Here is a 72,089-nt window from a genome sequence, read left to right as displayed (position 1 = left end):
GATACGAAGTTCCTGTTCGGGCCGGAACCCTTCCCTTGTTAGCAACTCTGATATGAAAGGGGAGGGAATTCGTAGCTTTAGCAATTGACACTGTGAAGGATGAAGAGTATAGTGTAGTTTTGTGAAGGAATTGTGTCCTATCATCAAAACTGTTACATTTGCATACATGATGGGTTCGTTCATTTCAGAGGTTAGTTCACTTTATTGTAGCTACGATAGGTAGTGAAATCCGGTTGCAAATACCAGCTATAACGGCTGAAGGGATCATCGTGCTAACCACACGATACCTCCATTCTGGTTGGATGATCGTCCACCTCTGCTTCGGCATGTGGGCGTGAGGCCAGCAGCCGGCTGGTCGGTCTAGGCCCTTCACGGGCTGTAGCGCCACGGATTATTATTATTATTATTATTATTATTATTATTATTATTATTATTATTATTATTATTATTATTACAAACTGTTTAAGTACAGTAATATTATAAGCTGTTGAAGTTTATTAAGGGATAATGCTAACTATTGAATTATACACATATTCCTGTTTGTATGTGAGGCTAGGATGTAGGATATAATATGTTTTATTTGTATCATTTTTATATTAATTTGTGTGTTTTATGAGAATGATTGGATTTAATCATAGGTGAAGGAGGCGAAACCTACAAAGTAGGACTTGTTTTTTAAAGCACGTAGGGTCAAAAGACCCGTGCACTGGAATTAAGGGCAAATTCTGATAGTGTAATGCACCTATATGTAAATCTATCTATCTAGTTAAGAAGTCAGGCATGCTGTGTTTTTATTGGTGTAGTTTTCAGTGTTAGATTTCGCATTTGTTTAGCAAATATAATTTGTTCACTAAATTAGTTATAGCTTATACAGTAAATATAGATATTTCAGTCTACGATGGCAAAACAAAAGACATGGTTTAATTTTCTTAAAAAGTAAAGATGTATTGAGATGCTTAAAAAAAATATTGTCTTCTATCTCACCCCAGTCTTTTAGCTTAGCTCCGCCGTGGCACACAAGGAATGCGTGTTTTTTTTTTTTTCCAAATAATTAAATGAAGCAAACTAAAAAATCATTCGAAGATAGTTATACCTTGTCAGTCTAACAACTATAAGGTTCAATGTTTATATCCGAAAAATCTTTAATTTAAATTATAGTTTATTTAACGACGCTCGTAAGTGCCGAGCGGTCGAGTCGCCGGTGTGCCGCAAGAGCTTTTTTAGATGTCAGTAAATCTACTGACAGAGCCTGTCTCATTTAAGCACACTTAAAATGCTATCGACCTGCGAACCCGCAACCTACAGCACAGAAGGCCAGCGCTACACTCACTGTGCTACTCAGGGCAATGTTTATATATGCATGCTTATAACAAAGAATAATAACAACAATACCATCTGTATATACATACATATATGACTGAACTAAACACAACGATCAAAGGTAAAAGCAGGCTAAAGGGATGTCATAAAATAATTAAACAATGACGTAGAGTTAGAGGAAATGACTAATAGCTCTAAGCGGTTAAAATTCGGTGCCTCCGTGTGTATGACACTCACTTTTGCGTTTCGTAGTAACTCAGTATTGTGCTAATGACACTCCGGTTTGTGGATTATTTAACAGAATGCCCGGTTTCTGTCCACCTCATTTAACAGTGAGTTACGTAACTGTTCTATTTTAACAGCACTGATAATTTTCAAAAGTTACCTGGAGATTAAATAAAGATTTATCAGCTCTTGCAACTACCAGTTCAGGTAATTTTATCTCAAAAAATTATCTATCTTTCATTCGCTAGAGATATCTTCACTATTATTTTATTAGTGATATTTACTTACACAGGCCTATAGTTACGTTCATTTACAGAAGTCTTCTGTAGTAACATGGCTGATAGTTGTAAAGCTTTGTAATTAATGAGACTTGTGTGAGGTTGATATTTGGCGTGATTATCGATGTAAATAATAATGAAATATAATACTAGTAATAATAATAATAACAACAATAACCAATACTAATAATAATCGTAATAATGAAGAGCAAATGCAGCCTATAAATTTAGAATATATTTACAGTCAAGAAATTCGCTAATACTATAGAATGAATGGTTGATTAACTAGTTATACAAAACAGATTTAAATTGTATAAATAACTTGCATCATGTACCTTTTGTGGTAAATTATTAAACATTGCTATAGCAATAGAATTGAACCATTTTTTGGACTTACTTAATCTAGCTCTAGATTCTGAAAGACAATCATTGTACCTTGTATTATAGTGGTGAACTTCAGCTTTAGGGTGATAAGTATTAAGGTTTTTCTTAATTTTCATTAGACATTAGACATATATTTATTAAATAAATTAGTGACTTGCGTTTCTCAAAATTATTTAAGATGTGCCTACTTTTCGTTCTTTCAGTCGATAATTAGGTATTCCTTAATTTTCTGGGGCAATGGTAGCAAAATTGGGAGTGTATTGATTTTGCAAAAGAAAGCCATTAGAATTGTATGTCAATCAAACTATCTTTAACATTGTCGACCTCTTTTCAAACAATCACAGATATTAACTGTCATAAATTTATATATATATATATATATATATATATATATATATACGACCTTTTACACTCGACAAAATATAGACAATTACTCATTAATAGCCAATATGCATGATCATGAAATTATAAATAGTGAACAAATTAATATTCCATACTGTAGATTACATAAAACTAGTACAAATTTTTCTGTCATGGGGATGAAATTATATAATAAGCTTCCCAGTCAATATTATAAGTTACCAACCAATAGTTTCAAAGCTAGATTTTATAATTGGCTTTTAATTAATCCCTTCTACTCTGTAGATGAGTTTCTTAACATAAATTCATACGAAATTGTTTTAAATAAATAAAGTTATTTAGATTAATTACAAATATTACATAAGAGTGAAGTGTTTTAATTAATTTTAGAGTTTCAAAATGTTTTGTGTTTTCATTCTAATTACTGTTTTCAATTATATGTGTATTTTCAAATGTATGCTTTTTTGTGACGAAGCCTATCACTGTATGTTTAATGGCTTAATAAATTGAATTGAATTGAATTGGAATATATATATAAATTTATGACAGTTAAAATTTGTTCTTGAATAAATAGTGGTCTACAATGAGCTTCATATGCAGACCCTGTTAAATTGCGTATAGTTTTTTTTATCATATGATAATATACTATTAAAAAAGGTGTAATAAGAATTATACCCCTTTCGTTCTGTATACAATATTCAGTAAGAAGATATGGATAACATCTGAGCTTTTAACTCTGTCATCGATCCTGGATGTGACACAGAAACACATCACAAACGTTCGGGAAAAAAAGTACCTACAGTGAAACCTCTCATTTACGGACATCGAAGGGACATAACAATCTGTCCGCATCTGGGAGGTGTCCTTTAATGGGAGGGAGTTTCCCCAATGTAACAGTAAATTTATAATATGCATTATGTATCCCTTCACGCTTTAAATGAAATGTATTACTGTAGTTCAATTCTAAATACAGTATACTACAGTAAATTCTTTACAACTTTGAACTACAGTACATAAGACCCAAAAAGGAAAATACAGTACTGTGCCATGCATTTTTATTATAGGTCTAAAGTTATGCAGTACTGTAATTTTCAGTTTTCAACTTAACCTTTACGTTCAGGTGCCATATCTCTCGAAACAGAACAACTGATTGAAGTGAAGAGAATAGTCCTACTAACCCTATCATGTGTCGAATACAATTTCACGATCGCGGGAACCTTGGTTCCATCAGACAGGTTAAATTTTGTGACTTTGTTTATCCATCCACTTCCAGCTAACAAGGGGTGGCCGGCTGGGCTAGTGGTAGCCTACGAGACCCTTATTGTCTTCTTTCATGTTAAGGAATTTATGTACAGTTCTCAAAACTAAATTTTCCATTCTTGTAACACATTAAGTCTTGAAATCCAAGTTCTGTCCGCAGTCAGCAGGTAAAGCAAGCTTTAGGACTGTGAAACAGCTGTCCGTGTCCGTGTCTGAGAGTGTCCGTAAACGAGAGTTAAATTTATCATTATTTCTATATTATTTCAATTGGAACATAAAAATCTGTCCGTAGGGGAGACTATTGTACCTTTAGCATAGTGTACCTTTGAACATTTTTTGTTTTTTTTTTTTTTAATTTTTGCTGCTACCTAGAGGACTCAAACTGAAGTAGATTGTAGAGAAAGCCGCTAACTAGCTCTGGTTGTAGTTTCAGTATGATTTACTGCAAAGTGTAAGTTCCGTGGACAAAAGAAGTTTTTTTACTACCAGAAGTAAACATTTCGTTTATTGATATATGTTTTCTAACACAAAACCGAATTGTGTTTGTCATTATGAATCAAGTACAGTGTGTTCCCTATCATCTGGTGAGTAATAACATATTTTAATTTCCATGATTTATTCGAATATCTAGTTTTGGGAGCCTTACTTGTTTAAAAGTGCACCCTCTTGTACCTTTGAACACAAAACATCTTGTACCGTGGCACATGTTCCAAAGTACATGATACTATCAGTTTTTGTTTTTCTTTTATTTTAAGATCATGGCACGAAGTAAGTCTGGAGTTAAGAGGTCCCCAATTGATCCGGATGCCTTGAAGAAAGCTGTGGAAGCAGTTATTGCTCCTCCAGGAAATAAAATCTCAATCAGAGAAGCCTGCTCTGGTTTATGGTGGCAAATACATTTTAAATATGATTATCAGTTTTTACAGCTATATTCCCACCTATATTTCATGTGTTCCGAGGTACCAGAGGATATGTTCCAAGGTACCTGAACCTGTTATACCTTTGAACACATTACATATCGCTTCATTTTATCTTTTTCCATACTTAATAGATCTGTAAAACAGGAAAATACATACAGGAAGTTGTAAAGGAATCTTCAACGATTATTTCAAGCATAATTTAAAAAATTTCATTTCCCAAAATTAAAAAATATATATATGAAAAGGTTTAAAGGTACAACAGTTTCCCCTATATGAGGAGTGTCCGTATCTTGGGGGTGTCCGTAAGGAGAGGTTTCACTGTATTCGGGAAAATTGATTCGGGATATTGCATTCAGAATTCTTTCTTTTGTGGGAAATATAATTTCAGGATATTGGATTCGGGATTTTGCACAAGAATCTTTTCTTTAACTGCAGAGGCTGAACTTAACACATGATTAAATTACCGGAAGGTCTCTGATTCGAATGAAATTCGGAATTATTCTCCAAATTGCCACAAAAATTCGCTGAATTTTCCGTCCCCTCTCTCTACTGTATATTAGAGCTACGGAAGCGCCATATGGGCAACAGGTTTCACCCCTAGTATTACATCCGGAAGAAAGCTGTCACTGCGAAAGCATCATGTCGACACAGAGCACGGTTCCTCCAGACGCGCTCCCCGAATACTGCGGAATACATCATTGCATCACATCGCAGATCATACAAAGCAGGGGGAAGGCGCTGAGTGACAATGACAATGATTGATGAAGTATGCGAGTAGAGGAGTCTAACTTTTGAGATTAAATTTACTGCACGCAAGACGTTGCGTGTTTTCCCTAGACAGATAGTCTTGAGCTATGAAGTCACGTGGAAAATAGAGAAACGAGTCGAGTATGTGGCTTTCGCATGCAGAAATGGAGGGCGGGACGGTGGCTGAAGCAAGGGAGGCGAAACTTTGTTTTAAACAAGATAAACAAGCCTGCAAATTGGGAAAGATTGTCTTCCCCTCCTTCTTCCTCCTCGTGTTTGCTTCATAAACTCGCATGGTGATATCATAAGAAGAGTTCATCTGTTTCTAGAGATATAAAGTTAGTTAAATTGCCATGTAATCTGTGAAAAGTGTCGTCGAAATGTATGCTCTGGTACAATTCTTTCTCTGTATCATCATAAATCGCTATTTGTAAAAAGTGTGCACACTGTTGCAGAAGGAACCATCAGATCATTAAACAGAGCAACACCGCTACTTGGTATAAACAATTATCGATTATCTTTATTTCCCTTTTCCTCAACCTTTCCCTTCAAAATGTTCTTAGTTCCTTCACTTTAACAGTGACATTTCAAGTGAGACCAATGGACAATCAGTTTGGAGCTCACGTACCTTCTTACCACTATCAATTTCATGTTGTAGTTTGCCGATAAGCTATTAATATTTGATTATAATTATTTGTTTACTATGCCGCCTTTGCTTATCTTAAAAGTAAATGATTTGCATTAACGTTTTCGATACATGTGTATCATCTTCAGATGTGAAGTGTTAAATTAACATTTATAATGAAAACCTTGCCTATTAGATGGAACTTAATATGATGATACTAGTGTGATTGCATTAGACTTAACTTAAGTTGATCTATGGTATACATATTATGTTAGGTTAAAATCACTTGCAGTTCATGTGGTATAATCTAAAATATATAAAACTATTTAATAATTGTATACAACTATAAATGTGGTCACAGAAATGTAAAAACTTTGTAGAAACACTTTAAAAGTTTAAAAAATACTTTGAACACTTGTTGGCTGTGTTTGCCGGTTTAGACTTCGTTGAATAGGGCAGTTTCTGTTGATCTTGATGTTTGACAACGGATTAAAGCACAGTATCGTTTTGTCACTAATATGTCTATATTTTATTAAAATGTATGTTGTTAAAACGTTTCATCCAATTGTGGTTGATAAATTGATGTAAATCATAGATATATATTACGGATACAAGATGGAAGTAGCATCAAGTAGGAGCAGATCAACACACGTCAAACCACACGCAAGGCTGTACTAAACTTATGGACCCGACAACTTCCATCTTGTATCCGTAATATATATATATATATATCTATGATTTACATCAATTTATCAACCACAATTGGATGAAACGTTTTAACAACATACATTTTAATAAAATATAGACATATTAGTGACAAAACGATACTGTGCTTTAATCCGTTGTCAAACATCAAGATCAACAGAATGTTAAATTGTTATGTTTTATTTAACGACGCTCGCAACTGCAGAGGTTATATCAGCGTCGCCGGATGTGCCGGAATTTTGTCCCGCAGGAGTTCTTTTACATGCCAGTAAATCTACTGACATGAGCCTGTCGCATTTAAGCACACTTAAATGCCATCGACCTGGCCCGGGATCGAACCCGCAACCTTGGGGATAAGATCAGCAGAAACTGCCTTATTCAACGAAGTCTAAACCGGCAAACACAGCCAACAAGTGTTCAAAGTGTTTTTTTTTTTTTTTACTTTTAAAGTGTTTCTACAAAGTTTTTACATTTCTGTGACCACATTTATAGTTGTATACAATTCTTAAATAGTTTTATATATTTTAGATTATACCACATGAACTGCAAGTGATTTTAACCTAACATAATATGTATATCATAAATCAACTTAAGTTAAGTCTAATGCAATCACACTAGTATGACCCGAATATCATCATATTAAGTTCCATCTAATAGGCAAGGTTTTCATTATAAATGTTAATTTAACACTTCACATCTGAAGATGATACACATGTATCGAAAACGTTAATGCAAATCATTTACTTTTAAGATAAGCAAAGGCGGCATAGTAAACAAACAATTATAGTCAAGTTCCTACCACTAACCATAACTAGAGATGTCAAAAAATAGTTTTAACTTTTGTGTTTATAGCAAACGCGTTTCTGTTGATCAGTCAACTGTCCGAAGACAGGTTTAAACCTCATAAGTAGAGGGTGAATAAAAAGTACGTTACCACGCGATACAGGTTAGTTTGGTCTGAAGTATGGATAACGTCATAGGTACTTGCACAATAACATAAATGCACTACGAGAGGGCGGCAATACAAGTAGGAACCAACAAATGACGTTCAGTGTCATCTTCTAGTCGTATGGTGCCCTTGTGCAGATGGTAGTGTTGTATAAAAGTGATTTAAAATGCCTAAGTCGAAGGATTTGGAATTAAACAGTCTAAGAAATAAATATGGAAGAGAGATTTTTATTCCACAAGGGAAAAATATTTTCTGTACAATGTGTATATGTGAAATTAATATACGTAGGAAATATTACATACAGCGGCATTGTAACAGCAAGAAACATACCTCTAACATCTTGTAACACGGAAAGAAGCTTTTCGATGTTGAAAAACTATTTGAGTGAGAGATGTCGAACTTTCTCTATTAACAATTTACGGATGTATATTGTGGTTCAGTGTAATGCATCCTCTAATCATCCAGGCGGTGGCAGTTAACATTTGAGATAAGTTTTAAATCATCATAACTATATTACAACTTCATTCCAGTATTTATACGCAGAGCGATTGAATGGAGTGATGAGGATCTCATTACTAGACTGTACTCTCTTTTCTTTGTTTACGTGAGTGAATGATAACAGTATAGTCCCCGTTGACACTGAGCTTAAGAAAAACGTACATTTTTCCGCCCTTTACTCATAAGTAACACCAATAAGGCATCACTCAGGAGGCAACTAGATCAGGAGATAATGAGGTAGGATGGCCGTTCCTTTCCCACTTGAATGCATACATCGCGGACTAGCTACATATTACACTAGTCAGACTTCAGATGCATACAAACAATTGTTCTTCCTCTGACACATATCGTCAAGTGAGATGTACTGCCTAATAATATATGTACATATCAACCAGAACTTCAATCAGAAGTACAAAAGCGTTCACTAGCATTATATAGTATTAATTTTACCGCGCCGTGGCGTCGTGGTCTAAAGCATCCAGCTTAGGACTCGCGTTACGGAATGCGCGCTGGTTCGAATTCTCGTGGAGGAAGAAATTTTCTCATGAAATTTCGGCCAGTGTATGGGACCAGTGCACACCGAACATCATGATGTACTTGGGGAGCTACGATAGGACCCGAAATCCGGTTACGAAAGCCAGCTGTAACGGCTGAGGAATCATCGTGTTAATCACACGATACCTCCATTCTGGTTGGATGATCATCCACCTCTGCTTCGGCATGTGGACGTGAAATCAGCAGCTGGCTGGTCGGTCATGGTCCTTCATGGGCTATCGTGCCACGGATTATTATTATTATTATTATTATTAATTAATTAATTAATTAATCTAGACGTTTGTGAAGAGCAGGATATGTAGCACGTTTGGGCGAATTCAGAAATGCATACAGTGTGTTATGCTATAAGGCAGAAGGGAAAAAGACCTTTCGGGAGGCCGAGACGTAGATGGGAAGATAATATTAAAATGGATTTGAGGGAGGTGGGATATGATGGTAGGGACTGGATTAATCTTGCTCAGAATAGGGACTGAATGCGAGCTTATATGGGGGCGGCAATGAACCTCTAAAGGTCATTTGTGTGTCTATAGCATTCATTATTTGAAGAAATAACTTTTATTAGCTAAAACCTGTTTTGTTAATTTATTTGAAAGGGGAGATTATCATAAATCATCGGAAAAAGTATTAAAATGCTGCACGGTGTTATCTTTCTAATAGTTTTCTAACTTTAACATTGTTATTCTGTTCACAACGCAAACTTTCTCTTATACATGAAGGTTAATATTCCTTCTCAGTGGTTATCAGTATTCTTCGTGTTAACTGTCTTTCAACTCTTACAATTCCCACTTGTAATCTTTCACTTGCTCTGCATTTGTTATTCTGTTCACTACTGCAAGCGTATTCTTAATGTAAACGTTAATATGTGTGTATCGAATATATAATTCAGATTTGAGAAAGCTACTTTCTCAAAAACAGTCATATTTATCGCATTACATAGGTTTATTTCTTAACTACTGGATTTTTTATTTTGATGTTCAACATTGTTCGTGTTTACCCATTCATAATATTTCACTGATTGACTTTGTAACTTTTTTACTGTGTTAACTTTCTAGGCAATTACTTGGCCGATTAGTTTCGAAGTGATATTCTTCATTGTCCGAAGCCTAGCGAAATTCCCGCCCTATCTTCTGGTTTCCTTTTGTACTGGGGTTTGTTCATGATTGTGTCCAAAAGGATGTGTGTTTTGAAATTGAGTTCAATGTTCAGGAGGTGTTGGAGTGTGTTTTTGCATGTTTGTAAATTTCATATTGTTCTGGATTTTCTACTTGATGTGTAGTATTTTCATGTCAGTGTCTATGTTGCTGTAGTTGTGATTGGAGTTTGTGATTTGTTCTGCGTATGTTGAATTGTTGTGTGGTTTGGTTATGGCTGTGATATCCTTGTAACGTGCTTGAAATGATCTTCAAGTCTGTCCAATACAGAAGTCGTTGCAACTATTGCATGATAGTTTTAATACACCCGTTAAGTTGTATTTATTTGTGTGTCTTGTCTGTGTGTTAAGATGTCTTTGTAATGTGTTCTCTGTTCTGTATGCAATGTTGTATATTTTAGTTTCTTGAAAGATGATGCAATCTTGTATATGTTCTTGTTTTTGTATGTTAGTGTAAGGTATTTATTTGTTCTTGTGTTTGTGTTGCGTTAAAGGTACGTTTTCCTCGGTGCGACTATTGCGATGATCGTTCAACGATGATCGTGCAACGATAATCGTTGAGCACTATTTCTTTGTATTGTCTAGAGTCGCGGCAGTCTCTCGGAGGAAAACAGCTCCATAGAAAATACAAAGAAATAGTGCTCAACGATTATCGTTGCACGATCATCGTTGAACGATCATCGCAATAGTCGCACCGAGGAAAACGTACCTTTAGTCTTTCTTATCATGTTGTCTATTATGTTGTCTATTATGTTGCTATGTTTTGATAGTGTGTATTTATTCCTTATACTGGGTGTTCAGTTCAAAGTGTGTCATGGCTCGCTGTATGCCGTCATGTAGCTAGCCGATGAGCCTAGAGAATTCAATCTTCCTACACTTCCGCAGAGGTGTATAACCTATGAGGCAGAGAAGTTGCCTAGCAAGTATGGCGTTCATTCTGAAGAGTACGTACCGATACGTACGGTAACGCCGGTAGTGGCAGGAATGTGAACTGTTTGGAAATACGTACTGTCGGGATATGGGGAGAGGGCTAAGACGATTACTTACGTATTTGTTGACATTAACTTCGACGGTCAACATGGACACGGAGCATTTGATTTGTGTTGTGTTGTGGAATGTTACCGTACGCAACCGATGATAACAAATACCCTACGTACGACTTGCCGGCGCAAAACACAGTTCGAAAGAGGTTATGGTAGCACAGAGACCGTACAGATCGCCGTCTGTTGCTACGACATTCAAGTTATACCGTACACGTTCTCAAGTTCAGATTGAAGAACGCCTTAAATAATAGGCAACTTCTCTAACATATAAGCTGAAACTCGCTTCAAATCGGTGACCCAACAACAGTGACGTCATGACACACTTTGAAATGAACACCCAGTAGTCTTGTTGGCTCTTAGGAATGTTGATGAGTCTGTGTATCATGGATCGGAATGCTGGATGTTTGTATTGTGTGGGGTGATTGGATGTGTTGTGTATGTGTGTTACAGTGGAAGTGGGTTTTCTGTATATTTTTAACATATGTTCGTTGTCTGTTTTTGTTACTGTGATGCCTAAGAAATTTATCGATTTGTTGTTTTCTGTTTCTAATGTGTAGTGTACATTTGGATGTATATTTTATGTGTTTGTGTAGGTTTTCAATTTGTCTTTTGTTTCCATTGTATAGCTAGTATTAGCACAGTCTAGTATATACAGTCACGAAGCTTGAGTTGTGAGGGTACTAGGAACAATAGACTGTGCCGGTACTATTTCGCATTGTTTGTAATGAGGCGATAGTAGCGATCCTAGTGGTTAGCAACTATTTATGGATGCATATTCCCTACGTACTGAGCTTCATGACTATATACAGTACTAGACTGTGGTATTAGTATGTCGTCTACGTATCTGTGCCAGTAAATAATGATGTCTGCATATTTGCTGTTGTCCTTGTTATATACATCTCAAGAATGAAATACAATTTTAAATTGCTATTTCTCATAAAGCTGAACTCCGTAAAGAAATAGAGTACCTCTTACTTACATTGGCTGCTCTATCATTCAGCTATAAAAAGATTAGTCCACAGAATTGTAAGTAATGCTCACTGTTTTCTACTTACGAAGTATTTGGATTGATATTTCGGCTGAACATTCCGACCGAGATACTGTCTTAAGACTTCCATCAATCTCTTAGCAGTTTTCTCAACAACCAAGTCGCAGAACTCTCAAGTTCAAGATCTAGCCGCAAGAGAATAGTGAAGGAGCCCCAAGATATACAGCTTACATGGAAATACATTTTTCATTTTCTAGCAAAGAAGTATTGAGTCTTCCTTCAAAATACCTCGTAAGTAACATAATATCTTGAAATCTCCAGTAATTAAATACATAAAGCCACCGGCGTAATAGCGGTAATATTTTAACGTTGAGAAATCCTCGATATCTAGTCTAATTTAGGTACAATAAATTTTTGAAAACCAGACATTTATTTATTCATATTTTTTATTTGCGTAATTCTTTAAACTCCTAATTTTCAAGATTACTTAACATTTCTGAACGTTAGATCTCAGGTATGTCATGAACATGTGCGAATATTTCAATTGAATTTGATAATAACTGCATGCGCATGAAGCATTTTTATCGTCATAAATAGGCTCCGTATTCCTGCTAGATATAAACTGGAATGAGGTTACTTGATTCAAAGTATATGTGACGTCACAGCGCAGGTACAGGTACGTTCGTATACAATATAGTTACGAATCCTCTGCCCTCTTCCTCTAGAAAGTCAAAACCGGGACGCAATCATAGTCACTATTCTTACTAGTCGTATTATTTAAATAACTACATCTTTGTGGCTCATTGAAGGTTCATTGCAGACGTAAAATGCCTTAGGTAAGACGTTCAAGCGTGTAATATTGCAGGGCATAGTTGAGGATATTTGAACTAGTATTTTCACTGTCAATATAGACATTACATATAATTTATGTAAAATAAACGTAAAGGAGACAAAAATAGTGCACTGAAAGACACTGCAACATCAAAAGGCACAGAAAGTGTATTGAACGAAATCCAAAAAACCAGTACCATAAAAATCTGAAAATTATGAAAATATTAACTCGACGTTTAGCATGAATTTGTGTAGCCTACCATGATGTTCAGTGCCAACATCCCAATTAATAAATTAAATAGTCTACATTTTAGGGAATTTATAGAAAATTAGTGGGTTTTCAGTGACGAGCGACATATGTACAATATCCTAATGAAACACGCAAAAATATCAGACAATATTAATATCTTGTACTAGGCCTACATCATACACCAATAGGGTAAACTAGGCGGAGACGCCCCACGTGCCACAGATGCCCCACTATCAGTTAGTTGAAAACCACAACACTAGATGACATCACAAGTCTCACACTTAGAAGAGCTGTCAGTTGTGAGTTTGTGTACATGCAAGTCGCGCGGTTTCGTTGTTTCTCTGTGCGGTAGCATCTTGTTTTAATGTAAGTGAAACTTGGACTCTCACTCTGAGAGAGGAACATAGGTTCAGGGTGTTTGAGAATAAGGTGCTTAGGAAAATATTTGGGGCTAAGCGGGATGAAGTTACAGGAGAATGGAGAAAGTTACACAACACAGAACTGCACGCATTGTATTCTTCACCTGACATAATTAGGAACATTAAATCCAGACGTTTGAGATGGGCAGGGCATGTAGCACGTATGGGCGAATCCAGAAATGCATATAGAGTGTTAGTTGGGAGACCGGAGGGAAAAAGACCTTTAGGGAGGCCGAGACGTAGATGGGAGGATAATATTAAAATGGATTTGAGGGAGGTGGGGTATGATGATAGAGACTGGATTAATCTTGCTCAGGATAGGGACCGCTGGCGGGCTTATGTGAGGGCGGCAATGAACCTTCGGGTTCCTTAAAAGCCATTTGTAAGTAAGTAAGTAAGTAACCATGATTTTAAGGTTCTACTATTTTGGAGAGTTAACATTTAATTTAATTTTGTGCTTACATGCATGAAGGTGTTTGAAAACTGCTCTGTATGGAGGAAGAATAGTATCTTTACTAAAGATTCGTAACATTTCATTGTTTGGCCGGACAGCGGAAAGTCACGTGGCAAGCTGGGGCGTCTTTGCTCCTCGTTTGGGCAAAGACGCCTCACTATTACTGGGTAGAGATGCCCCGCTGCTGTTTGCTGTAAGATTATTTGTTTACAAAGAATAATACAATCAGGGATGACAAATTAGACATTGATATGTAGAATATTTTGCAATTAGGTTTTTAATAGGCCCAACAAATATATTTTAGAAATAAAATCAATAAATAATAATTATAAAAGAAGTAAAAAATAAGTAGGCATAATTACTTATTTTCTTTAATTTTTTTCTAGATGGGAAAATATATAAGAAAGGAGGCTTCTGGTAGGGGTAGATGGAGCGAAGAGTCTCTTGCACAGGCTATGTCTGCAGTGCGAGAAAAGAAAATAGGAGTAAATGAAATCCCTGAACCATGCTGTAGTACATCACTGTCTACCTCATCTTCAATCATATCAACTCCAGTAACCAAGCACACTTGTTCAGTAGTACCTTCTTCACAAATGGAAACGCCAACCAAAATCCTATTGGAAATATCCACTCCGCCAAAGATAACAATCCCAAGAACATCAAGAGTGAAGAGGAATATTCATGGGGAGATCTTAACGAGCGACAATCATCTGAAGGTTGCCACCAAAGGTGTTTCCAAGGAACAAGAATCAATTGCCAAGGCTTCGAAGAAAGTAGTCGAGTTGACTTCAAGTGACATAGGCAATAGTGATAATGACAGGTGCAAAGAGTGTCATGAGTATTGTTATGTGACAAGAGAATAATGTGACTGGATTATGTGTATCGTGTGCAAAAAGTGGCAACATGAAAACGGCACCATATTTTCTGACACTTGCATTGACTGTGGGAGGAGTAACAAAAGTAAAAAATGTGTTATTAAGAATGTCAAAAAGTGAACAGTGGGGTTAAAGGAATAGATAAACTCAGTTTCTCCATTTTACTGAACAATTTCTTTGTTTTTAATCAGAATTTGATTCAATATTATGGCTTTTTTATGTAATTGAAACTGGGGCATCTTTAACCATACACATGCCAAAGACGCCCTTTTGTAACATTTATTTCCTTTAATTATAATTATTAATCAGTGCCGTAATAAATAAAATTAGGGGAGAGTCGGGTAGTATCGGACATCGGGTAATATCGGACAGTGAGTTTCTTTCATCTACCATACGACAATAGTACCTGATTGACATGGTTACGTTTCTGTGATATCGCATAGAGAAACGTAACCATGTCATTCGGATACTACCATATGGTGGTAGATGAAAGAAACGCACTGTCCGATACTACCCGATGTCCGATACTACCCGACTCTCCCCTAGCATTGCAGGTTTATAGTTGATAATTTGATGAATGCACGGAACCCATACTCGGATCTCCTAAAAATTCCTAAATATGAAAAAAATAATTATAAGGAAAAGTGGGGCATCTCTGCCCAAGTTACCCTAACGTCATGTGCTATTGAAAGAATTTCTTGCAATATAAAATCATTTCAAGTGACATCTGCATACGGTCAAGTTCCGTAACTTACGAATGCACGTTATTATTCACTGTAAAGTTCACGACGAAAATGAACATAACGGCTCAAGCATGTATTTACTAATATAGCTTCAGAATGTCAGGAGTTGACTGTACTCCACGAACACGCAGTGACGACATGTTTGTTTATATCCTTATCCGTTGCATTACCTGTGTTCAGCATACTGTATACTCAATGTGTCTTTAACTTCAGTCTTTAGGTAGGCGAAATACGGAGCGTAGTCATAAATGTAGTTCGGAAAAACGGCAAATTTGTGAATAGTGATACAATTCTGACATATGGAGCAGACCTATACAATAATCGTTCCTGGACCTCAAAGAAGACATAGAGTCAAAAAAACGTCTTACTATCAACTTTCTAAGTGCCCAACGAATATTTTCGTACAAAAAAAAAACAAAAATATTTTTTACCATTTTTTTTGTAAAAACTCAGTCTTAGCATGGATAAATATATAACTGCGGTCAGCACCATCTGGCGGCAGGGGGCTTAAATAAGATGATCAGCGCCCAACGTCGTAGGTGGTGAACATTAGAACGTGTTGGGTACATTACCCAGAGTTCTCTATTTATCCGTTCGAGATATTGCTCGAGGAGTCAAGATGGCAGACAGAAACTTGCTAATAAGTGAACATAAAGTGATACTACGTATATGTATAAGCAGTGTATGTTAAACAGTGATGTTTATGGACGTTGTAAAAATAGTGTTGTTGAATGTATTGTAAAGTAATAGTAATATAATAAATTGAACTATCTAAGTAATTCTTGCAGACTTTTCCATTCCGCTGTACAATAAATACCCAAAGAATACAATCTCAATTATCTAACCTTTTCCTTTATTTTTCTGTCTCTGTCTGGTTATATTTTAATTGGATAGTGTAAAATACATCGTCTCCTTTATCTTCCTGTTGGCTCCGTTAAGAATTTTCAGTAGAAGATGCTGTGAGGAATAAAAATGTAAATGTTTTATTTTAAATTGGGTTAGTTTTGAATATCGATGAGGGTGGGAGGGAATACTTTCTGCACAGTTTAACATTTTCGTCACCAGGTGCGCTGCTAAATGCATGGAGTCATTAGTTACTCTTTTCGCTACTTGGTGCGCTGCTAGATGCAATAACGCCCCTCCGCCCAACAGGTGGCAGCAAGATCAATTTCTACAACAGCGCCTCTAGTGTGTGTTACGGGAAACTCAGTAAGTTTCGCATCCTATTATATATTCATCCATGGTCTTAGTGTCCCTCAATGGGTTGAGGGAAAACCCCGGAAAAAACCTCAACCAGGATTTGAACCCGGATCCGCTCGTTTCACGGTCAGGCATGCTAACCGTTACTCCACACCGGCACTCCTCAGAGTTCATGCAACTTAACTTTTGGTAAGTATTTGTAACGATGGTAAAGATGACGTAATAACGTATTTCTGTAATTGTCACAAGTAGAACTGTTTCACTACAGACCAGAGGAGCTTCAAAAAAGAATAAAACATCAGTGTGTTACCTTTTCCCACCCACAAAACAGTAAAGCCCTCCCCGCGAGATACATTAAAATGAGTGGCCTACTTATGTATGTAGCTCCCACAACTGCACCGCATCGCAAAGTAGTCAGAAAATATCCTCCGGACTTGTTTCGGTCCACTAATTACCCCATAAAACACCGGGTAATAGGATGTAGTTTATTCCAGAGACTTAAGTTAATGTTATTTGTGTGAAGTATACGCTGTGTACTTGGGTTGGCAGATAAACCCGACTGCCAGCCCGCTCTGCCGCGGTTCACCTGGATCCAGATCTCGCGTAACACTGCACCAGATGGATGGGCGGTCACGCATATTTGCACTGAATATTTATAACGGTGATCGTGTGCAGCAGGCCGTGCCAGTCTGGCACGACAGCGAATGTGCAGATATTAATGACTTTATCATCATGTACGCTCTGCAAAAGTGTGTTTACAATGAGATTAATTACAGAAATGAAAAAGCTGTAATACAATGTCGTTATCTAGGGTCTGAAACTGAAACTTAAAATAAACATTAAGAAGACTATTACACTTTTACTACGTCATACTACTTTTGACCAATAAAACGGTACGAAAGGACGTATTTCAACCAATCATGGCTGCTTATCGCACAATTTTATCGCGTCCCTAGCATTTGTTTAATTTTATCGCGTCCCTAGCACTTGTTTCTTTGTTTGCCAACATTTCAAACTGCGCTGGTCTGGACGTAAAAAAAAAATTACAAATCACTCCAGTCGATGCACAGCAGTTTCAAATATGACTCTCATTGTCATTCAAAAACAAGAATTAATAAAGATCACTGGTCATACCTATGGATCTTCCCTGAAATCCTATTTACAAATAAATGAAGAGCACCATTCGGAAATCCTGAATAAGTTGACGAATACACCACGTAGGCCTACATCAACGAGTTCCACTATTTTACGCACACGTCCAATATAACATCAACTGAACCACCAACCACTAAAACATTCAAATTTGAAAATTGTACAGTCAATAATTATTCCTTTTAAAATTATTCATGTTTATTTTTTATGTCATCGTCGTTAATTAAAACTTTTCTAACACTTGTATATATTATTTAGGTTATGTTATAGCTTCTACTATAAGATATTATGGATAGTCACGTATCAGAGATTGTTTAATATTAAGATTTATTGAAAATCATCTGTCAAGTGACGTTGATTACTGGGATTCGGACAATTGAAGCGGAATGCAACTGTTTTAATAAAAATGAAACTGAGTCAACAAAGTCTTCTTGACTAGTAACACTGTCATCGTGATCTAGATAGAGAAGGCATTGCTAGTAATCGTCTACAGAGTTCAATGAAGATTCCATAGTTGGCACAACTGATAGCAAGATAACAGCTAATCATAACACACTACTGCCATCTAGTATGCATCTAGCGTAATTTTTGTAATGTTGAGATGGTACAATAATACATTTGAAGACAGTTGTATTTTCGTAAGCCAATTAATACAGTATTTTATTGTATTGGAGTACTACGTTATTCTAATTTTTATATACAGTACTTTCCTCTAATCGTGTAATAGTCAATTAAATTCCACTCGAGTTTTGATTTTCTCTAGATAAAATCAAAACCTCTAGTGAGATTACTGTTGATAAAATTATTCCCTGTGAGAATTTCTTATCTTCACAGTAGATGCTGAAAATGCCTTCCTCCTTCCTGTACACAGATCCGTATCTGTCGTTCCATGTTTCTCGTAGTAGCTGCAAGATTTCCTCGCTAATTCCATTGATTTAGGTGAGCCATTTTCAATCGGTGTGCCACAGCACAGTAGCGTGCCGCGAATGATTGGTAGGGTGTGCCGCGAGAAAATAAAAATAGTAAAGGTCGTCGTAGAAAAAAATGGAAAAATAAAAGTGAAAAGAGTATAGAAGAATTTTCATAAACCTTCACTTTATACCACAGAAAATGGTTTTCACTTTTGGTCTCAGGCTGTTTTCCAGGTAGAGCATATCCGTTCTTTTATTGCGATAGGAATTTTGGCTTTACAAAACGTGCTGTAATTTTATGTTTGCAAAAATAACAATAAAGTAATCTGATGTGCTAATTTATTGCCTGATATTTAAGTAGAATCGAAAGGAACTTATTATAATACATTCATTTATTTCTGTAATGATACTAATGAAGATAATGATGTCTAATGTGTTTAGCATTATAGTCAGTTATTATGTCAGGGATTGCAATTTAATTTTATGTTTGCAAAAATGACAATAAAGTAATCTGAAGTGCCAATTTATTATCTGGTACTTTAATGTAGAATTAAAAGGAACTAACTACAATTAATTAATTTTTTCTCTAATTACAGTAAAATATAAAAGTAATATTTACATTCGATTTTTAACATCATTGACCCATTCTCTCTGAGAAATAAAATAAAAGCAAACATTAAAAACTTAATTTTCCGACACTTTTTTTTCAATTTACAGAACACCACACAAAGTGTTATTAGTTCCTTTCACGACTCACCAATTCACATATATTTATATGAAGGAATTTAAGTTATAAAAATGTACTTCAGTTTTCCCCAATTTCTACAACACCTTAAGAAATTGCATGATGAATTTCATATTTGAAGTGTCAGTAACACCCATGCCACATAGTTTTTTGTTTCTCCTGAAAAATTATGTTTTTGGACTACGGTTGTTTTTTTGCTTTTCAAAAAAAAATCCCTCAATTATCCATGCTTTCTCCTTCTCTCTTCCCTACATTTTATTGCCACTTTCGTCAGTATGAATGGTAGTAGGATAGCAAGAAAAATAAATATTTAATTTTTAATAAAAAACCTTAAGGAGAAAATTATGCGAGGGTGGGCCCATGTGATAAAATACGGTAAAATAATTCATACTTAATAACAAGTGAAAATTTTATCATCTATTCTTTATATATTACACAGCCATTTCGCAACAATTTCATGAGATCTTACTCACCGCATACAATAGCTTCCTTTTGTTACAAAGTGCCATAATTTAGACTTTAAGGGTTCGTATGATGTCGTAAGTTGTTGGCTGATATTAACATCACGTGACTTTATCGCCACCTCTTGTAACGACACTTGCCCGGCCTTAAGTAATTCTTTGTGTACGTATTTTACCAGCAACCCCTCTTCACACTCTTCTTCTGGCTCGCTTATGTTGCAATTTTAACATGCAAATGAATCTCTACCCGAGATAACGCGGGGCTAGCGGCGGACCACCTGAAACATAAAAATAATCTCCGTGCTACCTCATGTCCATGCCCCATCGCTCCATAAAAACCGTCCGACTGGTAGGGGTGGGGTTGGGCGGTTTATGGCGTGTGACGTCAGGGGTCATGAATACTGATTTAAAACTGGGGGATAATAACAGAGAGCGAGTATGTGTGCGTAGATTATATATACATATACTCATGTAGATTAGGATGGTATGGAGTGGATAAGAGTGGTCTCTCGTTAGAAGTCGATATATGTTCCGTACTTACACGTGTTGGCACACTTAACATGCTGTCGTTCGGAAATCCCCAACTCTCTATCTTTGTCTCTCTCACTCCCTCTATTCATATCTAAAAAATACAAAAAAAAAGAACCTAATAGCTGTTGTATTAACGACAATTTTTATCAAAAACATCGTAATTTACCTCCACCTTTCTCGTATTAGGTGCTGAAACATTTTTTTTTATTTGTTTACAATATTAATGTCTACGGTTTTATTTACATGAGATTTATTTTACCATTTTCAGTGTTACCATATCACAATAAATAAATAAATTAATTAATTAATTAATTAAGCCTATCAGTCCTACTATATAATACTGTATACTGAATTTATTAACATAGTGTTATATTTACTCTTTAATTTGCCAATTATAGCTACATTTTACATTTTTGGTTATGATATCTATACTTAACTCTTTTTAATTTTATTTTATTTGGTATTTTATTTGGTATTTTTCATTTACATCTATATCTGTGTCTTTTATTTCGGTAGTACCTATTTCTTTTTATTTTCATTTTTAATTTTAAATTTGTAATTACACTTGTATCTTTTCTGTTTTATCTCTTTTTTCATGTTATATGCAATTCTATGTTTTTTTTAAACAAATCTGTACTGTCTATTGTAATTGGGGCTTTGCCCTGTTATAGACATAAATAAATAAATAAATAAATAAATAAATAAATAAATAAATAAATAAATAAAACAATAAATAAATAAATTACATTGGGATCATAGTCCATGCAACGTCTCAATTCTCATTAGAAAGGGACTCTATTGTCTAGACATTACAGATACTGAGGGATTTATTATTTCCTCGACATAATTTATTTTTATTTCAGTACATATGTGTATCGATATTTAGGCCTACTAATTGTATGTATGGTTGAATCCAACCAATTAGAAGGAGTATGCTCATTGTTTCCTCTTACATTAAATTATTATCGAGAGACTCTAGAAGAAAAGAGGAGCCTCATCTTCAAAAAATGTCGAGAAACACTGTTCTAGAGCTTTTCAGCTGATTGAAGCAATTAATCGAAAATGATTCTGAAGTCCTTGTTCCAGAACAGTTTATTTGAACACAATAAGTTATTTACTGAATTTGTGCCGAAAATATGATAAAAATGTCGACTGATTCTCAATAAAAAAATTCATGTAACCAGCACCAAACAATCTAAATAGATCTTCATTAATCACAAAGTGCATGAACATATACTGCGAAATAGATGAGTAAATGACAATACAGCTCCTTATAAACGTATTTTAAAAATAATGAATATATTTGTGGTGCTACAGCGGTTATTATGTTGTTTGACTGTAAAAGTATCGTAACTTTAAATTAGGACCAAATTCGACGTTATCATACTTCATGATATTTCTCTTCTCAATAATCCTCTAAATGTTCATCATCTGAACCAGAGATGTTACCGAAACACTGAATTTGTCATCTCCACACATTTAGGTTATATCCACTGCCTGCTGGATAACATCCTATGGCTGCTATAAGATGCGATTCCAGCAGGCAGTGACTATATCATATTAATCGCCGTCATTTGTTTCTCATACGTTGGTGGTACTTTAGTACGTCACAATGTGCTATATCAAAATGAATATTTTGTTGTTTTAGTTCGCCGAATAGGCAATATTTGTGATATATATGTTTTAGTGTTGATGAGAATATTAATGTAAGTAATATATAAAACGTGTAAATACAATTATATTTTTGCTGTTGTTACTCGTAAGTCAACTGTCCGAAGACAGGTTTCTCCTCAAAATATGTGTTTGGTTCTCAGCCAATAAAGTAGTATTAAATTGTAACAAAACTAAAATAATTCAATTTAAATCCTGTCCGAATTCAACCTCGCAAATGCAAAGCACAATAATTAGTAATAGATTCCTAATAGAAACAACAATAACCAAATTTCTTGGCTTACAAATGGATAATATGCTAAATTGGAAAAATCATATTAAATAAATTACCCCCAAACTAAATTCAGCAAGTTTTGCTGTTAGATCTATGCAAGAGATATTAAGTATGAATACCTTGAAAACAATATATTTAGCATACTTCCACTCGGTAATGAGTTTTGGAATAATATTGTGGGAAATTCTACAGACAGTAACAGTACATTCCTACTACAAAAATAGTAATTTTATTAGAATAATAGTAGATGCCAAATCTAGGAGTCGTGTAGGACTACTTTAAAAAACTACAAATAATACCCATAGCGTGTCAGTATAGTTTTTCATTAATAAACTTCCTTGTATGTAATCGTGAAAACTTTGTAACTAATTCAACAGTTCATAGTATAGAAATACTAGTTAAAAATGATTTTCATACTCCATTGGAAAGTCTATCGTACTATCAAAAAGAGTGCGTTATATGGCAATAAAATTGTTTAATAGTCTCCCTATGGATATAAAAACTCAAACTCAAAACATGTTATTTAGAGTCAAATAAAAGAAATACCTAATTTCTGTTCTGTAGATGAATTTATGACAGTCAAAAACACTGCTTAAATATTTCTGTCTTGTATTAAGTATCGATACTAACCCCTTATGTTGTACTAGTATAGGTACTGTAAAACTCTTCTCTATATATTTCAACTAGACTGTGACTATAATTAAAACTTTGTAGTACTATTAAGATTTTTTGACATGTTCCATATTCCAGTTGTGAAGCGATGTACGAATAACACTGGAATGTAAATAAATGCAATACAATACAATAAGAGACATCACTCGTGAGGCAACTAAGCCACAAGATAATGGGGTAGGGTAGCCAGTTCCTTCTCCCTCTACATTACATACATCGCTGAGTAGTAACAATATTATGGAACATAATTGTAGATACATAAGAGAAAACTACGTGATATTTCGTAGGTATCATAAATCTAATGTAAATTGTATTACAATCTAGAATGCAATAGGGATTTTCATCCAGTCTAACACAAGAATGAAGTTCCTTGATATTTTATGTTTTATATAGATAATTAATAATTGCAACTATTGAGAGTGTACGAGTAAGTCATAAGAATGCTTTATGAAAAAATTGTGATTATATACTAGAACAGATCGCCCTCGGTAGCGTAGTTGGTATAGCGCTGGCCTTCTATGCTCAAGGTTGCGGGTTCGATCCCGGCCAAGGTCGATGGCATTTAAGTGTATTTAAATGAGACAGGCTCATATCAGTAGATTTACTGGCATGTAAAAGAACTCCTGCGGGACAAAATTCTGGCACACCAGCGACGCTGTTATAACCTCTGCAGTTGCGAGCGTCGTTAAATAATCCATATATTTTTATACTAGAATAGTGATATTCAATCTATGGTACGCGTACCCCTGGGGACACGTGGGGCTGTCTCTAAAGGTACGCATCCCACTGACTACGTATGTAAAAATGCTGATATTTATTTTAATATATTACTTGTTCATAATTATTATTGTTGTTTACATATTTTATATTTTTCAATATTTTGTTTTTCCTAGCTTCAATAACATTGTGTGTGTATAATAAATAATCAAATTTATTATACATAAAACAAAAAATAGTCTTTTGTTTTTCCTTGGATAATTACAATGCCGTTTGGGGGTACGAAGATAAAAAAGTGTTATTTTGGGGATACGCCGGCAAAAAAGATTGAACACCACTGCTCTAGTAAATAGATAACAGACTTTAAAAAGTCATAGGCTATTGGCTTATTTCCTCCAGATCATACTCGTGAAGTAAGACACTTATTTCTCAATTTTAGGATACTTCGAATTATATAAACAGTATTAAATTAAAGGCAAAAGTGTTGAATCTGTGACGCTCTTACTACAAATTTTATAGATCCATATAATAATTCTATATACAAGATGAATCATAAGTAATGTAATTAATTTCAAGGGGTTATTCTTTGAGATATTTCAAACAAAAAATGTCAATACAATTTTGCTCGATTTTTTTTTCCTTTTCGAGAAAAAAACCTGTTTTATGTGAAACATTTCATAACGTGTTTTGAGAAACCCGTTGATTGAATTCCTAATACTCTCAGTTAATTTAAGATATCAGTGTATTATGATGATAGGTGATTGAAAGGATTTTAGTTTTGTTATTTAAATGTGCGCAAATTTAATCCGAACAAATTTAACATTTTAAAATTCCTTTGTAGAACGAAAAGTTACATTTGTTCGGATCAAATTTCTGCATATTTAAGGGGAGACTCCACTGAAAATCATGAAAATTTTCAAACAAAAAATGATTGGTTATTTCACTTTTTCAGAATGTATATTTTCATACCCCAAATGAATTTAGTTCAATTCTAATTAAAAATATGTTTTTTTTTAATTAAAGGGGGCGTGGTATTTAAAGAGCTGTCAAAATTATTTTTATCAAAGAATTATTCTTTACAAAATTTTATCTAGTAACTATATGTTCTATAGTTGGCTCCCTGAAGGTACTAGATGAATGTAGAGGAGGAGCATTTTAATAGTTATGTGTTACACAAATAGTACCGTATTCACTTTACTTTCAAATCCATTTTCCGTAAGTTTATTTTTCTTGATTCAACACCAACTTTTTTATGCAAAATATTAATGAATCTGGATGAAATTTTTACTGCAAGTATTTATGAGATAGCTGCATATTTCTATACATTTATTTTGTAAGAAATATTTCTAGTCTATACTATTAATATTTTAATGAATTATAGAAAAAATAACATCTTCAAAATTTAAAAAAAATTGAACGTGAATAAATGAGATATTTCATAAAATTAATGCATAGAAATGTTTCTCTATGTCTTGTGAATGTAAACAAAAAAAGAAACTTAAAAATAGAGATCATCTACTAATAACTTGGGTTTGAAAATATTTCTAAAAAAAAATCGAAACAAAAATTAAATAAAAGAGCCAAAAACATTTCTGAGTTCAAAATTAGTACTTTGTTAGTGTTTTACATAGTAAATATGCTTCCAAAATTAGTATAGCATTGAGATATGTATATACTTTGTTCTGGTAACGAGTATCATTGAAATTTTGAGTATAGACATTACATTTGATACTTTCTTCCCCACAGCTGTTGCTCCAGCTCCTACCAAATATGGAAATCTACATAACCATCAAACTGGAAGATTATTAATTCTGATCTTAACAATTTTAAAGTATTTTAGTTAATTTTATCATCAGCAATTGTAACACTCTATTACGGCCCATAAAGCCGCTTTGTATTTATAATGTAATTTTTGCCATACAATTATTGATTTTACATAGAAACATGTCATTTTAATTTTTAATATTAATTGAGTTTACTTGTACGGCAACATGCAGTGTACTCGCATCATACATATGGGCTTACTTGTTTCTGATGATGGCTCCATAGAGCCGAAAACGTTAAAATAGATATATTATGTAACAATATATTGTATAACCAATATATTTGTTAAATAAGGATAAGCATAGACGGCACATGTAATAAATTTTAATTGTCATTAATAATAATTCCAAAATTAGGTTGAAAGAACATGATCAGGAAAAAAGTTGTCATTTTAATGGAGTGTCCCCTTACAGGACAAAACTAAAATTATTTCAATAGTTTATCATAATACACTGCTCTCTCAAACTGACTGAGCATATTGGGAATTAAACCATGGCTTTCCCAAAACACGGAATGAAACGTTTCATATAAAACAATGTTTATCTCGAAAAGGAAGTCATAACGAGCAAAATTGTATGAAACATTTTTGTTTGGAATACTCAAAGAATAACCTTCTAAAATTAATTACATTATTTACGGTTCACTCTGTACATTATAAGAAGTCAAGTTACGAAATTAGGATTACGCGAGAGAAACCCATGAATATAGGCCTACTATAGGCTACTTAAATATAATGTTCCTACTACATCTTGACTACACAACTTTTAACACTGTATCACTTCGGAATATGTATGCTAAGAACTTTCTTGTGTTAAATTTTAACGTACCAACTTCTACATAGAATAGACAGGCAGATCATTTCAAACACGTTACAAAGAACACATCACAGCCATAACAAAATTACAAAACACCTCCACAAATGCATAATACATCACAAATGCCAACCACACCTACAGAGACATCAACACAGACATGGAAATACTGCACATCCAACCAAAAAGCCAGAAACTCAACACACTAGAACAATATGAAATATACAGACACACGAAAACATACCCCAACAATATTCTCAACACACAACTCAATTTCAAACCACATACACTCTTTGACTCTACACTACGAACGCACCCACACAGGAAACAAGGGACGCCAAGACCAACAACGACCAGTTCCGAAGATGACCGAAAATAGGTCGAAACATGTTAACAAGGTACTTTAAAATTTAACACAAGAAAGTTCTTATCATACATGTTCCTACTACGTTCATCTTTGTTCCATAACATAAGTGACATAAGTGACCTATTTTCCAAAAATATAGGTGTAATGACTTCCCTTGTCTAAATTGTTTACAGCCAAACAAGACGAGGAGACAATTTTCTTTATATACAGCCAAGTTCAACGCGAGCAATCTTTTTCTCCACCATGCTGCATAATATTGGACAATTATTACTTAGAAATATAGGTCATACACCCATAAAGACAAATAATATCTCCTAGTAACAGCAGAATAATAAATAATTCCTTGTCCTGATATAGAGATTAATACAATTCTTTTCTGATTTCAGTAACATAAAATTAATTCTATAAAAGGGTTGAATCCTAGATGGTGACATACACAATTCTTATAGTAACTGTGTTATAGAATATTTCTTTCACTTGCATAACACCATACAATACTCGCTGTTATTCACAAGTAAGTATATTTATGTTTATTTGGCATGCACTTACCGCACACAAGAGTTACAGATCACTTGTAAAGTTATACATGCATTATATTCAATAATTAGTGACTTCAAAAATCATTAAGAATGAAACAAAAACAATAATTAATTCGCAAGATTGTATAAATAATTTAAATAAGCTTCTTTCTTTTAGTCAATCATTACTTTTATTTCCTGGTTCCAAAACTTTTAGCCCTCGTCTGTTATACATTCCCTTTCTTTTACCTAAAGATCTTCTGTTGTTGTTAATATAATTTTATTGTCTAGATTAATATTATTGCTGAAAGGAATTTAACACCGTCCCTCTCTTAATCAATTTACCTGTACCTTAAAAGTTTCTATATTATTCACATTTTTATTCTCGATTTTCTTCCATCTTGCTGGTATTTTAAGTATTGCTTTTACTGACAAGGGAAACTTTTCATCACACCCCTTTCACATTTTAATGGAACATAGTCCATTTCGAAGCTCATGAAAACGAGAATAAGAGAACAACCTCGAAAATATGACGAAGCTGTTTTTAAAGGGCGTAAATCCTAGTTAAAAGTCACCACATGCCAATGGACATACTGCAATACTTCATAATTATACCATCGTTCGCGTGGCTCAACCGGTTAGTGACACGCCTTTCAAGTAAAAGTTCTGAGTTCGAGTCCCAGTTACTTATTTTTTAATTTTTAAACAGAAACATATAACGACAGGATCTCTCAATACCGATAGAAACGAACAGATCCCTCGTCAGTTAGTTCTATCTGAACGAACAAGAAGGTTCTTGCTGTGCATCTACGTGATTTCTTGGTTTTTTACATTACGCAAGGCGCATTAAATCTGGAATTGGAGACTTTCTGGTAGCTAGATGAATCCGTTAAACATAGCTCGTGATTTCTGGAAACTAGTGCAGATTTAAGCTGTTTTATTCGTAATAAAATAAGCAAGAAACGCTTTTATTTTATTAGTTTAGAGTAATAACGTTTGTTTTTTTTGCCATTAGGTTACAAATAATGAAAAAGCAATAAAAACTAATAAAATCATTACACAAGGAAATAAAACATTATAAGAAAAAAATGATAAGCTGTGTATTCGATTTGAACACGGGTCTCCTACTTAACTAAACACGTTATCCGTTGAGGTTGAGCTAACTTAATGTCCTTGGAAAGCCGTTCCATGTCCGTTACACATTTACATACGCACACCTATTTCATGATTCTTGCATCGTTATTTAAGTCTTTTTAATCACAACTTTGATATGTTTTGATTTTATATTCTGATTCAGGTCTCCCAGAGCAATGAAATAAGCCAGGGGTTCCCAACCGGTGTGTCGCGAAAATTTGGAATAATTGAAAAATAAGTTTTATTGCATCCAGAAAGTCTCTTTACAACGCATGTTTTATTTGCAACGAAGTCTTTGATATGATACATTTTATTTTAAAACAGACTTTACCAAAGAAACATGAATACTACAACAATGCTCAGTTCAGTTTTTCAACCATAAGGTCACGTATAGAGAAACTCTGGGCAACCCATCAAGCGCAGACTTCACATTAATTTAAATAGGCGAGTTTTAAAAAACCAAAATAAAAATCTTTTATCCCACATCCAGCATAGTAGGCTGGTATTTTTGACACATACTTTTGTTTTTTTCTAATGCCACTCAAGTTGCTGCTTGTTCTTTTAGAATTTTCGATTGCGTGTTAACATCGACTATCTACAACACTGGATGTCCGACACTACATAGAAGTTACTAGTGCTTTTTTTCTGGCGGAACGCGCTGGAACGGCACCTTTTTGTTGCATTTTTCATCATGAACCCGAAATAAGTGTGAATAACTATATTTTTAATATAATTCTTCTTTGAATTCCGCTTAGATCTTGGAACTCTTACTTGGATGAAAATGAGGTTAAAAACGACAAAATTCCCGTGCAGTGAACAGTAATCTCTTTTGATCGTAAAAAAGAGCAGAAGTTTAATATTTTTCACACAGTTCGGGGCTAATTTTGATAATTTTGACACCCCATCTCCCTCGTCCTCTATAAAATATTCTACACAGAGTTCGACCACCTTTTCCTCCAGAAGAAAAACAGTGGTTATGTTATTATTATTATTATTATTATTATTATTATTATTACTTACAAATGGCATTTAAGGAACCCGAAGGTTCATTGCCGCCCTCACATAAGCCCGCCATTGGTCCCTATCCTGCGCAAGATTAATCCAGTCTCTATCATCATACCCCACCTCCCTCAAATCCATTTTAATTTTATCCTCCCATCTACGTCTCGACCTCCCTAAAGGTCTTTTTCCTTCCGGCCTCCCAACTAACACTCTATATGCATTTCTGGATTCGCCCATACGTGCTACATGCCCTGCCCATCTCAAACGTCTGGATTTAATGTTCCTAATTATGTCAGGTGAAGAATGCAATGCGTGCAGTTCTGTGTTGTGTAACTTTCTCCATTCTCCTGTAACTTCATCCCGCTTAGCCCCAAATATTTTCCTAAGCACCTTATTCTCAAACACCCTTAACCTATGTTCCTCTCTCAGAGTGAGAGTCCAAGTTTCACAACCATATAGAACAACCGGTAATATAACTGTTTTATAAATTCTAACTTTCAGATTTTTCGACAGCAGACTGGATGATAAAAGTTTCTCAACCGAATAATAACAGGCATTTCCCATATTTATTCTGTGTTTAATTTCCTCCCGAGTGCCATTTATATTTGTTACTGTTACTCCAAGATATTTTAATTCTTCCACCTCTTTGAAGGATAAATCTCCAATTTTTTATATTTCCATTTCGTACAATATTCTGGTCACGAGACATAATCATATATTTTGTCTTTTCGGGATTTACTTCCAAACCGATCGCTTTACTTGCTTCAAGTAAAATTTCCGTGTTTTCCCTAATCGTTTGTGTATTTTCTCCTAACATATTCACGTCATCCGCATAAACAAGAAGCTGATGTAACCCGTTCAATTCCAAACCCTGCCTGTTATCCTGAACTTCCCTAATGGCATATTCTAGAGCGAAGTTAAAAAGTAAAGGTGATAGTGCATCTCCCTGCTTTAGCCGGCAGTGAATTGGAAAAGCATCAGATAGAAACTAACCTATATTATTATTATTATTATTATTATTATTATTATTATTATTATATTATTATTATTATTATTAAAAACAAATAAGTGTGTAGCGATATCGTGGGCGTTCAGTAAAGTGTGTCGTCAGTCAAAAAAGGTTGGGAACCACTGAAATAAGCTATCATTTATTAAAATCTGGAGGGGGGGCAATGAAAAGTTTCCCTTGTGAGAAATGATCCGTTATATCTTTTCCTCTGAATATTCTAGGTTCTTTCATGATTATTATTATTATTATTTTTATTATCATTAGAGATATGGATGAAGCTATAGAGGACGTAGAAGATATGCATGATGAAGTAGCTGAAGGAAGTGTAGTTCAGGAAGATCAGGACACTACTGAACATGAGGTCCATAGATCGACATCTACATCAGTGACTGCAGGGGAAGTTGATGACGAGAAAGGAAAACCAGAAAAAAGACCAACTGATACTGATAATCAAGATGAGAATAATTTAGAAAACTTGAGTAAGAAATCTACCTCGGCTACTAAAAAGAAGCTAAAGAAAAAAGATGTAAAACAAAAAGAACTGGAAACAAATGTTGGAACCAGTAAGAATAAGGATGAAAAAAAGAAGAAAGCTGCTGGAAAGAAAACTAAAGCGCAGCAAAATGAAAAAACAACTGAAGAAGTCACTGAAGATTTAGCGTATCTTGTTGCAGATAAAGGCAAAGATGGCAAACTTAAGAGGAAACGGAAGATAGAAGATGAACCAGATCAGCATTTAGGTGTAGGAGAGGAAAAAGCTTCAGAAGATCTAAAACCTGCCACTATTATTGATGATCAAGTCCAAGGTGAGAAGAGTGAAAATAAAAAGAAACTTAAAGGAGTGGAAATTTCTTCTGAAACAGATGAAATCTTAGACAGAAGTGGGGAAGAAGGCATAGAGAGTCTGAAACCTCCGTCCACTACTGATGTGGAGGTTAAAGATGCAGAAGGTAAAAGGAAAGAGGCTAAAGAGAAAGCTATTAATGAGGATGAGAAAAAGAAATTGAAGCTAACATCCAAGGTTGATTTTCGAGAAATTGAAATGGAGTCTAGCGAAGGTACTGAGAAACGTGAACAAGACAAACTACTTAAAGATTTACTGCCTCCTACTTTATCCAAGCAACTTTCCAAAGTGTTAAGTTCAAAATCTTCTTCGACTGTTGCAACCGAAGTGAAATTGGTAAAAGGGACAAGCAAAAAGGATTTACGATTAACTTCATCTTCTGCAACTGTTGCAAGAGAGAAGAAAAGGGTTCGAAGAAGGGAAAAGGATTCCACAATAGATATTGTAGAGGACCCTGAGACGGAATACCACGAAGGGTTAATAACTCTCACCATTTCACCACAAACCCAAAAAGAAATTGGATGCGTAATAGGGGAGCAAGTTACTACAGAAAACCCTTGGATTGAAGTGGGTAAAGAATTGATTCTACAAAATTTAGATGTTTATGATACAATGTCCGATTTTATTTCAGTAAAGAAAGAAATTAATGCTCTCACTTTAGAAGATCTTATGATAGGATATGAGAGTGCCAATGATAATCCAAATCAGTTTTCTGTATGCGTTACTGTGCCGGCCAACTCATACATCAGAAACTTTCTTGATTCTACTAAGGCAGAAAGACAGACACGTGTACAGGAAGCCCAGGTCAGATCGTGTCGCAAATGGGTATCCTTGGGCAGCGAGAAAGAAATTGAAGACTTCCAACCGAAATATACGAGACCCTTGTACGAAGTTGAAGCGCAAACCACGGTGGAATTGTTAGCTGTTGAGACAGATTTTAGTGATCGTAATGTAGGCGATGTACCTAAAGGCTATATTAGTCTTCTTCCCAGAGAGAGGGAAAAATTTAATATGATTGAGAAAAAGAGAGTTGAAACAGGAGTGCAGGCCTGCCCGGAAAGCAACGTCTCTATTGCTCAAACTTCACCTCCTTTACCAAAAAATATGTGGACACATTATGAATATATGGCAACAGTTCCTGAGGCCATAGACGAAGAATTAATCGCGAAATTAAAAATATCTTTGGAAGAGAAAAATGACTTTTTAGATACAGTTCTGGGATACAACGAAAAATTTAATCTGTATAAAGATGACTATTCTGAACTAGTCGTAGATGCTATGGATACACACAGTGTGCCTGAAATAATTTGCGAAGACTATCAATCGTTCTACGACGTACGGTATTGCAAACACAAATTCATATCTGCCATTTCTTGGCATCCGACGTTGACAGGTACTGTGGCCTGTGCATACGCAGATACCATACGAACCATTAGCATTCCTATTAAAAAAGACGTCACAGACGAGGTGTTTAGAGCTGTGTATGGCAGTAATGTTGTTATAATTTGGAGCTTTGTGGATTTTCTTACTCCGAAATTGATATTGAAAACATCACGTGAAGTTCATGCTCTTCAGTTCTGCCCATTTAATGAAAACATTTTAGTAGGAGGTTGCATTAATGGCCAAGTGGTAATTTGGGACTTAACTGACAGAATAAAGAAAGTTGAAGAAGTGATTGTCCTTACACCTAATAAACAGAAGTACAGAAAAGCGTTATTCTCCCTAATTGGTTGGATGAAAAATGTCAGAGACTTGACCTGCGTTCACCCAGCAGCTATGTCAGCATTGGAATTATCACCAAATTGCTGCATTACATCCATCCAATGGTTAACTCCGTACCACAGAATCTCTCCATCTGGAAGATACCAGGACACAGATGACACTTCCCTACAATTTCTTACAAGTTCTGAGAACGGTACTGTGTGCGTGTGGGATTTGCAGGCATCAATAAACAAGTACATACTTTACGTAAGACCTCGCAAAAAGAAAGGGAAAAAAAAGAGGCCTGAAGCTCCTGGAGTTAGTATTTCAAAATACAGGCCTCTACATAGGGCTTTATCACCAATTTTCAGAATTAATATAATGCCACACGAACATGGAAATAATATACCGGTTTCGGCCTTGTTATCTGAGAGAATCAAAATAAAGTTAGTAGAACGAACAGTCTTAAATTCTAATCGTAAATTAAGCTTAAGTGAGAGACTAATGTACAAGCCAGTATTTAGCAAACCTGAGCAATTCCCGAAACAACAGTTTTACGGAGGGACAATTTTTGGAGATGTTTTCAAAGCTGAATGGAAAGGGTATGAATTCGACACGGGCGAAATAGTAAATTCAGAGAATTCCACGTTTCCGATGTGGGGGGAATTCCACGATGCACCAATCGTTTCGATATCTCGATCTGTCTTCAATGACTATCTAATATTAACTGTAAGTGCAAACTTATTTGCAATCTGGAAAGAGGATTTTGAAAACGCACCGCTATTGTGGAGAAAATCACGCGTCAAACTGACACGGGGAATGTGGTCCGAGTACATGCCAAGTGAAATAATTCTTTCCCGAGGAGATGGCTCATTTGAAATATGGGACTTCTTGATTCGAAGTGATAAACCAGTCAGTATTCAGAACATTTCCGGTGAGATATTAACAGGAGTATATCCGAACAAATTTGGACCCGTTCAGAATGTTCTCGGCTTTGCAGACCACAACGGATCACTGCGTGTTTTTACTGTTCCTAGAAGAGAGATCAATGCAAATGACGCTAATGATATAGCTGAGTTCTTTGATAGAGAAATACAGTTAAGAAAAGCGTTCCAGTCTTGGCAAAAAGACTGGCTGAATCGTCATGAAAGCAGGCTACAGGCGAAGAAAGATGCTTTAGAAGCAAAAATTAAAGAAAAGAAGGAAATGGAACAACTTGAAGAAGAGAGAAGGGAGAGAAAAGAAGAGGAAATGCGCCGTTTGCTGAAGAAACCCGAATGGACTGGAAATGCACATAAACGTTGGAACGCTGAACAAGGAAAAGACTATATGAGAGTCATAAGAGAAAATGCGAGGAAAATAGATAAAGAGGACTTGTTTGCCAAACGAAGACCTCTTTTAAAAATAAAAGAAGATGAGGAAAAGATGAGACTGAAGCACGAAGGAATGGTACGAGAGCAGAATAAAATATTTGAGGATACAGTGGGCATATTATTTCCAGAAACAGTCACCGGTGCTGCAAAACGTTCAACCGGAAACGAAGCATTGGAGGAACTGGTGATGACGGAGTCACTTCAATCGTATAAAGAAATAGAACAGCACTGCCTCAGTTACATAAATAACAACCCATTCAAGTGTGATTTCGAATGGAAGGATTTGGTTGCTGAAGGAATGGAAGCACAAGAAACACGCAAAAGTATTCAGCAGCCTTCGTCACTGAGAGAAGAGCGACATCAGAAGGCAAAGAATGAACGTAGATTGTTACAGATCCTGGGGGATGAAGAGGAGAGAGCGCAAATTTCCGCAAGTGACGCAGCATTGAAGAGACAACCACGCTTACGTTTTGCACTTGGGAGTGACCTGATGCAATCTTCTACATTGGTGTCAACCAAGCTTCCTTCCATGCTGTCCAAAACTGCAACGAGAACTAACATTTCTCCATCAAAGCGCAAGATTTAATTTTCTATAGATCAGTGATTATGTAAACAAAAAGAAACTGATTTAAATTCAGAGCATTTGTTAGCTAGGATAAAAGAAAAATTACAAAATTCCTACCATTAGCCTTTACAGAAATAAATTATTTTTAAAATGTGACACTAAGAATTTATATGATATCAAGTAAAATTTCTAACACTGTACGCAGTTGATTTCTTATCCAGTTATTCCGTGTTATTCTCAGTCGAAATTATAGTAGTTACGATTATGACAAAACGCTTTAGATAAGATTAGGCCTATCAACGAAAATTTAATGCACAAAATAACGTAACACATAGGCGCCGACTTCTCTGAAATATTGGAGTCAAATACTTTACTTATGAATCCTATAGATTCTAAATCCCCTATTTCCACTTTCACAAATTGAAGGATTTTGACAGTAACTGGTTCCAACTGCGACCGAGCACGAGCGCTGCTCATTCGGTCTCAAATTTTGTTAATACTACTGTATCTTCTTTTTATATTGCTTGTATTATTTTATTTGTATTTCTCTTTGTTTGTTTTTGTAATTATATTTCTTTATTCTGTATATTTGAATTTAAATAAAATAAATAAAATTTAAATAAATAGAGGGAATTTTCAACCTACCAGTGACTTTTAACAAATCTTTTGCTTTAAATTTAGTGACTTTCTAAAATTCAAGCTATATAAATCATTTGAATTAATTCTTAGCTAGCAATATGTTGGCATAACCCAATTATGAACAAAATGGTCTTTAGGGGGTTTTGAATCTAGAGGATTCTTATCACTTTCAATTTATGGTATCAGTAGCAATAGCAGTACAAGTAGTAGTATCAGTAGTAGTAGTAGTAGCAGTAGAAGCATTAGTAGTAATAGTAGCAGTAGTTGCAGCAGCAGCAGTAGCAGTAGTAGTATCAGTAGCAGCAGTAATAGCAGCAGTAGTAGCATTCTATTTTAAGACTTTTTCAACTCTAGATGTTATTCATCGTCGTAATTCAATTTCAAAGAGAATAGGCCCAAAAAAAATTTGCCTGTAGCCCTTCAATGGCAGGGTCCCTTTATATGTCTCAAAGGGACACACTGGAGTAAAATATCGACTTTTGGGCACTTTTTTATTATAGATTTGGTGAGTTTGATATGTTCTCAATCGATATACGGGAAGATTAAATCGAATTCGAATGTAAAAGTGTAGGTAATGATTTTAATGATGCTACTTTCATGTCTATATAATATAGCAGAAACTCTAAACTCAATTTCCCAAAACTTTTTTAAAACTTTGACTCCTGGTTCTTGATTCTTACAGTAGGCTTAAATATCACCCAATGTCCTTCAATATTTTACAATTTATTTGTCTTATGTGCGCTAATGACTTGAAGTGTCAGTTAAAAAAAAGTATAAAACTTTAGATTTATGATTTTTATATTAAAAAGTTTAGTGAATTTAATAATGTCAAAATTCAAAATTAAATATCTATTATATAATTGACTTGGCTTTTGACTTGGCTTTTCGAGAGTCACATCAAGAACGGATCCTTACATTTACGCTTATTTTGGCCCATTCTACCCCCTATATATGCGATGATCATCCAAATCCAACAGGTGACTCGAGTGGCATTTGTGAACCCGATTATGATAGTTGAACCTCCCTGTCTCAGCCCTGACATCCTCAGACGAGTACTTAATGAAAGCAGGACCTTCCTTTATCGGTATCGGAAACACGTGGGCGGGAATGTATTTGTTGGTTGTGCACGTAGTAGGCCTACTAGTGAAACTGTAAATCCAAATAGTCGTGCATGTGTGGTGACTATGAATGGTATGACTAAATAACGCTTTCCTGAGAGGCAAAATGCCGGAACTAAGCTCACTCCGTTTGAAGGAGGCGTTGTGTATTGTTGCTTGGACAGCATTCTCTTTTCGGATGAGATGACGTTTCACATTAATGGGTGTGTGAATCGTCACAACTGTCGAATATGGAGGTCTGAAAATCCACAACGTTATCCAGGAACACATTCGAGACTGTCCCAAACTCAATGTGTGATGTAGAGTTCTGCGAGCAAATCCTAGGAATTTCACGAGCCTTAATCAGTTTATAAATGTTTATTTTATACTTAGCGGATGCTACAAATTTATGTACACAAAGATCACAATATATGTATCAATAATAACATGAAGTATCATCCGATTAAATACATGAACATAAATGACGCTACAATCCGCCATAAAACCATATACAGAGTGTTTTTTTTTTCTCAATTTTCCAGTTTCTTATCTAAAAAAGAAGAAGAAAAACAACGCGTTTGTGAGAATAAAAATTATAAACAAAGACATTCATAAACAAATAAATATACAAATCTTGGTTGGGACAATTTACCTGAATGAGGTAAATGTTGGGTAACTTTCGGAGCTGGACCCTGGATCCATTTCGCTGGCATTAGCACATTCATCTCATTCAGACGCTGGACAGCCATAGCAGTTGATAAAACGTCGTAAAATAACCAATAAAAATTAAGAAATTACAATTATGTTTATGAATACTTTGACTACTTTATAGATCTCTTCAGAAAATATACTCGCATAATTTCTTCCCGGTGTTTTTCGGCCAAAAATTTCAACAAAAAAGGAAGAGAATTACGCACATAATATACGGTAGCGCCATTTCCGGTAACACACACCCTGAATGCTGGGTTGCAAGAAAACAGATCTATAGATAATGTATTACTCCATTAGTTAGTGGATCTTTAAAGTTAGTGGATTGTCGGATTGCAGAAGAGGAATTTAACAGGCCACTAGTTACTGAATCGTTAACCAAGCATCTTTGGATTTCACAAATGACGCAATAGGACATGAATGAATAAAAAGTGAACATCAGCTGCTAAACTGATGTGAGGCATTGCTTTCATTGTTGTCAAAATTTGCAATAAGTATAGACTAATACGAACCAGAAAGAACGCAGGAACAGAAATTTCAGTGAGGAAGATAAATATACTTATTTGCTATTAGAAATAGCGCACGAGTGCATTAACTTCATAGAAAAAATAAAGGCAGACTATAGAGTACAGAAACTCGTCGTCAGACGATGAACTAGACCCTTTAATAAATAAATAAATAATAACTTCGCTATTCCAAGAATAAATAAATAAATAAATAAATAATCAAATTATCGTAATCGATGGCTCTACCTACAAAAATGACAATTTAGTTTCACTACATTATTATCATTATTATTATTATTATTATTATTATTATTATTATTATTAATATTTAAATTATATTATTATTGTGTTCATAAAATTGGACAGTTGTCTAATGTTTTGTTCTCGAATAGAAGATCTTGCAAAGCAGAAACATATATAAGAAGTTTGTCTATTTTGAGAAAATAATTTCGAACTTTTTTTTATTTACCTGCAAATGTACATACACTAGGTATCACTTTTTTAGCCATTGATATGCAATATTAATATAATATCGTGTATATAGGCCTATTACACAAAATAACGCATGCGTGAATTTCACACAGGTAACATTATGATGAATCAATAGTACATTATGCAACGAGCCTATAATGGTAGTAATTATGACGCGAGTATGTTTATGAAACGAGCGCAAGCGAGATTCATTATTTTCATACGAGTGTCTTAATTACCATTATAGTCAAGTTTCATACGACTTTTTATGTTTGACCATAAGTTAATAAGTTATTAGTCACATCGAGTGCTTTTGCCGAAATTTCCGGCAGTGTAAGTTGCAGTTCGTTATCATTAGTGTCCTCCATTTCTACTTTGTCTAATCTCGCGCTAGTTGTCTTTCAATTGCATATCCGAGAATAATCGATACTTGCGCTATCATATTGCTACTGATTGGTGGAACACCTGAACTTTAATGAATAGGTGTACTTTAATGAGGTCCATTAAAAGGCTGCTACCAGGTTTATAATTTCTAAATTTCGGCATGGTCGAGCATAATAGTACATTGTGCAACGAGCCTATAATGAAGGTAATTAAGAAGCGAGTATGGATATTTATGAAACTCGCTTGCGCTCGTTTCATAATTTTCATACGAGCTTCTTAATTACCATTATAGGCGAGTTTCATACGACTTTTTATGCTCGACCATATTTCTAACTTGATATTATTAATTTTCTTTGTATCTGACCTTGGCCAATGTCCCGTATGTTGTGAGATGTGCGCAAACGCGAAAGTATTGATTTTTTCCGAGGAACAGATGTTCACATTGACCTTGCTAGGCCATAAGAACCTACAGAGATAACATTGAAATTAAATTAGACATTGAAAAATGAGATGACAAATTGAATTTATTTGAATACTATTTACAATTAACGCTAATTATTATAGTAACAGAACATAACCTTCTGCGACAGTATTGGATTTCCAGCCTCCGTGACTTTTCGCTAATTCCCTTTCGATTGCATATCCGAGAATAATCGATACTTGCGGTTTTATAACGGTAGAAAGCTGACCTGTCATTGGCTGAACAGTTGTAACCTGAGTCGTCATTGGCTGAAAGACCTGACCTTTAATGAGTAGGTGTACTTTAATGACATACATTAAAAGTCTGCTACAGGTGTATAATTACTACATTTCGGCATGGTCGAGCATAAAATATATTAAACTATTCGCCAATACACAAAATGTACGTAAGATGGCTGTCTAACAGAGGAATAAATATTATTATAGGAGGGAAATCAGATCTCCAAGTTAGTCAATCTTTTAACGGATCAGAAACACTAAAGATGTTTCTTGCAACGCGTCTTTCGAACTTATTGGTCCATTAGCAGCTAACAAAGGAATAAATGCGTTCTTGCAACCCACAATGAGACTCATATTAATGAACAATCGTTTAAATAGTGCGGTCCACGAACACTATCGCTATCTTCCTAAGCAGAATACCCACAAAAGAGAGATGCGCATCAGACGTAAAGTTGCGTGACTACTTTGTAACCGAAACATAACTTTGGGATTTGTAAGAATTGCCACGGGTGAGTAAGAGAAAGAGAAATGCAAGGTAAGAAGTCTAAAATTTATGGCCTGGAGCTTAGGGATCGCTGCAAACGAATGGTTACAGGTCCTTCCCGTAAATCATTGCCAGCGCGTGCCAGAAAAAATGTGTCGGAATAACAATAGTAAGGAAATTAGTTATCCCGCCCAAGAGAATGTCAACTTTAATGTTCTGGAAAAGTGTCCTAAAATTGGAAATTAATTGTGTCTGCATATCCGTAGGCCTACTTGCTTCAAATGTAAAAGGACAATATTCTCCTTAAAAAGATGCTACATTTTAATGGACACTGACAAGTGTCATTTTATTAGTATTATCACTATAGAAATCATTGTGATTGTCAGTACGCCCGTGTTTAGTTTTGAATGGGAATTTCCGGTACTTGGTTCTCGACGTAATAGGTTTGTTTGCCGGGCTTGAACACAGACAAACGATATCACTGATTCAATATTTATAGTAATTTCAAATACCTGAGTTTCGTATTTAGCATTTAATTTTTTATTATGTACGTTTTTAAAAACGTGATTCATTTTGTCACGTAAACAAAAAAGTATTGAATTTATCTGTTGGCAATTCTGAGAGGATTTAGTCGAGGAAGTTCCTAGAATATTGTGGCCATTTAGCCATAAATTAATTCACGCAATGATCAACATCATAACGATACTGCACTCCAACTAAAACTATGTGTTGAAGTAAGTTTTAAGAATAAATTTACAATGTTCTGTACAACTACTGCTGTTAATATTATTATTATTATTATTATTATTATTATTATTATTATTATTATTATGAAATTGGTATCCATGAAAGCTTCTTTCTGCTAACCTATTTTAACATCGTTTTGTCCATTTAAACGAGACTTCAAATTGTCCACTTTCAGATGTTTTAACTCACAATCCAAAATATGAAAGAATCATAATTTTGTGCTGACATTTCCCTAGTCGTTTTAATCAATCTGTTCAGAGTATAATTCAAAACATGTCCTCTATTTAATAAATCCGTCAATTTTTGCTACTATGTCTGGTTCTTTTAATATTAGGCTACATAATAAATTTCTACATTTATTTTAAAATTCTCCATTCCTCTATGGTAGGACAGGCTTTATAATCTCTAAAAAAAATGTTTCGTTAAATTTCCTTCTCAGATATTAATGTTTCTACATATATTTTGATTAGCATGTATATGTTAGGGGAGAGTTGGGTAGTATCGGACATCGGGTAATATCGGACAGTGCGTTTGTTCATCTACCATAGATGGTAGTACCTGAATGATGTGGTTACGTAATGCGACATCACAGAAACGTAACCATGTCATTCAGGTACTATCATCTGGTTGTAGATGAAAGAAACTCACTGTCCGATATTACCCGGTGTCCGATACTACCCAACTCTCCCCTAAAACAGACTACATATTATGGAACACATGTAAAATGTATACATTTTTGTACCGGAGTCCTTCCAGCATCGTGATGAATTTGGGAAGCTACGGTAGGTAGCGAAATCTGATTCTGCATACTAGCCATAATGGTTTGGGGATCATCCTGCTAACCACATGCTGTCTCTAGACTAGTTGGATGATCGGCTATCTCGGCTGAGACATGTGAACGTGAAACCAGCAGTCGGACCTTCGATCTTGATCCTCTATGGTCTGTCGCGCACAGGATGATGATGATGACTATTATTATTATTATTATTATTATTATTATTATTATTATTATTATTATTATTAAGTGTATATATTAGACTTTCTGGAAGTTATAATTTTTCAAATATTCGACTGGTCTTATTTGCATTTTGAATTCTATTATTAATATTTTTCGTGCTGTTTAAGTTGAAGACTGTTCCCAACACAAACACTTACTCCATCCAGGAGGAGAAGAATTAAGTAGGCCTATAACATGTTTAGGCTATTCATTTCTTCGTAATGTGCTAATAGATAAAGATAATTTGGTTTTCTATATAATTAAAAAATGGGAAACTACTATACGTTCCATAATATCTTACAGGCGACGTAAACATTGCCGGCAGACGTAGGGAGAGGAATAATTGCTATTCTACCAATGGCAGAGGACACATTCCAGAATTATCTTGAAGTTTGGTGGTCTGCTACACTTCCGAAATATCGCAAACGAGTTCTACGACGCATCTACTTTCTAGCATGAACACCACTGAGAACAGGAATACACAGCACTGGCGAGTCTAGCCACAAGAGCACGATAGAGGTGGAAGTAGAAGATGTAATTTCGCTGCATGACTAAGGGTACGTACAAGAAGAAGCCTGGCTGGTAGCTGGTAGCCTGCCTTGCTAGAAGGAATACCTAAACGTTACGCAATGGAGACGAGCAAGACGAAAACTGTTCGGTCGATTGCTACATAGCCTGCTAGCACGCTGATAGCTGGTAGAATTGAATCCTCTCATTTTTCCAGCAATCAGAACCTAAATGCCTTTACGGCGCATGCGTCCTGAGAGTCCTACAACTTCCCCACTTGGTAAACGCGAACTGCTATTCATTTCGACGTGTATAATGGATTGTGAAAGATTAATTTCAAATAATAATAATAATAATAATAATAATAATAATAATAATAATAATAATAATAATAATAATGTTTACTGCCAGAAAAATACAATACAAAGAAATTGTAAATTTACAAAATTCTAATACTCTCTTGAAAGAAAGTGTTCTCGTGCTCAGGGATGGATTCGATACAGAATAAATTTACATGCATAAATTACAATAAAATAGCATACAAAAATTAATAATTACTCATAACAAATTGTTTATATACATTTTCAAATTTCAAATTGTTGAAGGTAGCCTAAATAGATGTGGGTATTTCTTTATTAATTTGTTGTAAATTCTAGGGCAGATATCAGTACTATGGTCGAAAACAGTGCCCGTTAAACATTTGAGTTCACACAAACATACTGTATCCATGCCTTTCGTTTTGTGTTTGTGAGTATATGATCAGAAATATGTGTGATTCTTATGTATAAAATTTAATAATGTATTGATATAAATTTGATGTATTTTCAAGACTTAAAATTCTAAAAGCAATTTTTCGGTAGGATAATATCAAGGTTTACAATGTTTGAAATTACGCTCAACCCTACCATCAAAGCTGATAATATATTACTGTGAAATTGTGAGATGTAGTAGGAGTTGAAATGATACTAATAAAGGTAAAGCTAGCTCCTTCACATGCCAGAAAGACATTTGGGGGGCCATGAAGGTAGAGCCCCATGTTTCTGAATAAGATGGTATGAAATGGATACCAATAATAAGTAAAATTATAAATGAAAAATTGATTGATTGTTTACAGAAAGTGACGATTTTAGAAACTTGAGATAATTATCTGTACTGACCTTTTGACAATTAATACATATGAAGAGTCCACTTCAAGAATGATGGATGTCACTTTCTTGTCGAAAATGAACCAAGACTGTCAATGCATAGCTTAAGACATATAGAATGCACATAGAGAGTTACATGGCATTAACACTGATAGTCATTGTCCAGTAATGATCGGAAAATCACAGTTAAGCTTTGAGCGCTAAGCATTTCAAACTTTCAATCGCTTCTCCTGCAAAATGTATTCCAAATGACATCCATCATTCTTGCAGTGGACTCTTCATATTATTTTATCAATGTTCTATCTGCGTCAGAATGAACTCTATGACATTTAATGAAAGGTTTTTATTAAGACAGAAGACACTTTGTAGAAAAGCGGAATTATTTACGCGGTAATTTTCGCACTGAAAGTGCCCAAATAACTTAAGGTGCGTTTAGAAGATCCTGACTATCAGTCCATCCTGGCACTTTTACAAATTATTGTTTTTTAAGACAATTTTGAAAAAAGAAGAGTAAGTTCAGCTGCACTGGCTGGCAGGTGCAAACAAGCTTCTCTTTGATCACCCCGACTTTCTGCCCAGCGACCAGCTAGGTTACGAGCGAGCTCGGTAACCAGCCAGGCTCCGTCTTGTACGTACCCTAAAGAATGAGATGGTTTTAATATAATTCAGTGTACATGCATCACCATCCACTTCTCTAGGAATTTTGTCCATCCCTTGTGGACATCGCTGGTTAAATAGCGTCTCGACGTTCGTTTTACTTTGACTGTCTGCTTTCCTTCTTTTAACGAGTAGTCAGTCCTTCAGAGCACTGCATGAGACGCCAAAGAAAATGTCATGATAGCAAAAAGTAATGTTAGAACGGGTAGTAAAGAGCAGAAAGCCTTTCTGTAGGAAACAGTGAGCTGGTTGGTAATACGCGTCGGATACGCGGGGATGGAGGGTTTTCACATGTCTTCCTTCATTTGACGTTTGAGCTATAGTGGCGGGTTGAAAGTGGAGGCAAGGCCATTTGTTAACTCGCCGGACAGGAGTCTTTGCATCTACCTTCTACTTTATGGTCTTTAATTATTCTGTGTTCATCCCCATAGCTATACTCTCAACGATTTAGGAGGCCGCGCGTATTTCAGGCGTCTGTGCTCGCGCGAACCGTCTCCCTCCCAGAGGGTTCTAAATAATGGATCAGGAGGATGTTTTAAGAGGAACAAATGAACTCTGTTGCTACCACAATAAATACGGGAGTGTCAGGCCAGTTCTCTTGGGACAGTACCTCAACCCCACCGTGCGGCGGGGTAGGATACTGGCGTGGTACAAGTGGTCGTCTGAAAGATTCCGGAGATATAGGACATGTGTGTTCCCACTAACAGGTTTCTGTTTGAAAAGAAGCCGTTAACACGGGAGGAAAACCGATTAGTAGTTCACAAGAATTAATGTTTCGCTTTTAAGAGGGTAGAAAAGGTCGTTCGAAAAACCTACTTCAGCTTATTTCAAAGACATTGCTTATCATGACAATTATAATCATAATCATCATCTTAAACTTTATCATTGCCGTAGTAAATACTCGTATAATACGTATATTATATTTGTTAGTGCATAACTGTAGTTCAGTACATAAATAGGACGACGTATTCTACGTGTCTTATTCTGATACAGCGCAGGCTTGTGTGAGTGAGTGAGTGAGTGAGTGAGTGAGTGAGTGAGTGAGTGAGTGAGTGAGTGAGTGAGTGAGTGAGTGAGTGAGTGAGTGAGTGAGTGAGTGAGTGAGTGAGTGAATGAATGAATGAATGAATGAATGAATGAATGAATGAATGAATGAATGAATGAATGAGAGGAGAAACTTTAAAGGTACCGTTAACTCGGGCTACTTGGACCCTTAAGGTATTACCTGAACCCAAAAGAAAAAATGTTTACTTACCATTGGAGTAACTTAGGTGAAAATATTTGTACAGATGAAAGTTTGCAGAGAAAAAAGACCACAACTTTCGAAACCAAACTGTTATTTTACATTGACGAAAACATTTTTTTCTTCTGGGTTCAAGCAACACCTTAAGGGTCAAAGTAGCCCGCGTTGACGGTACGTAAAAACACGTCCTTGCAAGGGAGTTGGGGCTGTGAAAAACTGAATATGTGAGCTCCAACCCTGTTGGCCACTTGCATCACTTCGGGCTTCGCTGCTCCATTGAAGGAGCGCTCGAAAATTTTGAAGGGGGAAAAGCCGAAAATAGACGTAACTTATTAGCTATAACGTATGGAAGGAAAGGGGGGGGGGGAAGTACAGCGGGCTGACCAAGAGGAATTATTAGAACCGCGAGGTACCGACTAAGAGGAGAAGTGGTCGAAGTCTAGGCAATGAAACGGTAATAGGCAATTTGGCTGTTTGAAGATTCGAACGCGTAGGATTTAATCTTAACGGTAATAGCCAATTAGGTCTGATGATTTTTCTCAGATCAGGAGACCAATCATTTGGCTCTTTCATGACTTCAACGATCTGTAAAGGGAGACAATTCTGTTATAGCCCGAGTTAGATGTGAATAATTATTATTAATTTTGATCCGTTACCAACGTCTGGGGAAGTGAATGCAGCTCTGTGGCCCATTTCTTTGGGGCTCATTCCGACATTTGTCTTAGCACCCTAGGAAAACCACGGAAAAACTTTAAGCAGGATGAGTTGTCTCAATTTCAGAGACTAGCCAATTGGCCCTTAGGTAAAATGACTCTACGATTTGATGGATGTAGCCTAACCAATTGGCTCTATTACAATTCCAACGAACAGCAAAAGGGTATTCTTAGGAACGATGATACTTTAGCCTCGATATTACCCAATTAATTCTTTGATGATTTCTGTCAAATCACTTACTCCGCTACCTTGCCAATTGGCTCTTTTACTTTACCGATCTAGAATTGTTTTAGAGTTTATGTATGTGTGTATGTATCTGTATGTCTGTGAGAGGACGTAATTATTAATGAAATTAATATTAATGACAATATGCCAATGAAAACAATCTTGAGTTTTGAATTGAAGATAATTATTTCCAAGTTTACAGGACTAATAAAACGCTGCCAAAATAAAATAACAATTATTTTGAAGACATTCTGTGTGTATATTGTGTCCAACATTCGAAATAGGAACTAAACTTGGGATTTTTAATGAAAAATTCATGGTTCCAGAGCACGGTCACGTTCAGCGGGTATAATAAAAAGTGCTTTGAACTGCAGAAGATGGGAGCTTAACACCTGTTTCACTTTTCACACAGAATGGCCGTGGAAACACTTGGTATGAATAAACAATCCCAATGAACAGGGAACAGTTTCATTGGGCAACTGGGAAACGTTATACAAAAAGGTATCACTTTTTGCCCGGCATCTTCAACATAAATTTAAGAAGGTAAATTCGTGTGCTTCGTAATCAACTAACCAATATTTGAGTTTTATATTGGCCCTATACTGTTCATATCCTTCAAATTTATCATTTAGTTTTCTTTGGCCATGAATTTTGAAACTTTATTCTCTTTAAATAATATTAATTGGCCTTTCAAACAATATTCACACTTAAAATACACTCATGGTCACAGTTTCATTAGCAGGAAAGTAACAACTCAAAACGTAGACATTTCATTATGCTCGTTTCATAAACATAATAGCGTCTTAATTACTACAATGATATTATTTCATAATATGCTATTACATAGATTAAGCGATTATTTTATTTTAAAAAAATCATATTTGGTCAAATAGGACTTTACTAATAGACGGTAATTATACACAGTATTTAAATGGTATAAATGATATGTTGTTATTGAAGTGTTGCATCAGTGAAGAATTATGTTGTGTCAGTGAAGTGTGTTGTGTCAGTGAAGTGTGTAGTGTAAATGAAACGTGTTCCTGTCAGTGAAGCTTTATAGTTTATAGTGGCAGTGCAAAGTATTTGAACAGTGAAATGTTTTTGAAGTGTTAGTGAAATCAGGATAGAATCAGTGAAATGTGTCGTAGTTCCAGTGCAGTGAGTGAGTTGACAGCGAAATGAGTGTAATGTGGAAAGGTACTTGTGCAGATATGAACATATCATACTCGTGGGTTTTAGTTCGATCTTAGTTTTAAGATACAAATTAGATTTATTTCAAATGTTATTTTAAGTGATCGTTTTATTTAATTTAGGATATTCCCTGTTATTATTATTATTATTATTATTATTATTATTATTATTATTATTATTATTATTATTATAAATTATTGTTAGTATTAATTATTAGTATTATTAATTGCATTGTTATTAATAAGTTTATTATTGTCATTATTGAGTGTAATTAGTTACCACTGCCACCGGGTATATACCCATTGCAGTGTGCATAAATACATATAAATTGTATTATTTTATATAGGTCCTGACCGTTAAAGTGACATTTTAAATAATATAGGCTACATTACGATTGAAAATAAAGTTTGAAAATAAAAGAGAATATAAATGGTAATTTATAACCTATGCATACATTGCTTTATCTAAAAAGGAATTTTAATTTAAGACGCATTTGCATCAAACTCTTCGGAACCAGCGCTCCATTGTCAGCTGTTTTCGATTGCATTTATTTTTAATGACTCCATTTTCATTCTCATCTTTCCTAATGTCTATTTTTACATTTCTTAAAAGTCGCATTTAAATTCATGGCTATTGAATTCTATTCTATCACCGAAAGGTTAAATTGCTAACAAGGGACTTCATGAAAAGTTAATTTCGAAATCTCCGCTCAAACTACGCACACAAATCTCCACAGAAAATAAACAAACATAAAAAATTGACAGACAAATAATGGAACAAAGTGGAAGGAACGAATAAAAAGAAGTGACGAAGCAAAAAGAAAGGCAACTATGCAAAAAGAATACAGAAAAAAAGATAAATATATATAAAAATAAGAATGTTATACGACAGAGAAAAGACAAAGTTATCAAGAAACGAGAAAAATCACTCTGAGAAGGAGTTAGAACCAACAACAAAAGTATTTTATCTATGAAAGAGAATCCAAAATATAAAAAGTACAACAGATAAATTTCACAACTGTGATAAATTTCTGTCCACAATACTAAAATAGTTCCCTGAGGCAATAAAGCAATCATTACAGGAATAGAAGGAAGCATAGTTTATAGTTTCTTATTCTGCAGTAAGTGTATGATCCTTGTACTTGGACAGCTACTTTATGGCCTGAGACAGAGACATCTGTGAAGCAACTCAGTATTAATGCTCTCCACACAGGCAACGCGCATGCACTGCGAAGACCGTTTGCTAGCTTGCAAGAAGTGATTGACGAGAGAGATTTAAATATGTACGACTAGGCCTATGTATGTATGTATGTATGTATGTATGTATGTATGTATGTATGTATGTATGTATGTATGTATGCATGCATGTAATGTATGTATATATGTACGTATGTACGTACGTATGTATGTATGTATGTATGTAGGGCCTATGTATGTATGTATGTATGTCAGACGTGGGCATCAGTAGTACATGTCGAACGGAGTCGAACGCAAGGACGTGATCTCCCTCCCTCCACACCCCTAGCTGGGGTACCTGTCCGACCGGTTGAAGTATTGGCAGTCAGCGGTGGATTTCACTAAAAAAAATGTCGCTCTCTAAGGAAGCTCCTGAAGTAAAAAAAGTCCAAAAATATTATTTCCACAAAGAATGGGAAAATGAATTCTTTTGTTGCGAAGAAGGGGAAAGCGTTAGGTGCTTATTATGCTACAAAATTTTACTAGCACGTTGAGCGACATTATGAAAAGATTCGTTTTAATGGAACAATTTTTTTATATTTTATTCTTATAATAATAGTAGTCCACACCTGTGGAGTAACGGTTAGCGCGTCTGGCCGCGAAACCCCAAGTGCAAGTGCACAAATATGGCTGGTTTAGATGTATATGTATAAGCTTAAACAACTTTGCAAAGTAAAATATTCACATCTTCGGAGTTTTGTTATGAAAATTACTCCTATGTTTGGCTCAACCTTTATTTGTGAACAGTTTTTTTCTGTTGCCATTGTAAAATCCAAATCAAGATCACGCATTTCAGACGAAAATTTATTCTATCAGCTCACAATTGCAATGTCTGACATAACTCCAAATTTTGAAACACTTGCTGATTTACGTGACGAAGAAGAATAAACGAATCCTTTCTTTTAAGGGCATGAGTCAATTGACGTGAATTGACAAAAAAACAACAAAGAACTACAGTAAGAAGTTTAAAAAATAGCCTAATTGTTGTTTTTCTGTTTCTTAGTAATGTGCTTGATATTTTGTTAAGAATCTATTTTTCCTTAGCTTCTTAAATTTATTTTCAAAGGATGCAAATTAGTGACTGATGTCCTTTCAAAACAAATAGGTTCAGATTATGGCATTACTTTTTAACTGTTGTGCAATTGTACGTTTTATATCATTTTATAAGGATTTTATAGTAATTGTTTAAATTAGAAATACAGTTATGTTTCAGATTTTTGTAAAATAGTTTGTATTTGTTTTGGAAAATTTGTTTTCTTTCATTGTCATTATTCATAAAAATAACATTTGTAGAAAACTGTGTATCTTTTTGTCCTGCGTAATTACTTAACGTTCCGTGTTTGAATACTTCACGCGATCCACCGCTGAGTATTACGTTAACAGGTGATGCGTGTTGCAGCAATCAGAGTAGTACGGCGCATCTCTTTAAATGCCCACGTCTGAGTATTCATGCATGCATATATACATGTACATATGCATGTATGTATATAGGGTGGAAGTGAAATAACCTTGCAGATTGAAAGAGAAGATAGGTTACACTTAAATGAATAGAAAACCTGTTGTGATTAAATTCACGGTTAATTAGAAAATTAAGTTTGAAGTTTCAGCAGTCCGGCAATATCGCCGCTAACACACTACTCATGATACAGATGTAAGAGGTCAACGAACTCGGTGTGTATCGGTAGGTGAGCGGCTTTCTACCTCGACGTTCTTTCGCATCGAGCAGTGACTTGAGGTTTTTAAAATTAAATTTACACGAAAACCGTCCAAACACCATCAAATTAATTGCAAGACAATATTCGGGGCCTTGGTTAAAAAATTATAGAATAGGCCTATGGTTCTGAAATAGGCTAGACTTTGTAAGAAGAAAGAAAGAAATATTTAAAATATTCATTATTTTTATGAGTGATGTGAATATGCTATGTATTGTGAGGCTCTATTCAGGTTGCGAATAGAGGAGACGGTCTCCAGATAGTATCATATTATGAAGGGTAGCTGCGAACATATTGAATAAGTGGTCGCGGACAGTCGATAAGGTTGAGATTGGGCGAAGCAACAGTAAGAAAAATAAATGACACTCGGGAGGAAATTAAACGCGGAATAAATATAAGAATATAAAACCTATGAATAATGAATCACACGTTACACGAAAACAGATACGACGAATTGTGATAGAATTCAAAGAAATTAACTCAAACACAAAGTTTGAAGTTGATATAGAAATTATGATGGGCTACGATTCCGGAATAGAAAACAATATGTTAATAAGAAAGGAGAAAAAGAAGCGGAAAATATTCTTCGCAAGTCTGGTGTAGATATGGCGAAATTTAACGTGTATTTCCTTTTGATTAGGGATTAAGTAACGACGCTGATGCTGATGTTGATGCTCGAACTTTCTCTACAGACATTGACCCGCCCTGCAGTTTAAAAACAAGAGACCGTAATTACCTTACTAAAAGGCGTTCTCGTAAAACGAAATTGAGTTACAAAAAGGTACAGTGTGAAGGATCAAACACATACCGTGGCGAAACACACAGCAGGTCGATGCTGCGAAGGACGACGATGTCGGAGATATTATTGCTTCTGCAGAAACCCATCTAAATTTACGAGGAGCTGCAACATCTTCCTTTCCACCTCTTTTCTGTTGATGTCTGTAATAAAATATAAAAAGTCTCCTTAGAAGATTAAAATAGTTGGTGTGATATTTTTGCTAGAAAAACGATAAGAGATGAAGCCATTTATTAAAAAAAAAGATTGCTGTAGTGGGATTCCAATTTGCAATCCCATTTACGATACGGCCCGTGTACAGTTTTATATAGTATATATATTCCCTGTGTTGGCGTTTTATATGATGCAAAAACATCGTTATGAACTTTAAAGCGTTAAAAGATTGGATGGTTTAATGTCCCCATCATCACCTCCATATAGGGCTAATAGCCTTCTCACCCTGCGCTACATACATGAGCCTGTTGCTGTTACTGTAATGTCATTGAAATGCAATTTACAGTCGGGAAAAAATCTCGTTTAATATCGTAAACTTCTGAAAAGATGTAGTAGATCCTAACAGTATTTCTCATTCATTGGACGCAACTACAAGGATATTAGTTTGTCAGTGACTGCGAAGGACATAAAGTAACAAGAAGCAGGACAGAAGATCTGTTTAATTTCCTGTACGAAACTTTTGTATAGACTTCTTCAAAACACAACTGCGTCAAGACACTTCAATGGTGTGAGTGAGTGACTAAGTTCGAGATGTAACTGGAACGTCTTCCGTCTGAATATCGATTTCTCGATTCCCATTGTAATTACTCGTCCAACCTGGGCTCAGCCAAACTATAGGCGGTTTGTCTCCAATGGAACAGATTGTTTACTAATAGGTTTGTTCATTCATTTACTAGTTGGTTCGTTCATGTATTAATTCATAAGTTGGATATTTTTTACATTGGTTGATTAGAATTTTCGTTGGTTGACTCGTTGGTTTTTTCATCAGTTTGTTCGTTGGATAGCCAATCAGTTCGTCCGCCGGTTGGCTTGTTGGCTCGTCGGTTCGTCCGCCGGCTGACTCGTCGGTTCGTCTGCCGGTTGGCTCGTCGGATCGTCCACTGTTTGGCTCATCGATTCGTCCGCCGGTTGGCTAATCGGTTCGTCGCTCGGTTCACTTGTCGGTTCGTCCGTTGGTTAAGTCATTGGATCATTCGTTGGTTGTTCCATCGTTTGGCTCGTTGGTTTATTTGTTGTTGACTCGTCGGTTTTCCATCGGTTAGATCGTCGGTTCTTTCATTGTTTGGCTCTTAGGTTCGTCCATCGATTGGCTCAACGGTTCGTCCGTCGGTTGGCTCGTTGGTACCTTCATCGGTTGGCGTGTTGGTGCGTTCGTAGGTTGATTCGTTACATTTGTCGTCGGTTAGATCACTGGTTCGTTTTTTTGTTCCTTCGTTGGTTTATTTGTTAGTTGGTTTGTGGGTTGACTTATTCGTTAGTTAGTTTATTCGTTACTTGGTTTTGGGTTGGTTTATTCGTTAGGTACCTGGTTTTCAGGTTGGTTTATTCGTTAGGTACCTGGTTTGCAGGTTGGTTTATTCATTACTTGATTTGTGGGTTGGTTTGTTCGTCATTTGGTTTGTGGGTTGGTTTACTCGTTAACTGATTTGTGGGTTGGTTTATTCGTTGGTTGATTTGTGGGTTGGTTTATTCGTTAATTGATTTGTGGGTTGGTTTATTCGTTGGTTGATTTGTGGGTTTGTTTATTCGTTGGTTGATTTGTGGATTGGTTTATTCGTTGGTTGGTTTGTGGGTCTGTTTATTCGTTAGTTGGTTTGTGGGTTCATTCTTTGATTGATTAGCCGGTTGATTCATCGGTTGATCCATTAGTTGGTTAGCCGGCTGATTCATTGGTTGGTTAGTCGGTTGATGTGGTTGGTAGGTTAGTTGATTGATTCATTGGCTGGTTGGTCAGTTGATTCACTGGGTTGGTTAGACTGTTGATTCATTAGTTGGGTAATCAGTTGATTATCTGATTGGTTAGTCAGTTAATTAGTTGGTTAGTTATTCGGTTGATTCACTGGTTGGTTCGTTAGTAAATGAAGATCCATTCTTTAGTTGCTTACTTAGATCACTCTTTCGCTGGTTATTTACTTCGTCCTTGTGCGGTTCATTATTTCTTTGCTTAATTTATTGGTTAAGTATATTACGATTCCCAACACCGAGCACTTAACAAATATGCCATGGCTCTTCTTGTCTTGTCACAGCTATATTGATATGATATGTGGTCCTACGTATATAAATGTGCGCGGTACAAACAGCTGTCTATATATACAGCTGTAAATTGTTGAATCGGTATTTTTTCACGTTTTATATAAAAAAATCTATAATCGTAATCATAGCAATATGTATTACGTAGAATTGATAACTGAGGAGTTACTTCGATCCTATGCAGGTTTATTTGTTTCAGCTCATGAATAAATCTCTCTTTTACATAATGTATATGTAGGAATCTTCCAGATGGACATACACTTAGGATATTTTATAACTACAGATCTATTACCATCAGCAGGGCTTGAACTTGTGAAACTTGGGTCCAGACACAAGGATAACTAATATATCTATGGCCTAGTATGGCCGATATTTAAAGCTAGAGAAAAAATTTGCCAAAATAGAGAATCGGTTTACGTTGTATTTGTGTTTCCGAAATATTTTAATGTAGTAGCTGCCTACATTCTGCCTTGTCACTCGTTTTTCACTCTTCTGAAACAAACTCACCAAAAATAAATACAATTACTCCTAAATGTCAGGCCGGGGACGACAACTCACGGTTAGTGACAGTAAATAGAATGTTACGATGGCGCTTCGAAATAAAGTGCTCAACACGTGACACGCCTTTCTGACGGAGACAGTTTCGCTGCCCGCTAGTATAACGACAGCATATAAATATAACTTTATGCCGTTTGTTTTTACGACTCATATGTTAATAAAGATACATAATTAACATTCAGTTTCCTGAAGGCAGACTTTTCCTAACATATTTATAATATATTATACCGGGTGGAAGTGAAGTAACATTACAGATTGAAAGAAATGGTAACGTAGACTTAAATTAATAGAAAATCTACATCATGTTTTACGATTAAAAGCACAGTTAATTATAAAATTGAGTTGGAAGTTTCAGCAGTCTTGCAACATCGCTGTCTCTTTCTTCTCGTAATACAGATATTAAGGGGTCAACGAACTCAGGTCTGTCTGCTTTAACGAACTACCTCCCATCTCCTTTTCTGGCTACAATGTTGCAAGCTGATTGCGTCGGTCAGTGGCTTCAAATTAGAGATTTTTAAATTAAATTTACACGAAATTCGTCCACGCTATTGAAATACGCCAAAAGGACAAAATGATTCTTTATTAAATTTTCTATCGATATGGACAAAAATCACTATCCTACTCGCAATAGTTACCCAATAAGAAGGTTTTTTTACAATTCATGTTGGGAATGTTCAGCTAAGCCTCGTGTTAATAACATATATCAACATGTGATTGATTCTTTATTCCGTCAATATGGCTTAAGCAATGAATTACATATGAAAGAAAAACGTATGAAAGAAAACTATTGATGTATTACATCCTATTTTATCTTGATACTAACGTTTTCGCCCCTAGTGGGGCGTCTTCAGGTACAAGATAGAAGTATCATCTAAAATCAATTACAAACAAGTTTTACATTAAAATGCCATGACTAGAATAAAATGGTGACAATATTATCCATACCAACATTAAATGTCCTGTCAAAATGTTAAAAACAAATTTAATTTAAAACGATGTGAATTTACATAGTTATATAAAGTAGATCCCCTTGTATGGATATCTCAAAAATATTGTTGCCAATAAGGTGATGATCACAATAAAATCAATAAAAATAATAAAAAATATACACAGTTAAAACATTGTATTATTAAATGTGGAGTCATAAAAGCGTGTATAACTAATTTCATGGAACGAGTGGAATTCTCGTTAAATGTTCAATGCTCTCGTATCTGAAAACAACACCTTATTGGCAATAATATATTTGAGATATCCATACAAGGGGATCTACTTTATATAACTATGTAAATCCACATTGTTTTAAATTAAATTTGTTTTTAACATTTTGACAGGACATTTAATGTTGGTATGGATAATATTGTCACCATTTTATTCTAGTCATGATATTTTCAATTGTAAAACTTGTTTGTAATTGATTTTAGATGATACTTTTATCTTGTACCTGAAGACGCCCCAGTAGGGGCGAAAACGTTAGTATCAAGATAAAATAGGATGTAATACATCAATAGTTTTCTTTCATATGTTTTTCTTTCATATGTAATTCATTTCTTAAGCCATATTGACGGAATAAATAATCAATCATATGTTGATATATGTTATCAATAAGAAGGTGTTGAACATTTGGGATTTTTTTTCTGAGAAAACCACGGACTTTCCAACAATGTGGTATTACACTTTTTGTTACATTGACACAACATGAGTTATTCTCTCTGAAAATCTGCAGGATTATTTTACTTCCACCATGTATAAAATTTCGTCCACCTCTGTGGAGTAACGGTTAGCAACATCTGACCGTAAAACTAGCGGGCCCGGGTTCAAATCCTGGTTAGGACGCCATCATTTCCGTCTCTTCCCCATATTTCAGCCTTGCGTCCAATTAGAGTTGGCTGCGGGCTGCCACAGAATTTGCATCCAGTGATACGTGGTCACCTACTGGTGGTAGTACCACTTACAGAGGGGCCCTCCCCTTGGGCTCGTAGGTGGTCGTGGGACCGGGTTGATAGACCGCAGTGATGCCTACGTGGAAAGGTAAAAGGAATTTTGAAGGCTGTAAGGGAGTTCGGTGGCTGTCTACAGGGGAATCTGTAGTGCGGGGTGAGGTGGTCCTTGGGACATGCCCATGATTCCATTTCGGATAATATAATGGACCCAATCAAGCGGCCTAAGTGCGAAGGCAGCTCCCAGCCTATGCGTCTCCACTCAAGGGGAATTCATGTACAGTAGAACTTGGTTATAGCGACCTCGTTTTGTGCGACACCTCGCCTATAACGTCAAATATTCTGTGGTCCCAACTAATTCCCCATAAGACATATGCTTTCCCACCTTGCTTAATACGACAAACGCATGTGCGTCTACCTCGCATATAACGTCATTTTCAACCTCAGTTTGGAATAAGATTTTCTAAGAAACAAAGTATCTTAAAAAATATTTTGTTGAAATCTGATCCTGACAAATTCTTTACAGTCTCCTTCTGGCATAGACCTCTGGAATGCAGGCGGATTCCCCACCCCTTGTAACCTGCCCGAATTCATGCGGTATTAGATCAGTTTCGACAGGAAGTTTTCACTAAGTGCATGCATTTTAACGCAGTATGGCCACTAAAAGAAGTGAGTGACGCTTTAGAAGTCATTAGAATTATGAACATGTTCTATAAAGCTAGGGAAGGGAGCAATGAAATTGCAACTGAAATTATGAACATGGAAATTAATTTAGTCCTACAAAGTGGGTATTGGGCAAGTAGAAGACAACAGAGTAAAATGACTGATTACTTCACTTCTAAGTAAACTAGTTTGGTGAGTACTGAACAAACTGTTTTAATACAGAATACTGTATTTATAATTGTAGGCCTACATGTATTTTATTATGTTCATTGTAGGCTTAAAAGTCAATACATAAATCTAAAATAAGTCTAATTAAGTTTGTTATTTTTAATTTTCCACCTCACTAGATTGATAATGTGAATCTCAGTTACTACGACACTCGTTTATAACAACATAATTTTTAAGGTCCCTTGGTTGTCGTTATAGCCAAGTTCTACTGTATGTACAATTTCGGTCTTTGATACAGGATGGCGCGCGGGAATGGAAGATTTTGAATCGATTAACGCAAAATCATACTTGAAGTTCGTAAGACTCTGATACCGCCCCATATTCTTCCTTAGGCATTGCCATTTCAGTTGCCATGAGGTAGTGGACGGAAGAGCATCGTGAATTCGCAGTAAGAACAACGATTTTAATGAATGTGCACAACGAAAATTCCGGCGTCATTTTCAGCTTTGGCGTCATGAGCCCACGCTGTGAAGACATGGGTTAAAAGATTTGAATCAACAGGTTCTACCCTGAGCAAGAGGCATCCAGGACCAAGCAGACAATGCCGCCATCCAGCATAGTCCACAACTTTCTCCTCTGCGACATTTTGTCATTAGATTTCCCTCGTCGCACTGTTATTGCCTTCAGATCTCAAATTTCATCAGTACACGCTTCAGGCTGTCTAACAATTACAAGCCGGCGATGCCAATAGATGAGTAACTTTTTCTATACCGTTTTTATCAAAATGTGAGAAAGATGAATATTTATCGCTGCATTACGACAGATCTTTGGAGAGCTTCTCATATCAAAGAACGGCAACATGGACTAGCCCGCGCGATCGCTTGAACTTTCAGTGTGCGCATTTTGGGAGATTTTTAAAGGATCGTGTGTATGTTAGTCGCCTTCACACCCTAGGATTCGTAACACACTGCATCTATCAACTTTTTGTATTTTTAAAAGAATGATAACTTCGACTATAGCACTGCTATTCCGACATATTCGAATACCGTACGACATTACATAATATGAATTTCAGGATATGGTTGGAGTTAAATGTCTTAATAAATAAATGATGACTCTTGAAAGTTTAACACAAAGAATTTATATGATGTTCCCATGTCAATTAAGTGTCCAATGTAATACCTAGCAATTTTACTTGTTTCAGATTTCCATTGTTCAGATTGGCAGATTTATATTTTGATTTTAAGAATAAATAGTCGTATCATCTGCGAATAACACTGAATTAGTACTTATATTATCAGGTAAGTCATTTATCAATCTCAAGAATAGAAAGGTCCTAAAATAGATCCCTGTGGTACGCCACTTGTAATGTTCACAGTTTTAGAATATGTATTATTGTAGAAAACACTTTGAGATCGTTCTGATAGGAAAGAGTTCGTTACTTTAATTTCTAATCCAGTGAGACAATATAATACTGATTTATTACCATTTAATACGAGAAAAATTCGTACCGGCACCGGGAATCGAACCCAGGACCTCTAAGCTCTGCGCGCTGAGCGCTCTTTCCACCTGAGCTATGCCGGGACACGATCCACGGCGCCGGCCGAACCCCTCTCGTAATGCTTTTACGGCCTTATTTGTTTAAATTTAGACGGAAACCTGAAGCCACTTCGCTGCTTCACTATATGCATTTTTCATTGTCCAGACTAGGCAGATTTATATTTTAATTTTATGAATAAATAATAATCTATAATCTGCAAATAACACTGAATTAGTACTTATATTATCAGGTAAGTCATTTACCATGATCAAGAATAAGAAAGAACCTGAAACAGATCCCTGTGGCACGCCAATTGTAATGTTAACAGTTTTGGAATATGCATTATTGTAGAAACCCTTTTGAGATCCTTCTGAGAAGTAAGAGTTCATTAATTTATTTTGCTAATCCGGTGACACAATGTAATGCTGAAACTAATCAGGAAGAGAAAGAGAACTTGGCTAGATGAACTGGTTAGGCACCCTTTCCCACTAAATTGTATCACCTTTGACCGGATTTGAACCCACGATACTTAGTTTTAGATGTAAACATGGCATCTATTAGGCTACAAAAGTTGAGATGCGTTTCTTGTTGCCCGTTGGCTTCAACAGGCAACTAGAGGCAGACACGTGTGGTCGACTGGACTGTTCTTCTGGATAAAGCGGACCTGTGGCTCGTTGTTATCCAGTCTTGCTTACACAGGGATGATGAACGGTTGTATATTTGAGCGAATTAATCCCCTTTCCGCATCACTTTGCATTTAATATTCTCATAGTTATCCAGCATTGTTCCGTTTTTGTTGAGGCATCTCAAAGCAGATAAGCAAACAAAACTCTCATTGTGGAGTTTTTGAATAGGATCGGGACTATGTTGTTTGCTTAATTTGCGCTTTATCCAGAGTCCAGTCTTTTGAGTGTGCCTACAGGAATTGCTAAGGAGTTTAAAATGTTTCCCCTGCTACCTAATAATCTTCCCAAACGCTTTCAGTCTCTATGACAACGATGTTATAAACAATGGAAGGCTTCTTAGGCTGACGACATTTTACAAAACCAACCAGAGTCTGATCTTCGACAGGCAAGTGAAATCAAGACATCAGCTTGCAAAAGCGAAGAAATGGTTAAAATTAAAGTATTACAAGTAGAGATTTCTAGTTTTTGCAAGCCACAGATTCGCGAAATACGGTTATTCAGATGATAAAACAAACATTTTATGTTTCAAGCGCTTCTAGGTAAAAATATTCTAACTTAAGCAAACGAAAAAAAAAAACGAAATTTTGTGTATATGCAAAATATTTGTTTTAGCTCAAATGTATTCGAAATTGCTGTTTTTAAGAGAAATCTGTATTATGATTTTTTTACGAAATTTTAATTCAAAGTGCCCAAACATTAATATTCACGTACAAAGTTTTGAAGTTAATATTCAAACCCTATTTCAATACATAATTTCGAATCTAATATTCAAAGCAGTAACGAGTGTGTTGCTACTTGCCCATGTTACTTTTCGAACGTCGCTGCACTATGCGAAACCTGTTTCTAGGATAGGCCTACACCCGCTATAATGGAGGAAGACCAAAATCAGAATGAAGAGAACAAAATATATTAAGGGGCCGGAACAGGCAGAAATGTTTAATACTTGTTTCAAAATAATGTGATGATGATTTTTATAACTCTAAATTTTAGTATGGAGGATGTGAAATTGTAAACTTGACTGCTGAGGCATATTAATTTCTCCACTTCCATTGTGTAAGAAACAACTCGAACCGCATTTCTAGTTCTTGCAAGCCACAGATTCTCTAGATGTTTGTTTAAAATTTGTAATGCGATTTACAATTTGCTAAAGACTACCCGTTCATTAACAAATGAAACAGTACTTAGGGCTTATTGTTTGGTTTCGTAACAAGCTGTTTTTTACGGTGATGGGTTGTTAGCCCTTCGCCCAACCCCCAAGCTGGAGGACCACCCCTTATCGGCTGTCCACGACTGCTTATTCAATATATTCGCAGCTACCCTCCATATCTGGAATTTATAAAACAGTTATATTACCTGTTGTTCTGCATGGTTGTGAAACTTGGACTCTCACTTTGAGAGAGGAACAGAGATTGAGGGTTTTAGAGAATAAGATTCTTCGGAAAATATTTGGGGCTAAAAGGGATGAAGTTACAGGAGAATGGAGAAAGTTACACAGCACAGAGCTGCACGCATTGTATCCTTCACCTGACATAATTAGGAACATTAAATCCAGACGTTTGAGATGGGCAGGGCATGTAGCACGTATGGGCGAATCCAGAAATGCATATAGAGTATTAGTTGGGAGGCCAGAGGGGAAAAGACCTTTGGGAAGGCCGAGACGTAGATGGGAAGATAATATTAAAATGGATTTGAGGGAGATGGGATATGATGGTAGAGACTGGATTAATCTTGCTCAGGATAGGGATCAATGGCGGGCTTATGTGAAGGCGGCAATGAACCTCCGGGTTCCTTAAAAGCCAGTAAGTAAGTAACAGTACTTAGGGCACTTTTGTGTGTGTAAAAAGAAGAAAGAACAGGACGGACGGAAGCACGAAATCCAATGAACTGAAAAGAGACTGAGAATGGTCTAAGTTTTATGAAGCAATTCGAGGTATATGCACAAAACTATGACGCTGAAACTGATGTCGCAGATGCTTGTGGTCTCATGTCCCTCACGAGAGAGAGAGAGAGAGAGAGAGAGAGAGAGAGAGAGAGGAAGACAGGAGCTTGGTCTTGAAACCGCAGCCTCTTTTATCAATTGTGCATGGTACCAGTTCAGCTGCATTGTTCCCTGCTGTAACATCCTTTCGAGAATCTGTTCCAGAATCCGATACATACGTCCGCGACACGCCTTGTTCCGAGGACGAGTAGAGGCGGCTTTCTTCTGAATACATTATTAATTTCGCTGTTTAGCTGAAGACAAGTAGCCTATATCTGTGGCGTCTCAGATTTTTTGCAGCATTAATTTTTCATACCTAATGTGCAAGTTTATTAATAAAAGGATTAATACTGAATAAACTATTCAGAAGAGTTACTTGCATTCTTAACATTAGTGACCTCACTACTTCCTTTCTTGTAGAATCGACCACCAAACGGAGGCGTTTGTTTACAAAACATAACCCTCCCTCCAGAGTCATGACTTATGGACAGGTAATAAAAGGCTATTATATACGATAATTGGCGTTGTATGCTAGAATATTTCAACTGTAATTATTTCGGAAACTATTCCAAAATAATGAATTTGCTTATTTATTCTTCGTTCCAAATAACTTCATCTTTCATCATCTAGTCTGACTTCACAAATATCTTCTGAAACACCCGGTAATTTTTATTCATAGGAAGCAACATTTCGAAATTAGTCCCAGCTTACGACAAATTTTTCACTTTGATTTACTCAAAGTGTACCGTAAACCTACTTGTCTATTTTCACTTTAATATTACAGAACTATAAAAACTTATGAAATTTAAGAGAAATCTTTGAGGAAATATATAATTTCAATTTAAGCAATTTCATATCTCCTTAGCGTGCTGGGAACGACTGGGACTGGGATTGTGGCTGAATGAATGAATGAATGAATGAATGAATGAATGAATGAATGAATGAATGAATGAATGAATGAATGAATGAATGAATGAATGAATGGATGGATGAATTAAATAATTAATTAATTAATTAATGGAGAGGGGAAATGGAAGGAGAAACTTTAAAGGTACGTGAAAAGACGTCTTTGCAAGGGGAGTTGGGGCTGTGAAAAACTGAATATGAGAGCTCCAAGCCTGTTGGCCACTTGTCTCACTTCGGGATTCGCCGCTTCAGTGAAGGAGCGCTTGAAGATTTCGAGAGGGAAAGCCGGAAATGGACGTAATTGATTAGCCGTACAACATACGTGGGGGAGGGGGAGAAATACAGCGACCTGATCCGGAGGAGTTAGAAATGTGATGGTACCAACTAGGAAGAGAAGTGGTAGAAGTCTAAGCACAAAAAGGTAATAGCCAATTTGGCTGTTTGAATTTATTTATTTTAGTTGGTTATTTAACGACCCTGTATCAACTACTAGGTTATTTAGCGTCGATGAGATTGGTGATAGCGAGATGATATTTGGCGAGATGAAGCCGAGGATTCGCCATAGATTACCTTGCATTCACATTACGGTTGGGGAAAACCTCGGAAAAAACCGAACCAGGTAATCAGCCCAAGCGGGGATCGAACCCGCGCCCGAACGCAACTTCAGACCGGCAGGCAAACGCCTTAACCGACTGATCTACGCCGGTGGCTGGCTGTTTGAAGATTCGAACGCGTAGGAATTAATCATCTTAACGGTAATTTATTTATTTATTTATTTATTTATTTATTTATTTATTTATTTATTTATTTATATTTCATTTATTTATTTATTTATTTATTTATTTATTTATTTATTTATTTATTTATTTATTTATTTATTTATTTATTTATTTATTTATTTTGCTAATAATTGTAACATAAAAACTTTAGCTCGCCCCTGAAAGAGTATAACTCGTGCTCAGGGGCGGAATTGGCTCTTTGATGATTTTTCTCAGATCAGGAGACCAGCCAATTGGCTAGCAATTTCAGATAAACATTCTTAATTTTATTTACAAAGTATGCCCTCAGGAATATAACAAAAATTGTTTTGTACTAATATCCAAGAAACAGAGAAACAATATAACATGACTTTGACTTTGCACTTCTAAGTCTGTCCTGCTATGTAAAACATTTCAGCAACCATAAAAATATCGTCCCTGCAACAGTTACTTCATTTACAAGTCTTAAACATTTAGGAATCTGAACAGTGGAATTAGAATGGCTTTAGTACACATAATGAAATGAATGCAGAAAGCTGAGCAAAAATGTTACAACATGGGAAGTCCCGAGATTGGACGTAACAGCAACAACGAAGTTGTATAGTCGACTTGCCGTGGAATGATGCGAGATTCAGGCGCTTGTAGAACGAGGAAAGAACACGGGTAGACAGAGTGGACTGTTTTAATATAACCTTCACCCTGAGATGCTGTTCCCGCTGATATTGGCTATATCCGCGACCTTGTTCTCCATGTATCTCCAACGGTCCCCAGACCTAACTGCTCTCCCAATGCTGCAACAAATTGTATTACTCGGCTCTGGAAACTACCGTCCTGGTCTGATAGCGTTAGTGTACTCTTTGTAAAGAGTTCGCGTAGTCAGAATTCGTTGTCCTAAATCAGCGGAGACCAAACTGGGTATCGTTATTTCATCGTGTAATCAAAGACATTCATACTAGTAAGGGGAGTTTCCTGTACATTGCTCTCTGTCTCGCTCACGTACTGAAGGTAAGCAGTGTCGGTACCATGTCGCCCTACAAACCCTCTGACTCTAGCAGGAACAGAAGGTTTCGTACAGAATGGGAAGAGGAATTTATTCGCTGTTCTGTCGGAGAAAAATGTAATATGTTGCTTTGCTCAACGGTTCAATTAGTAGGAGTATATAGAAACGACATTACAGGGCATTACGCTAAGTACACAGGCATAAGAGGTATTACTATGATTATTATTATTATTATTATTATTATTATTATTATTTATCAGCAAGTGTTACCATAATTCTTATATACGTGCCTGAATATATGGGTCTATAACTTCCCTTGAAGGATAAAACAATTACTACGCTATATCTCCATTTTAATTTATTTTTTAATTTTTGATGACTATTATCAGTTATTTAGAAGTTATTGATTTAATAATAATAATAATAACAATAATAATAATAATAATAATAATAATAATAATAATACTGATAGCTTTAGCAGTAGCAGCAGTAGTAATGTTTGTTTGTTTCTTTCTTTCTTTCTTTCTTTCTTTCTTTCTTTCTTTCTTTCTTTGTTTCTTTGTTTGTTTGTTTGTTTGTTTGTTTGCTTGTTTGTTTATTCGTTCATTCGTTCATTTATTTATTTATTTATTTATTTATTTATTTATTTATTTATTTATTTACAAAACTCCTATGAAAATTAAAACCATATGCCTATATTATAATGTAGGGGAGAGTCGGGTAGTATCGGACATCAGGTAGTATCGGAGAGTGCGTTTCTTTCATCTACCACCATATGGTAGAACCTGAATTACATGGTTACGTTTCTCTATGCGACATCACAGAAACGTAAACATGTCAATCAGGTACTATCATTGTGTGGTAGATGAAAGAAACTCACTGTCCGATATTACCCGCTGTCCGATACTAACCGACTCTCCCCTATATAAAATATTAAACGAATTTGATACATAATTATATAATGGATTATATTATTTTATAATATAATTTATTATATATAAAATATAAACAATTATTATTACAACTAGTTTGTCACTGAGAAATAAAAAGCTGTTAACTTGAATTTATTTCAAGCAAAGCGTTACTGGATTATGCAATAAGGTAAGCGATGTTTGGATCCTGTGTCTCAACTCTATACTCAATTATTATCTCAGCTTGTGCTCGATTACACTAACCTCTAGCGCTTGAAAGTGGAACTAAACGCCGGCGCACAGAGAAACAAAACACAGGAAATTCGCTCAGTGTCCATTCTTTGTAATCCCTATTCGCTGGTGTTAACGTTATACCGATATCTGTTTATGCGTGTCAAAATCTCGTGTGTCAGAAGTTACAGATGTCAATTATGTTGGGTCCAAATACTGAGACCAATTTATTTTATTTTGACGTATTTTCAAGGCAGAGACAAAGTAGCAAGTAAATATTCAACTTCAATATAACAGTGTGTTCATCACAAAAGCTCACTGAACGCAAACCTCTGCCTCTCTAGCTGCGAGGTAAAAAGTCTTAGTGGTAACGTCACAAAACTAGCAGAAAATCATATTACATTAGACAAATATACTCCTATAACCGAAACATAAATTGGAAAAGACCCTTTCGAATGCCTCTGAAGTGCCTACACGGCCCAGCAGCATAGAGTTGATCGTTAGGTCCCACGCATTGAATATATCGCTTCTGTAAACGATGCTGCATATCTCCAGGGAGAAACTGCTGCTAGCTAGAAGCTATTGGTCCCCAAACAGTTAAATGTCAGGGAAATAGTTTCCTCCCTCGTCCGTAACTGAATAAGACATACAGTTTTTCACAGACATCGAAAAAGCGTCCTCTTGCCCGCCTCTATGGAGTAGCCAACCCGCAGTCATCTCATCTCTTGCTGTCATTTCCTCTAGAGACAGCACAAGGCGGTAACGCGGGGACGATTTATACTGGCGACCAGCAGGAAACATTTCTGTAATATGGATGTGCATATGCCGTCTTGCAACGTAACCCCCATACATGTATAAACATCTTGCAAATCTATAAATATTTATTTACGTAGGTTATTTTACGACGCTTTATCAACATCTTGGTTATTTAGCGTCTGAATGAGATGAAGGTGATAATGCCGATGAAATGAGTCCGGGGTCCAGCACCGAAAGTTACCCAGCATTTGCTCATATTGGGTTGAGGGAAAACCTCGGAAAAAACCTCAACCAGGTAACTTGTCCCTACCGGGAATTGAACCCGGGCCACCTGGTTTCGCGGCCAGACGCGCTAGCCATTACTCCACAGGTGTGGACTCTATAAATATATCAACTTGTATTACAATCTTAGTAGCTCGAGAGACACAGTTTTCTTACGTTCCGTAAACTAAGAAAAAATAAATGTTCTCAGATATCATAAGTTTTAATTAAATACTTTAAAGACCCATTCACAATGAAAATTAAATATAATCATAACATAAACTCAGAATAATTTCCAGGGAGCTTTACAGGGAGCTTCACCTGAAAGATTAGATTTGCATAATATATACGTCTCTGTGTACGTTAACAGAAAACCACAATTTCAAGTCACACAGAGATTGTGTGCACTCGATGTGGGTCTCTGGCGTTTCGTCAGCCCACGCGAGTTGTGTGGATATAAAGGGAAAAGTTGAGACGGTGTCGGGTGGAGTTCCCGGGTAGCTCAGTTGGTAAGAGCGCTGGTACGTTCAACCAGAAGTCCCGGGATCGATACCCGGCCCCGGAACAATTTTTCCCTTGAAATTATTCAAATCTGCTTTACAGGGAGCTTCACCTGAAAGATTAGATTTGCATAATAAACACAGAAGTTTGCGCCCAAGCTACCAAATGGGATCATTCACAATCATTCACATAAACATTGACATAAACATTACCGTAAGACATTAACATGAAAGTTTGCAAACTCCAAACTTCCATGCTTATGCTTACGTGATTTACAAACAGAACACAATCGTGGAGCACTGAAGTATACGACAGAATATGAGGAAATGGCGTCGTTGTTATGTTTCCAAGGTTACCAAGTATGTTTGCTGTTATGTTTATTTTCCTATCGTGAATGATAGTATGACTTCTCGATTTTACCGTAGCGTTTATATTCTTAAGTTAACGCTTACGTTATGTTTAATTTTCATTGTGAATGAGCCTTAAGGCCCGGTTTTATAAATACGGTTAATCTAAAAAATATGTTAAACCTAAGATAAACCTAACCATGCGTTTAACTCAACGTGCAGTATTACAGAGTCTCGGTTAAGTTAAACCGTAGTGGAATACGATTGGTATTACTGCTAGGAAAGAAAAGAAGACGATCGCAACTGGTTAATTATATGATTGATTTAAAATAGCCGACGCTCGTGGAGAATCTTCATTAAGAAACATCTTTGTTCTTCGATATCAGAAAGAGTATCATTAAAAAAAACCTAAAGAATACCAATACCGCGTACTTCAGTATGCTTGTCAGACTTAACCTCAAATAGTTTCATAACACTAGCTACCAACTTTATACTCCCAAAAACAATGCAACCAAACTAAACTTGCATGACCGTCCGCGACTTAACTCCATACAGAATCAACTGAGTAATGAAGTAATAATATTTATGCTCGACCATGACGAAATGTAGTAATTATACACCTGGTAGCAGACCTTTAATGTATGTCATTAAAGTACACCTACTCATTAAAGGTCAGGTCTTTCAGCCAATGACGACTCAAGTTACAACTGTTCAGCCAATGACAGGTCAGCTTTCTACCGTTATAAAACCGCAACTATCGATTGTTCTCGGATATGCAATCGAAAGAGAATTAGCGAAAAGTCACGGATGCTGGAAATCCAATACTGTCGCAGAAGGTTATGTTCTGTTACTATAATAATTAGCGTTAATTGTAAATAATATTCAAATAAATTCAATTTGACATCTCGTTTTTCAATGTCTAATTTAATTTTAATGTTATCTCTGTAGGTTCTTATGGCCTAGCGAGGTCAATGTGAACATCTGTTCCTCGGAAAAAATCAATACTTTCGCGTCTGCGCACATCTCACAACATACGGGACATTGGCCATGATCAGATACAAAGAAAATTAATAATATCAAGTTAGAAATATGGTCGAGCATAAAAAGTCGTATGAAACTCGCCTATAATGGTAATTAAGAAGCTCGTATGAAAATTATGAAACTCGCTTGCGCTCGTTTCATAAATATCCATAGTCGCTTCTTAATTACCTTCATTATAGGCTCGTTGCATAATGTACTATAATGTGCGTATTTTATGTGTTGTCTAGAATATTTATGAAACAGAATTCAGTCAAACAAGAAAATTATTTTTAAGAGCCTAGTAAAATTAGATAATATTATTAGTGTGTTTATAAATCAGTCCCTATAGTAAGTCTTACCAGGAGACTGTCTGCCACACACATTACAATGCGCAATAGGTTTATACTAGATTAATTACGGACACCTCCGAAATCTTCCATCGTTTTCAGTATGCCTACTACCAGAGGAAAACTAACGCAGCGCAACTAGTAACTGATGCAGAGATTCAACAGAATGTTTTCAAAAATAAAAAAGAAATAATTTATCTTTTCAAATAATCTTTAAATTCAAACCCTAAAACACATACTTTTGCACTTTCTCGTTTTTCCGTTACATTTTGTATCCGAGTTTCAATTTTTCGAAACAAAGTTATGACTGTAAGCCTAATTCTGAAGGTTAGGACTGTCTGCTTCGAAAGCCTCAATCTGTTTTAAAACTTATGTTCATTTATGTACACAAAGTGGTGCACTCTATTTCTAAACATTCTTGGCCGCCGTGGTCGTTCAGTCATATTGATCACTCATATATCGTCACTCATAAGTTCTTGGAAAACACCTTCAATATCCATGTGTATTGCGGGAACCGCCATCTTGCACTGTTGAATCTTGAACTGCAGTTTAAACGGCAGAGAATTGCCGATCAAGTTAAATTCAAGATTAACTGGTAGTTAAGGTTTATAATACGAAGCAGAACGAAAAACTTCAGTTTAAACTGAACGTAAGGTTTAAACGGTGTTTATAATACCGGCCCTAAGTTCAGTTCTTTCAGTGTAAGCTTTTTAATAGCTATTTAAGGGGACAAAAAATTGTACAAAAAATTAACCTCAGATTAAGACTTCATCTTCAGTCATATTTAAGGGGAATTGGACGTTATCGCATGCAAAGTAATGGTAAAAATAGCCTATCTTCAAGCAGTCATAAATGTAATACTATTTATCACAGCTCTTTCATTTTTTAGTGATATAGGTATACACATTAAGCTTTAAAATGAAAGAGGAATGGTTAATCTAGTGTAAATCTTACCCTTAAATTATTTTTTTAATTTAAACATATTTTTTATATAAATTCACTACAAACCTGTGATTAGGTACACTCTATTCACTTATCATAGCACACATTGAATTAAAATTTTTGGGTACTTACTGCTAATAGATACTAAAACATACCGGTACCCTACTAAAATTATTAAAATATCTGTAATATTATGGGCATAGGGCTTATACTAATCTTCGTCATTTTTTATTTTACTGACGGTGACGATTGCTATAAGCCCTATGCCCATAATATTACAGATACAGTAATAATTTTAGTAGGGAATGTTTTAGTATCTATTAGCAGTAAGTGATCAAATTTTCAATTCAATATGTCCTATAATAAGTGAATAGAGTGTACCTAATCACAGACATGTAGTGAATTTATAAAAAGAAATGTACTTAATTTAAAAAAATAATTTAAGGATAGAGATTTACTCTAGAGTAACCATTCTTTTTCATTTTATAGCTTAATATGTATACACACATAGCTAACAAAAATGAAAGATCTCTGATAAATAGTAATATATTTATGAACTGCTTGAAGATAGGCTATTTTTACCATTATTTTGCATGCGATAATGACCAACTCCCTTTAACTGCGAAGTGTTGGTTTTATAAATACTAACTATAGGTTATCCCGCCAGCTTTAAGTAGAATAAAACTTATTAAGTTATGAATCTTCTCAAGTTAGAATATTAACTGAAGTTTACAGAAAGTATTTCTGAAAGAAAAGGTGAGAAAAAAATTCTCCTTGTAAGTGAAATGGTGGAAGAAACATATTTTCATTACATTTAGACATGAAACGAAAACATACTCTGAATGCCTTGTAAACAGACGCTTTATTTTTTCTTTACTAGTTTCTCTAAGAACTGTTAAAAAGGAAGTAAGCAGGGTAAAGACAGGTCCAAAACAAATCGGGAACGACAACGAATATATCTTTAAAATAAATGTATTTAAATTTGAGCATTCACAATGAACTAGAAGCTTGCGGGACCCCGGGAACGGGATCGTGAAAGTTAATTGTGAACGTTCACATTCAAATACATTTATTTTAACAATATTTCCGTTCTCGTTGTCATTTCCGTTCCCGGTTTATTGTGGACCAGGCTTAACTCGATTCCCTTCAAATTCTGGTAATTTATCTACAGTAATCTCATTAGAGGTTTTGATTTATCTAGAACAAAATCAAAACTCGTGTGGAATTTAATTGACTATTAAACGATTAGAAGTATATAAAGATTAGAAGAAATAAACTACTCTAATTCAATAAAATATTAATTGACTTACGAAAATACTAAACTGTCTTGAAAATATATTATTTTACCATCTCATCATTACAAATATTCCACTAGAAGGCAGTAGTGTGTTATAATCGGTTTTTTTTTGTTACCAGTTGTGCCAAATATACAATCTTCATTGAACTCTATGGATGATTACTAGTCAAGAAAGCTTTGTTGATTCAGTTTCATGTTTATTTAAACAGTTGCATTCCACTTCAATTATCAATATATAATAAACAATCTCTGATACGTGACTATCCATAATATTATACAGCAGCAGCTATGCATAATATAAACAAGATAAATGATAGAAAAGTTTTAATTAAATATGATGAAATAAACATAAATTATTTTAAAAGATACAATTATTGAAAGTACAATGTTGCAAAACAAAGAAAAAATGCTAGGGAGGTGATAAAAATTATAGGATAAGCAGTCTTGATTGGTTAAAACACGTCGTTCCATACCGTGTTATTGGTCAAAAATAGTATGACGCAGTATTAGTCACAGTAAGTTCACGACCTTCTAGGAAGTACTCCGATATTTAGAAAAGAAAATAGTCAAAGAACTCTGAAAGTACAATATTACTATAAATATGACAAAAATTAAGAAATGAACTTAGACTTTTCAGTAGTAATAGAGTATTTTTATATGAGAACTGGATATACTTCGGATATAAATCTTATAGTGTATAATTCAGTGATTGGATGGAGGAAGTTGGCCAATAATTGGGATGCTCCTCAAGCGACTGTTATATGCGTTCTTGGCACGAGATCTCTTCATTTCCAGATTGGCAGCACCGACAGACTGTGCACGCCACGCTGCCTAATCATGGACTATCAGATTTATCCTTTAGTTATGCTTTCATTTAAGAAATTTAAATTTAACTTCTACGTACTTCGCACGAGATGATCTCACTTGATAGTGATTTACTGAATACTTGTGAATATTGACTAAGTTCTCTTTTATTAGATCGTCTCATAAGTAATGTTGATTTTTTTTAAGTTCGGTCTTTTTAAGATTTTAATTATATTCTTGAATTGGAAAATTACAATTTACAAGATATTATGGTTATTCCGTATTATGAGCATGTGATAATGGTCAATTGCTATTACAAAGAATGTAAAAGTGCACAGATTAGAGTTCTTCTAAGGCACTACTGCAATAAGAATTTGTGAATTTGAAGATGAAGGTATCGTGAATGAGAGGTGTAGCACAACAAATAGTTACACGATGAAAGAGTAATGAACGGAGAAAAATTCTCTCCGGCACCGGGATATGAACCCGGGTTTTCAGCTCTACGTGCTGATGCTTTACCCACTAAGCCACACCGGATACCAATCCCGGTGTCGGACAGAATCGTCTCAGTTTAAGTTCCAACTCTTGGGTTCCCTCTATTGGCCGCCCTCTGCACTACGTCATAGAGGTCTATGAACGTAGGACTGAAGTCCACACTTATGCTGAGGTGCACTCATTTTGAGTGACTAGTTGGCCGGGATCCGACGGAATAAGCGCCGGAGAGAATTTTTCTCCGTTCCATTACTCTTTCATCGTATGATGACGCAGAATATCTGCATGGAAATATCATATGTACTTCGGTACATTAAAATAATATAAATAGTTACACGTTTCAATAACTGAGAACGAAACATTGAAGACTTACAACGTCCTTAAAGATATAAGGTATGAAATGTTGCGTGTATACGCAGAGTTTTGGAAGAAAATTCACAAGAAATACTCGTAGGTACTCAGAAGAACTTGGTGCTTACAATACATAGCCACTTTAAGAAGAAGATAAATCATACAGAAGTTA

The 72,089-nt window shown here is 35.5% G+C and overlaps 1 protein-coding gene across 1 annotated transcript; it reads left to right on the top strand.

Annotated features, from left to right (window-relative positions):
* Positions 1–27,308: 27,308 nt before the first annotated feature.
* Positions 27,309–35,216, top strand: LOC138716439 (dynein axonemal intermediate chain 3-like). The gene is made up of 2 exons (XM_069849534.1): positions 27,309–27,430; positions 30,844–35,216. The coding sequence occupies exon 2, from the start codon at positions 30,848–30,850 to the stop codon at positions 35,081–35,083; it is 4,236 nt and encodes a 1,411-aa protein (XP_069705635.1). The 5' UTR covers positions 27,309–27,430; positions 30,844–30,847; the 3' UTR covers positions 35,084–35,216.
* The last annotated feature ends 36,873 nt before the right edge of the window (positions 35,217–72,089 follow it).

This window comes from Periplaneta americana, chromosome 16 (assembly GCF_040183065.1).
Source record: "Periplaneta americana isolate PAMFEO1 chromosome 16, P.americana_PAMFEO1_priV1, whole genome shotgun sequence".
NCBI classification, from domain to species: Eukaryota; Metazoa; Arthropoda; class Insecta; order Blattodea; family Blattidae; genus Periplaneta; species Periplaneta americana.
This window is presented reverse-complemented; position numbering and strand designations above follow the sequence as displayed.

Excerpts from the sequence above, each read along its gene's own strand:
- LOC138716439 (XM_069849534.1), top strand. The coding sequence starts at position 30,848 with ATGGATGAAGCTATAGAGGACGTAGAAGATATGCATGATGAAGTAGCT.